Source organism: Lampetra fluviatilis, chromosome 75 (assembly GCF_964198595.1).
Source record: "Lampetra fluviatilis chromosome 75, kcLamFluv1.1, whole genome shotgun sequence".
Taxonomy (NCBI): Eukaryota; Metazoa; Chordata; class Hyperoartia; order Petromyzontiformes; family Petromyzontidae; genus Lampetra; species Lampetra fluviatilis.
This window is the reverse complement of record NC_136349.1, coordinates 964,196-1,036,284: the sequence shown is the minus strand read 5'-3', so window position 1 is coordinate 1,036,284 and position 72,089 is coordinate 964,196. Positions and strand designations below refer to the sequence as shown.

The 72,089-nt window shown below is 49.2% G+C and overlaps 1 long non-coding RNA gene across 1 annotated transcript; it reads left to right on the top strand.

The window, feature by feature from the left end:
* The first annotated feature begins 15,635 nt into the window (after positions 1-15,635).
* Positions 15,636-66,006, top strand: LOC144953380 (uncharacterized). The gene is made up of 3 exons (XR_013640802.1): positions 15,636-15,786; positions 19,955-19,990; positions 65,974-66,006. It is a non-coding gene; the product is annotated as an uncharacterized LOC144953380 (long non-coding RNA).
* The last annotated feature ends 6,083 nt before the right edge of the window (positions 66,007-72,089 follow it).

Here is a 72,089-nt window from a genome sequence, read left to right as displayed (position 1 = left end):
TCAGGGAGGATTGGTCCCCCAGGTAGCCTCTAGCAGGGCTGCAGGGTCAAGTGCTGTTACTAGCGAGTAGAGGAAACACAGAGACAAAGATCCCCCAGGTAGCCTCTAGCAGGGCTGTAGGGGCAAGTGCTGTTACTAGCGAGTAGAGGAAACACAGAGACAAAGATCCCCCAGGTAGCCTCTAGTAGGGATTTAGGGGCAAGTGCTGTTACTAGCGAGTAGAGGAAACAGAGACAAAGATCCCCCAGGTAGCCTCTAGCAGGGCTGTAGGGGCAAGTACTGTTACTAGCGAGTAGAGGAAACACAGAGACAAAGATCCCCCAGGTAGCCTCTAGTAGGGCTGTAGGGGCAAGTGCTGTTACTAGCGTGTAGGGGAAACACAGAGACAAAGATCCCCCAGGTAGCCTCTAGTAGGGCTTTAGGGGCAAGTGCTGTTACTAGCGAGTAGGCGAAACACAGAGACAAAGATCTCCCAGGTAGCCTCTAGCAGAGCTGTAGGGGCAAGTGCTGTTACTAGCGAGTAAGGGAAACACAGAGACAAAGATCCCCCAGGTAACCTCTAGTACGGCTGTAGGGGCAAGTGCTGTCACTAGCGAGTAGAGGAAACACAGAGACAAAGATCCCCCAGGTAGCCTCTAGTGGGGCTGTAGGGGCAAGTGCTGTTACTAGCGAGTAGAGGAAACACAGAGACAAAGATCCCCCAGGTAACCTCTAGCAGGGCTCTAGGGGCAAGTGCTGTTAGTAGCGAGTAGCAGCAGCATCAGCTAGCAGCAGCATCAGCTAGCAACATCAGCTAGCAGCAGCAGCATCAGCTAGCAGCATCAGCTAGCAGCTGCAGCACAGCAGCATCAGCTAGCAGCTGCAGCAGCATCAGCTAGCAGCTGCAGCAGCATCAGCTAGCAGCTGCAGCAGCATCAGCTAGCAGCTGCAGCAGCATCAGCTAGCAGCTGCAGCAGCATCAGCTAGCAGCTGCAGCAGCATCAGCTAGCTGATGCTGCTGCATCAGCTGATGTCTGCAGGTCGATTTCCATAAAACGCCGTCACGGACACGGGAGGGGTGGGATAGGGGCGGGGGAGGGGAGGGGAGGGGGAGGGGAGGGGTGGGGGAAGGGGAGGGGTGGGGGAAGGGGAGGGGGAGGTGGTGGGGGAGGGGAGGGGGAGCGGGGGAATGCGTGACGTGGCGTTAGTTATCAGAGACAAAGACCCCCCCCCTGTAATATCGTTGTGCCAGGCTAGGTGCACTTTACGGCCACGTGAAATGGCAAACGCCCGCTGACAGGAGGATATGGGACAAACCAAGGTGCCACGGGTCGACTGACCGAGATGACGCACGCACAGGTATGCGCACACACACACCAACAACAACAACAACCGCCATTCGCCACTAAGTGGCGGTGACGTCACCACGACGCTTGTGCCAGGCCATGTGCACCTTGAGGCCACGTGAAGTGTCGAACGCCCGCTGGCAGGAGGTCACGGGGCAGACCCAGCAGGTGCCACGGGTCGACTGAGATGACCGAGATGACTGACTGATGCACCACTTGTGCCCCCTACTGTACCAACTTGCTGTGCTTTAGCCACCCGGCGCTCCGCTCGTTGTTATGAGCGTCGCTCCTCCGCCCCCCGTTGTTGTTGGAGGGCGACTGCCTCCAACTGCCCAGTAGCGTCCTTCACGAGCCTCCTCCACTGAGGCCAATCTTGACACCGCTGGTACCAGTCATCGGCAAGTCCACTCAGCTCCACATCCTCCTGTACCACATCACTCCATCTCTTCTCTAGCCCGTGCCGCGCCCGTTTAGCCCCCTCGATCCGGCCGAACAAAACCTGTTTAGGCATGCGTTGGCTGGGCATGCGGGCTACATGACCCAGCCCAGACACACACACAGATACACACATACAAGTATACGCACGCAGACATACACATGTGTACACACAGACACGTGTAAACACACACATGGACACGCGTGTACACACACGGAGACGCGTGTACACACACGGAGACGCGTGTACACACACGGAGACGCGTGTACACACACGGACACGCGTGTACACACACGGACACGAGTGCACACACAAACACACACGTGAACACACGTGTTGGAGAGTAAACCTACTAAGACATTGACAATTCTAGTGTAGTGTATAGTGGAGTGTATGGTGTAGTGTATAGTGTATAGTATACTGTAGTGTATAGTGTAGTGTATAGTGTAGTGTATGGTGTAGTGTATAGTGTAGTGTATGGTGGAGTGTATAGTGTAGCGTATAGTGTAGCGTATAGTGCAGTGTATAGTGCAGTGTATAGTAGTGTAGTGTATAGTGTAGTGTATAGTAGTGTAGTGTATAGTGTAGTGTATAGTATAGTGTAGTGTATAATGTAGTGTATAGTGGAGTGTATAGTGTAGTGCAGGGGTATCCAAACTTTTTGCAAAGAGGGCCAAATTTGATAAAGTGAAGATACCCGGGGGCCAATAGTTCCTTCTGACATTTTTTTAAACCACAAAAGTTACATGAAAATACACAGACTGTTATAAAAAAATTCATTGTCACAATTACCTTTATTTTTCAAATGACAATGTAACCAAATATAAGCCACTCAGGCAGACATGAACAACTCTAAAAACACAATTCTGCCTTTCATTCAGTCAGATAACATTGAACAAACTGTATAGAATACCTTAAATTTCCATGAGTTAAATATCTTTGCCTCATCAACATTTTAAACAGGAGTTATAAGTAATGCAAAGTGGTCTGTTATCATTAAACTTTAAAACAAGTGAATTTTGCCCTTGTCTTTTACAAGATCTTTCAGAAAGCAATAGTTTGTCACATTTACAGGTACATAACATCAACAGTTATAACCAAATCGTATTCAAGAGTTTAATAAAAACAAGTGCCATAAGTCCAAGTGCATTAGTGTGCTTTAGGCTTTTCACTGTTAATAGTGACAGATGTTACCGTTCAAAACACTCAATTTCAGATTGATCAAGGAACAGATAACTTGCTGACACTAATGAGAAGGGTGATACTGAGATCTAGATTTCAGTAAAGAGACCAGGTCTGGCTTGAGGGCAGTGCTTGAGATGCGTAAAATGTCACAAAAGTGGGAGTCACTCATCCTTGACCTCAATCGGTTCTTGTTTAAGTTCATGACTGAGAATGTTTGCTCACACAAATACAGTATGTGGAGCCGAATAAGCTCAGCATTTTCTTAGCAAATGACCGCATTTCTGGAAACCTGCTTTTGTCCAGTTGCTGGTAAAAATCAACAAGAGAACACTGCTGGTGTTTTCCGCGGCACTCATCGTCACACTGCAGCTCAATGAGCTACAGATGCAGCTGTGGAGGAGCATCATCAGGGTCCACGGAGAAGGGAGAAGAGAAAAGCAATATGTCATTTTCAATAACTGCAAAGTCCCGAAAGCGTTTGTTAAATTCCACAGAAAGAGATGCGATAGCTGTTGCGTAACTCTTCATTTGCGCACCGATATTGTCCTGTGGGAAACTGTCAATGACCTCACTATGAGATCTCTTTTACCAGTGGCAAAATATAATAGTAGGTTTTTACCCTTTTAACTGGTACAAAACTGACAATATTATTGTCAATGACCTCTTTCAAAGCTGGGAAGTGCGCGGTGCAGGGCTCTGTTTGGGACAAGTGTCTTTGGAAAAGTTGCAGTTTGGTTCCAAAGGCCTTGATGTGAGCGTATAGCTGGCTCGCCACTGCATATTTTCCTTGAAGATTAACATTCAGCGTATTCAGATGCTTCGTTATGTAAACCAAAAAAGCCAGATTTGCCAGTCATACAGGATCGGACAGTTCTTACATTGGTTGTCCCTTCTCACCCAAAACATATCCAATTTCCTCTTTGAGAGAGAAAAATCGCTGCAATGCGGATCCCCGACTTAGCCACCTCACATCGTTGTGATATATTACGTCACCGTATTCAGCCTGGATGTCACGCAAGAACTGCTGAAACTGTCGGTGGTATAGAGCTTTAGAGCGAATAGAATTGATTGCCTTTGCCACTGGTTTCATAACATCGTCAAATTTGAGAAGTTTGGCGCAGAGAGCCTGCTGGTGAATGATACAGTGAAGTTTAATAGCGTTACCTGCTTCTTCACTGACTTTATTGCAGATCAGTGTGGACAATCCACTTTGCTCACCAGCCATGGCAGGCACACCATCGGTAATGATCCCAGAAACTTTACTCTATGATAGTTTCATATCATCAACAGCTTCACAAACAGAAACGAATAAATTTGTTCCTCTGGTTTGCCCTTTAAGGCTTTTGAGGTCAAGCAGCTCCTCTGTCACGTTCACGTTGTCATCAACTCCTCTTAAAAAAAGAAGTAGTTGTGCAGTGTCAGATGCAACGGTGCTTTCATCGCAGGCTAATGATAAATAATCAAAAGCCACTCCCCTGTCCCCCAGTTGTCTCTGAATATCTGACGATATGTCCTCAACTCTCCGTGCCACAGTGTTGCGTGCCAGGCAAACATTCATACATTCTTGCTTCTTCTCGGGGCAAATGTTCTTCACCATTTTCATGACACAGTCTTTGATAAACGCACCTTCAGTAAAAGGTTTGCCATGTTTAGCTATTAACATGGCCACTTCGTAGCTGGCTTTGGTGAAGAATCACTGTTGCGATGCCAGAGCAGCTTGGAGTTGCTTCACTTTTTCAGCGCGGTCACTCCCTGTTAGCTTGTCGTATGTTGTAGCATGTTTAATCTCGTAGTGTCTCTTTATGTTGAAATCCTCAAACAAGGCAACCATCTCTTTACAAATTAGACAAACACAATTGCCTCGATTTTCAGTTAAGAAGTATTGTAATTCCCACCGCTCCTGAAAGCGGCGACCCTCACTGTCAACTTTTCTCTTTTTCTTGGCAGTCGCCATGGCAGAAATGATTCGAGAAGGGTTCGCGGCACGGATGCAGAGCCAGATAGCGCTAGAATGGTGCTGCCACCGTGTGGTGAAAGGAGGAATTACATCTTTAAAGTTTTATGATGTATTTATTCTAACAGAGCTAGCGAGCCATCAATAACACATTATAAGACCGAAGCTGCGGGCCGTATGAAATCTGACCGTGGGCTGTGATTGGCCCGCGGGCCGGACTTTGGACATGCCTGGTGTAGTGTATAGTAGTGTATAGTGTAGTGTATAGTGGAGTGTATAGTGGAGTGTATAGTGGAGTGTATGGTGTAGTGTATAGTGTAGTGTATAGTGGAGTGTATGGTGTAGTGTATAGTGTAGTGTATAGTGGAGTGTATGGTGTAGTGTATAATGTAGTGTATAGTGGAGTGTATGGTGTAGTGTATAGTGGAGTGTATGGTGGAGTGTATGGTGTAGTGTAAAGACCAACAAAAACAAAGGTGGCGGGGAGTGGTGTTGGCCACCCACCTTCTCTGTGCCATAGGCACTGCTACTACTTGCTACTAACATAACTTGCCCCTACAGTCTGTTACAGGCTATACGGGGGGGATCTTTGTCTTTGTGTGTGTGGTGAGGTGAGTGGTGAATGAGAAGGTTGTGGTGAGTGTGTGTTTGTGCCTTTATGTGTAGGTGTGTGTGTCTGTGTCTTTGTGTGTAGGTGTGTGTGTGTCTCTGCCTGAATGTGTGCCTGTGTGGGAAGTGGTAGTGTAGTGGTTAGCGCGCTGCTCTATGAATCCAGCGGCCCGAGTTCGATTCCCGTTCATGGCCAACACCAGTGGCGATTTTCTGAACCAACTCGGCCTCCAATGAGTACCTGGTGTGGAGTGTAAACATCGCCACTCACCCTCTCGTGAGTGGTGTGGTGCTGACCACCCACCCCCTCGTGTGTTGTTCCGGCCTTTCATCGGTGATCGTGAACAGCACTTGCTCCTATACGGGGGGCCTTTGTCTTTGTGAGTGTGTGAGTGCACATGGCCTGGCACAAGCGTCGTGGTGACGTCACCGCCACTTAGTGGCAAATGGCGGTTGTTGTTGTTGTAGTGAGTGTGAGTGGGTGTAGGTGAGTGGTGAGTGTGTGTCTGTGTGTGCGAGTGGTGAATGAGTCGGTGAGCACTTGCCCCTACAGTTTGTTAAGAGGCTGTACGTGGGAATATTTGTCTTTGTGTGGTACTATGCAGGTTGCAGCTGCTGTCATTCTCATTGGCTCCCCACAACTACTGCGTGAACTATGACGTCACAATGGATGGCCACTCTCGTCATGGCCGCCATCTTAGGCATCTCACTAGGACCCGTGGTGGCTAAAAGTGAGTACAGCACGTGTGTGTGTTTACACGTGTGTGTGTTTACACGTGTGTGCATGTGTGTACACGTGTGTGTGCAAACGTTTGTATGTGTCGTGAGCGGTGGCGCAGCGTCTAACGCACTGTGCTACGAACCCGTCTTACTCGAATTGCAAATGTTGTTGTCGTGTTGGTTTAACTCTCTAACACGCACACGACCGGTTAGTGCTAAAGTGTTTGCTAATTTCCTATGTTTTGTTACATCCAGGAGTTGTAAAGGTGTTCAAACTTGTACATGTATAGTAGTGTGGTGTTTAGTATAGCATATACCATTGTAGTGTATTGCAGTGTATAGTTTAGTGTATGTTGAACATCTTTCACACCACCGTACGTAGCCAGCCACACTAATCGGAGGTGCGGGGGGAAGGCAAACAAATTAAACACAACAAGCAGTTCTAAAGACATGCGTTCTCAGTGTAGTATAGTGGTGTAGTGTAGTATAATGTAGTGTACTGTATACTAATGTAGTGTCTAGTATAGTGTACTGTATAGTTGTGTGTATTAGTGTAGTGTATAGTAGTGTGTATTAGTGTAGTGTTTCGTAGTGTAGTGTATAGTAGTGTGTAGTAATGTATATAAGTGTATAGTAGTCTGTAGTATTGTGTAGTAGTGTGTATTGTAGTGTATAGTGTGATGGGGTGGGTGAGCGCTGTCGTGCCAGGGTTTGCCGAAGTGATTGAGGTTACGTGAGGTAAGGGGGTTAGGGGCGAGAATTTACCAACATCTCCCCACCACCTTCTGGAAGCAACAACTGCGCCACTCACTCTGGGCTTGCCTTGGGGTGGGATGTAAATTGGCCAGTCAGGACAGGCCACGTGGCGTGGGTTGAGGGTGGCAGTCGATGGGGCTATGCCGTGATTGTTTGCAGGTGTTGCCAACAAAAATTCAGGTTTAATACAGTATAGTATAGGAGTGTACAGTAGTGTAGTGTACAGTGAAGTGTATAGTAGTGTGCCCCCCAAAAATCAACTCCTCATCCACGTCGTGGGAGGTGGTAACAGACGAGGTGAAGTATGGTTGAGTGGTTCGATCACCCTGGCCGCTTCGGTAATCATGAAGGCCTCTCTGGGCTCACCTGGAAACGCGTTGACCAACGTTGCTCCAGTAAGCCACTTAGGCTAAGGGGAGTAAACCTGGACAAAATCTCGGGGTGCATACCAAATGGCCATCGGCTCACCCCGGTGGGGCAGATGAGCTGCGGTCCAGATGGCCAATGGCACATGGTGGAGGAGCCACTGGATGTCTCTTTCTTTAGGACAAACCTTCCAATCGCCTTTGTTTCCTGCCTTGCCATTGGACCCAGGCTTGGCTCCTGGCTCAGCTCCGTGCGGTAGCCCGGTGAGCAACAGACACTGCACGTAAATTCCTTCACGCACTGGCACCCTCCAAGAACAGTGCCATCTAACCCCCACACTACATACACAAAGTCCTTGGGTGATTGGCAAGCGGCAAGTGGAGCACACCTTTGCAGCTAGAAGCTCCAAGTCACGAGCCAGCACCAAGCCACAAGGCGTCAGCTATTAGAAAGTCGTCATGCACTCGGATTAGGCAGGATTGCATCCCGGCAGCTGTAGCTGTGACTGAGCAGCCCACAAGGAAACATTCTGATCACCCCAAACTGGGGATAGGGCTAGCAAAGGTGCCCTAAACGTAGTCTGCCTAGCAACATCCTGTCTGGCTGACCGCGACCAGAGGGAGCATCAATACTTAGTCGAAACAAGAAGAAGTATAACCTAAACATTGGATCCTGGAATGTCAGGACCCTCACCGACAACCCAAATTCGCACTATCCAGAGCGCAGAACGGCAAATGTGGCATGCGAGCGGAGACGGTTTAACATCCATATTGCCGCCCTCAGCAAAACCCGTCTGGCTGATGAAAGGCAAAAGTGGAGGTTACACCTTATTTTGGAAGGGTAAACCTGCAGATGAACCACACCTGCATGCTATCGGTTTTGCAATCGACAACAAGCTCGTCAACAACCTCAGTGACTCTCAATTGGTATCAATGAGCGTTTTATGACCCTACGCCTGACCAACACTTAACCATCATCGGCACCTACGCACCAGGACTGGACTCTGATGGAGACACCAAGGAGATCTACCACAGCCAACTCAACCAAATCCTTCAGACTACACTGAAAATTTACAAGCTGATTCTCCTCGGCATTTTGGGAGAGACTACCAAATGTGGAATGGCGTAATCGGGAAAAAGAGGACTTGGAAAGTCCAACTGTAATGGTTATCTTCTAGTAACAACCTGCTCTCAACACGACTTGAAAATCACCAACACCCTCTTCAGGCAGATGAATAGGTTTAAGACCCCATGGTGCCACCCTCGATCACACCAATGGCATTTACTGGACTACGTGATTTTCAGGAAGCTTAATAGAAAAAATGTCCCCATTACTCATGCCATGATCAAGGCAGACATTTGCTGGTCTGATTACAGAGTAATTCAATCAGTGATAACTGTCGAACTAGCCCACAAATACATCAACCGAACAAAGCTACGGAGGAAAATATTCATTATAATCAGACTTTAAGACCCAGCAGTACAGGCTTACTGAAATAATTGTCTCAAAGACTCAGAGCCAACGAGGCTTCAGGAAATGTTGACGAGTATTCGACACAACTGAAGACAACAGTCCTAGCCAGCTGTGGTTTGATGACGACCATGAAATCACAGGCCTCTTGACAAGTGGAAAGTATTCATCGCCTGGCAACAACACAAACACTCTAGACAGAATAAAGCAAGCATACAAGGAGGCCAAATCTGAAGCAAAGACCGAAATCTGGGAACTGAAGGACAACTGGTTTAGAAACAAAGCTATAAAAATACGAAATCTTGCAGATGCCAAGAACTTATATTAATTTTTTAAGGCAAACAAAGTCTTCTATGGACCATCAAAATAGAGCCTCGCACCACTCCAGTCTAAGCATTGGACAAAAATCTTCAAAGGCAAATATGTAATTAACTTCCTCTGGCAAGAACACTTCAGCAGTCTATTCAACCGCAACGCTGTTTGAAGTGGCCAAAGCTGCCAAGCAGATGAACGAGAAGAAAGCCAGTGCACCAGACCAGATACCTGCTGAGATTTACAAACATGGAAGACAATGCCTACTAAAACACGTGCACTCTCTCATAGCCAGGATCTGGAATGATGAAGACCTTTCCAACAAACTGAAAGATGCCATCATTGTCACCATCTTCAAGAAAGGTGACAAGTCAGACTGGTAGGCACAGAGGAATGTCTCTTCTTGTCACCGCTGGCAAAATACTTGCAAGAATTCTACTAAACAAACTTCTACCCTTTGCTGAAAAACTCCGTTCTGAATCCCAGCGGCTTCCAACCCAGCAGGGGAACTTCAGGCATGATCTTCTCAGCCCGTCAAATCCAAAAGAAGTGCCAGGCACAGACCTTCTTCAATCTGACTAAAGCTTTCGACACTGTTAATCGTGAAGCACTATGGAGAATCCTTCTAATATATGGCTGCCCAACAAAATGTGTCTTCTGCTTGACAGTATGAAGGCTGTCTTCCTCTCGGATGGTGAAACCACAGAGCCAATCGAGGTAAAGACCGGTGGGAGGCAAAGCTGTGTTATTGTGTTGGGGCCGCTGGTCCCCGAATTCCCTCCCTGCTCCGTACCTATGGCAGGGGCTCTGCCGTTCGTCGACCCCTCGCTACTCTGCGAGCAGCTGCTGCCATCGCTGGGCTCATCGCCCGACGGCTCCCCTCCCTGGTCCGTCCCTCCGCGAGCTCGTGTGAGAGGCATAGCTCGCCGCACGCTCTCGTTCACCTGCAAACGCTGCGTTGTCTCTCCACGAATCACGCGCTATTAAACGGGGGTCAGGGGTCGGAGGGCGAATGGCGCTGCCCTCACACTGCGCGAGTCCCTGCGGCGATAGACGGAGCGGGGACCTGCGGATGCACCAACCCCTTCCCCCACACTACGAGCGCACACACCTGCACACACGCGACACCCACTCGTGCGCCGCTCTACGCAACGCTTTCACGTGGCGAACCGCTGTGTACACAGCACCACACGCGTTCCCACCTCTCAGCGAGATCACACGGAGACACGGTCAGCTATTAAGGATTTATTGTTTGCTACCTTGGACTGGTTGTGGAGTCAGTATGAATCGAAGAGGCTGGCCTATTCTCCTACCCCTGGACCTATTCCCTATTTATCGGCTTCACCTTGCTACTCACGGTTCGAAGTATTCGGCATCCTGTGGCTTTTCCTCTATGCTCGTCTGGACATGTCACGCGGACGTCCGGAGGGCAGAGCTGGGAGCCGACTTGAACGCGGGCCTCTTGAAGAGAAGTGAGATCTCTCTACCTCGCTACGCTCCCTTTTATCCTAATTCCCGGACTCAGGCCAACCCCCCCTTTTCCCACGTACTCTCCGCTCTCCCTCCTACCATGTGTGTGGGGCAGGTGCCGTTCAATCGCTTTCTTATGCATGTGTCGGTGTCCATCACAAAGGCTCGCCGTCAGATGCGCTGCGTGTGCGGCGTGTGTGTGTGGTGCTTATTCTAATTATGCTCCTCCATCACAATGCTTATGCGTGGCGCTCACTCCAACGGCCTGCTGTGGAAGTTAAGTACGGAGCCTCCGCATGTCCCCACCACCTGCCCCATCAATTGCGCACTATGCGCCCGAGTCGTCTCTCTGATTGTTTGCAATTCCAGCTCTATCCTTTAACTTCCCTAACAATGGCACCTACGCACTCGAGCCCGCTTTGGCACGCTAAACTATGCCGCCTCGTCCCTCCTCTGCCTGCCTCGTCGATCCGTGGGGGTGTGTGTGGGGGGATGCGTTTCAACCGCGGTGGCTGAATGCCCTTCGCCGCGACCATACCATCTTAAGGCCGGTCGCAGCGCCGTGGTGCGAAGTAGCGTCGGGGGAGGTCGTCCAATTCCCTGGTCGTCGGAAACCGTGAAAGTTAATCCCGATAAGGGTTTCTCGGATTAAAACCGGTCGGCCAGGTGACCTCCCCTCGGAGCTCTATGGGGGGGAAATGCGTGCGGGTGTGTTCATGTGAGGTGAGGTGAGGGGGACGAGGGGTTGGCTCCGTCGCTTGGTGGTGGCGAGGTCGGGGATGGGGCGCCTGCCGAACGGCTTCGTGGCGGCAGCATCACAATTGCACCGACTCTTTTCTCCATCTTCCTTGCCGGAATGCTTCACCTGACAGGGAGCCGACTCACCAGAGGCATACATATCACGTATAGGACAGACAGGAACATATTCAACATCAAACGTTTCAAAGCCAAGTCGAAAATCTCAATCACAACGGTTGTTGAATTCTAATATGCAGATGGTGCCCAAGTCAGCGCCTGCTCAGAAGCTGACCTTCAGGCCATCGTCAACATATGTACAGAAGCTTACAGCAGGATGGGTCTAACACTCAATACCAGCAAAACAAAGATCGTTTTTAAATCCTTTATATTAAGTTCGCTTGCTTGCTTAGGACCGTGTAAAGCTTTCGGTCGTTTTTTAGCCCACTTCCCGTGATCCAATCGAGCTGAGATTTTGCACACAGACTCGTTGTGCGTGACAATGAGTTTTCGTGAAAAAAAATCAAAAATTTTACACTGTTTAGGCAAAAAAAAGAGATTTTACATTTATTCAAATATAACTCATTCATGGCTTTGGCTGAACGTCACAGTGTAGGAGCCCAGAGCGTGACACCTCCCCAGGCCCTGGCGGAGTAGCGCAGTTGGTAGCGCCCTCACTTCCCATGCCAAAGGTTGCGGGATCGATCCCCGCGTCCTTCACAGGCGAATATATTTTTTTACATGTATTCAAATAGAACTGATTCATGGCTTTGGCTGAACGTCACAGTGTAGGATCCCAGAGCGTGACACCTCCACAGGCCCTGGCGGAGTAGCGCAGTTGGTAGCGCCCTCGCTTCCCATGCCAAAGGTCGCGGGATCGATCCCCGCATCCTTCACAGGCGAATATATTTTTCAATCCTTTATTAAATCCTTTATATTAAGTTCACTTGCTTGCTTGCTTGCGCGCTTACGACCGTGAAAATCTTTCGGTCGTTTTTTAACCCACTTCCCGTGATCCAATCGAGCTGACATTTTGCACACAGACTCGTTGTGCGTGACAATTAATGTTCGTGAAATTTTTTTTCCAAAATTTTACACTTTTTAGGACAAAAATATTATATTTAATTACCAATTGCTTAATGGTGGCATGCAATCATCTGACCCATAGGTGGCAGCCATCTCAAGCCAGAGGACGAGAGGACTCTAGCCGCCACGCATATAAAGGATTTATAGTGAAAAACTTTGTTTTTACGGGTTATACTTGTTTAACAAGCTCTGGGAGCACACCTACCACCCCTTAAAATTATTACCAACAAGGCAATACTATAAAACGTTCCCAGTTTCCCATACTTAGGCAGCCATCTCTCCAGCAATGTCTTAATTTATTATGAAATACACCATCGGATTGCTCGAGCAAGTGCTGCCTTCGGCAAGCTTAAGAACAGGATCTTTGAAGACCACGACATTACCACCAAGACCAACGTGGTTGTTTATAATTCTGTGATCATTCCTATCCTGCTATATACGGTGCAGAAACTAGGGCCGCCTATCACAAACACATCATACCCCTCGAAAAAAGTAATTAACGCTGCCTCAGGTAAATAATACATATCAGCTGGGAAGAGAGACAAACTAACATCATTGTCCTGGAGTGATCCAACTCATCTAATATAGAAGCCACCATCATGAAGCACCAACTCAGATGGACAGGCCGCCTCGTGCGTATGCATGACTCGAGGCTTCCTGAGAAGCTCAGGGATGGATCCCGTGCCCCTGGAGGCCAAAAGAAGCATTTCCATGACAACCTTAAATACACCTCAAGCGAAGCTGCATAGAACCAAACAACTGGGAAATCGATGCCCTTGATAGACCATCATCGAGGACCAAAATCAACAATGGAACTCAACACTTTGAGTTCGAAGAGAGTTGATAGCCGGGAAAAGAGCACGCCGCACAGTACACACACCGGAGGCAAAGTCAACAAGTCCGATCTCCAGGATGAACCATCCCTGCTCCCCACTTCGTCAAGATCTGCAGCCCACGAATCGGCCTGTTCAGCCACCTCCAGATCCGAGGCCAGCCAGGCCCACCTCACAACCCGGACAAGCGACACCTGTGTATTGACATAGAATCAGTCACGTAGCAGCATAGTGCTGGTTGCTGGCAGGGAAGGGGATCTGCAGCTTACAGCAGAGAGGGATCTAAGGGAAAGGTCACGGAAGGGGCACATCGAAAACCCGCTAGTAGGTTTCAGAAGGGGGTGTGGCTGGAGGTGGAGCCAGGCCACGCTGGCAGTATAAGAGGGGTATATTCTTAGCTTTTTTCGGTAATGTCACGTAGGTGCTGTGACTGTTCCACCTGAATACGGAAGCTTGTGTTGCCTCCGAAACGTCCTGATTTTTATTTTATTTTAATTTTACTTTTATTAATTTGTATTTTTTACCTACGTGACTTTACCGAAAAAACCTAAGAATATGAATACTTGCAGTCACAAAAGCTTCAAATCTAGAAAGTATAAGAGGGGCCCTGGGAGGGGAGCTCGGGGCTGTCGTGTGGAGTGGGATTCCCCGTCGCGCTGCTGGAGACTTCGCCGCCATCTCCGTCTTCACCATCTTGGCGTAGCCAGTCAGGCAGTCTACCAGCTGTCCAGGAGTCGGTAGTACTCTGTGATCTGTGTGATTTGTCCACGCGCGGGGGCGCTGTGTCGATGCGTGGAGTTATTATCCGCCATTGCTTGATTTGCGCGCTTGGGCAAAGTGTCCCTAGGCATAGTTAATACATTCTAAATTTCGTTAAGGCTCGCTCCATATTTCGGATTGGGCTATTGTCCATATTTATGCCATCGTTAAAGCATTGATTGAAAGTCTGCATTGGTGACCCCCTACTATTAAGGGAATCGCATGGGAGGGAAAATAGGTCCGAACTCCTTTCTCTTTCCCATATTAATAAAAAAGAACAACCCTCACATGTAGTAGTGTAGTGTCTAGTGTACAGCAGTGCAGTGTATCATGGAGTACATGTAGTGTGTAGTAATATTGAACTTCTTTTGCACCGAACGTAGCCAACCACGCTAATCGGAGATGCGGGGGAAAAACAACAAACTAAACACGACATCAACAACAACAAGCATGTCTAAAAAAGAGAGCTAGGGTGTAGTATACACTGAGAACTAGTAGCAGGTGTGTGAGGGAGCCCTTCCCTCACTCTGGGTTGTGCAACCCCTACAGTGTAGTGTATAGTGTATTGTGTAGTCGTGTAGTAGTATATAGTAGTGTATTGTGTAGTGGTATTTGATCTTAATTATGGAGCTTTCGTGACTGCAGGAATTATTCTTTGGTTCTTTCGGTAAAGTCACGTATAAAGATAAAATAATAAATTAAATAATAGCATACGACGTTTCGATTGCAACACAAGCAATCATCATCAGGTATAATGAAATAGCGACATAAAATCTACCCAGAAAACTATAGACAGACATATAAGCAGACAGATATCACCAAGATACATAGAGCGAGCAACACATGTACAGAGAGGGGTGATCGTCTATGTGGGGTGGCCTTAAATAGACAGAGGGGGGCGGAGGCAGCGAGAGGGAGGGGTTAGAGACAAAATTTACATGTCAATGAGTACGAGGAGACGCGGAGAGACGTACGCAGGCTTAGAGGGAGAAAGAAACACACAAAAATTAAGTAACCTAGCAAAGTATCGAAATGTTATGTAAAACGACACAGAGAGTCGGTCAACACACAATTAACGCATAGCCTGGTCGATTACGTATTTCAAAGATTGCTAAGTTAGAATTTAAGTGTGAAAATTCCAAAGAAAGACAAAAGATAAAAACAAGAGGAACGGAGACACACAGACAGAGCAGAACCTAAGAACGACAAAAAACGAGTGTAGACAGAAAAAATTACACTAAATATACAGGCAGAGAGAGAGAACAAAAAACCCAGAGAGAGAGAGAAAAAAGGTAAACTTGGAACTTCCCCGTAGAAGTGGTTCAATCTTAATTATGGAGCTTTCGTGACTGCTTTCGTGACTGCAACGGAGAGACGGGAGTCTTGGTTGGAGTTGGAGTGATTGGTGCCCGGGAGAGAGGAGCAGCAGTGAGTAGGGATAGATACGATAAGGGTAACAGTGGATAGAGAGAACACAGAGTACGGTAGCAGTGGATAGAGAGAACACAGAGTACGGTAGCAGTGGTAGCAGTGCATTGGAGGAGTACAGAGTAGGGTAGCAGTGGAGTAACGGACCTTGGGAGAGAAGGAGAGAGAGCGAGCGGAATCGCGGAGCGGAGCGAGCGAACGGAGAGACATAGAGTGTCGTTGATGGCGGATGGTGCAACACAGCGAACGGGGAGACACGGAGCGATGATGAGGAGGAGGTGTGAACTCTGAAGCGTGAATAAACGGAACGAGAAAGACAACGGGAGAACGAGTCCTACATATGTAAGTCGGTAGAACTTCTGTGGCACCATGCGTAGCCGACCGCGCTACCCGCAGGTGTGTGAGGGAGCTCTCCCCTCTGTGCAACCCCTACATTGTAGTGTATAGTGTATTGTGAAGTCGTGCAGTGTGTAGTGTGTAGTAGTATTTAGTAGTTTCGTGTGTAGTAGTAGTATATAGTAGTGTATTGTGTAGTAGTATTTAGTAGTGTAGTAGTATATAGTAGTGTAGCATATAGTAGTATATAGTATCTTCTTGGTTCTTTCGGTAAAGTCACGTAGAATGGAAATAATAAAAAAGATATAAATAAAGCATAATAAATTACTTTAGTATGTTTTATTTTTATTATTAATAAATTACTTTATTCTGTTTTATTTTTATTATTTTATTATTTCCATTCTACGTGACTTTACCGAAAGAACCAAGAAGATGAATCCCTGCAGTCACGAAAGCTTTAACTCGAAATTTAGTATATAGTAGTTTAGTAGTATGTAGTAGTAGAATATATAGTCGTGTATAGTGTATATATATGTGAGTATATAGAACTAACCGCTCTGTGCAACTACCTCACACAGAGGAGAAGTCGACCAACTGGTGGAATTTCTGCGCAGGTAAACGATGACCTCACCACGCCTCCACGTGATCGCTTGTGTGGTGACGCTGCGATGATGCTGTTTGATGGTGACGCTCTCTAATGGTGATGGTGTGTGATGGTGATGCAGTAGTGTGTAGTCGTGTATAGTGTAGTATATAGTAGTGTAGTGTGGAATAATGTAGTGCATAGTGCAGTATATTGTGGTGCAGTGTGTTGTAGTGTATAGTAGTGTAGTATATAGTGTAGTAGTGTATAGTAGTGTATTGTACAGTGTAGTATCTAGTAGTGGATAGTAGTGTAGTGTACAGTATAGTAGTGTAAGATATATTAGTGTAGTTTGTAGATGTACAGTGAGGGAAAAATATTTGATCCCCTGCTGATTTTGTACGTTTGCCCACTGACAAATAAATGATCAGTCTATAATTTTAATGGTAGGTTTTATTTGAACAGTGAGAGACAGAATAACAACAAGAAAATCCAGAAAAACGCATGTCAAAAATGTTATAAATTGATTTGCATTTTAATGAGGGAAATACGTATTTGACTCCTCTGCAAAACATGAATTAGTACTTGGTGGCAAACCCCTTGATGGCAATCACAGAGGTCAGACGATGTGAAAAAGGAATAGTGCTTGCTCACCGCGGGGCTTACGGCGTGGTGCCTGGCTATTTTTAAATCCTTTATATTAAGTTCACTTGCTTGCTTGCTTGCGTGCTTGCGTGTTTGCTTGCTTGCTTACGACCGTGCAAATCTTTCGGTCGTTTTTTAACCCACTTCCCGTGATCCAATCGAGCTGACATTTTGCACACAGACTCGTTGTGCGTGACAATTAATTTTCGTGAAAATTTTTTTCAAAAATGTTACACTGTTTAGGGAATTTTTTTAAAATATTTAATTACCAATTGCTTAATGGTGGCAGATAATCATCTGACCCATAGGTGGCAGCCATCTCAAGCCAGAGGACGAGAGGACTCTAGCCGCCACGCATATAAAGGATTTATAGTGAAAAACTTTGTTTTTACGGGTTCATTTTTTTTAAAATCATTTATATAAAGTTCACTTGCTTGCTTGCTTGCGTGCTTACGACCGTGCAAATCTTTCGGTCGTTTTTTAACCCACTTCCCGTGATCCAATCGAGCTGACATTTTGCACACAGACTCGTTGTGCGTGACAATTTATTTTCGTGATAAAAAATTTCCAAAATTTTCCACTTGTTAGGAAAAAAATGTTTTCACTAACACAATCATATATTTTTCCTAAACACAGAAAATTATTCAAGAAAAAAACTAAAATGTACAATATAAACAATCATACAAAAACTGAAAACCTTATAATCCTTATATACGACTTTCCTTATATTTAATTTAAAATACCAATGTGATAAAAATGAAACTCTTACTCAAGAAAAACAGAAATGAATAATAAAATAAAACCGATGCCACGCATATAAAGGATTTATAGTGAAAAACTTTGTTTTTACGGGTTAAAATCTTTTCGTTACATATACCCCACCGTTGGAGAGCCAAGCGCGCGACCACACACAAACCCACAAACCCCGCCACAATTTTTGACTTTTATATAGATGTGTCAACTCACCTTGATAGCAACTTCCTTTGATTTAAAGCTTTCGTGACTACAGGGATTCATATTCTTGGTTATTTCGGTAAACTCACGTAGAAGGGAAATAATAAAATAATATAAATATGAAACAATAAAAATTCTCACGACGTTTCGACTGCAACACAAGCAATCATCATCAGGTGTGAAATCCACAGCAAGAAAATTAGAAAAAAAAAATTATTTAATTTTTGAAATTTTCTTGCTGTGGATTTCACACCTGATGATGATTGCTTGTGTTGCAGTCGAAACGTCGTGAGAATTTTTATTGTTTCATATTTATATTATTTTATTATTTCCCTTCTACGTGACTTTACCGAAAGAACCAAGAATATAGCAACCTCCTTGTTCAATAATCACCTTGCAAATATTACATCAATAATGTTTGTGTGCTGACAACTAATATTTATATTCCTTGCGTCTTTCTCTAAACTCGTGTACATAGAACACTGTTATTTTCATAATCACCTTGCAAATATTCAAATAATTTTGTTTGTGTGCTCACAACTAATATTTTTTAATTAACTTGGTCATTATTAATATACTTATTATTGTGTCAACTCACGTTGATAGAAACCTATTTTTTTATACAGTAATCACCTTGCAAATATTACATTAGTAATGTTTGTGTGCAGACAACTAATATTTATCTTCCTTGATTCTTTCGCTAAACTCACGTACATAGAAACCTGTTACTTTAATAATCACCTTGGAAATATTCCAAAAAAATATGTGTGTGCTCACAACTAATATTTATGATTTAACTTGCCCATTATTAATATTTTTATTATTGTGTCACCTCACGTTGACAGAAACCATATGTTTAAATACTCACCTTGCAAATATTGCAAAAATTATTTTGCTGTGCAGCAAAATAATATTTATATTCCTTACTTCTTTCGCTAAACTCACGCACATAGAAACCTGTTATTTAAATACTCATCTTCAAAATATGCAAATATATTTGTACGTGTGCTCACAACTAATATTTTTTTTATTAACTTGCTCATTATTAATATTTTTATTGTGTCCCCTCACGTTGATAGAAACCTATTTTTTTATTATCACCTTGCAAATATTACATTCATATATTTTTTTGTGCTGACAACTAATATATCGAAATTTACTTGGTCACTATTAATATATTTTTTTTATTGTGTCTAAGTCCTTGTGTGCGTGTGGGTCCATGTGCGTGTCTGCCACCATGTGTGTGTGACTACGTCCGTGTGTGTGTATATCAGTCAATGTGTGATCGAGTCGATGTGTGTGTACATTAGTTGATATATCTGTGTGTCAGTCGATGTGTGTGTGTGTTAGTGAATGTGTGTGCGTGGTGTGTGTGTGTGTACACAACTAATATTTAACTGTTAGGTTATTACATTTTTACGTAATAATGCGTGTCTAAGTCCATGTGTGCGTGTGAATCCATTAGTGTGCGTGTGAGTTGATGTGTGTGTCATTTTATGTGTGTGTGTTAGTCAATGTGTGTGCATGGTCTGTGTGTGTAGATAACTAATTATTTCAAATTTTGTTAGTACATTTTCTAATATTTATGTGTGTGTCTAAGTCCATGTGAGTCGATGTGTGTGTCTGCATCGATGTGTGTGTGTAAGTCAATGTGTCTGTGTGTGTACGTCGATGTGTGTGTGTGAGTCGATGTGTGTGTGAGTCCATGTGTGTTTGTAAGTCCATTTGTGTGTGTGAGTCGCTGTATGTGTGTACGTCGATATGTGTGTGTAACTCCATGTGTGTGTATCTAAAGTAATGTCTGTGTGAGTGAGTCCATATGTGTGTGTGTAAGTCGATATATTTATGTGTGTGGGTCAATGTCCGTAAGTGTGTGTAAGTCGATGTGTGTGTCTGTCTTTTTCGCCCGGGCAACGCCGGGAAATTTCCCCTAGTAGTGTATATATGTGTGAGTAAGTAGAACTAAACTCTCTGTGCAACTCCCCCACACAGAGAAGAAGTCGACCAACTGGTGGAATTTCTGTGCAGGTAAACTTTGACATCAACACGCCTCCACGTGATTGCTTGTGTGGTGATGCTGCGATTACGCTGTGCGATGGTGATAAGTGTGTGATGGTGTAGTGTATAGTGTAGTGTATTGTAGTGTACAGTGTAGTATATAGTTGTGTTGTAGTGTGGTAGTGTATAGTAGTGTAGTAGTATAGTAAATAGTAGTGGAGTAGTATATAGTAGTGTAATGTGTTGTAGTACATCATAATGTAGGAATAAATAGTAGTGTAGTGTGTTATAATAGTATAGTGTCGTGTATTTGTGTAATGGGTTCGAATTAGGTGCACACACACAGCTTGGAGGCAACACTATTTATTAAACGGTAAGTAATATAACACTGTACATGAGGTGGTGACCACCTACCTCAACTCACTAACACTCTGGAACGCGACACAGAGTGGACCAGGCAGGCGACTGGCTGCCTGGTCCAGGACGACGACCCGGGACTTGAGGACCGATGATGTCGTCTTCACTTCGGAGTTTCACAGCCCCGCTCTGCGTTCACACCCCGCTTATATCTGCTCTGGCGTGGCCGGCTCTGCCCAGGCCACGCCTCCCTTCCCAGGCCACGCCTCCCTTCCCCCACCTCACGGGAGGTCTGGGTCCCTCCACCAGGTGACCCCCCAGGCACCCCCTTGGGGGCCCCCAGCCCTCGTACGGGCCGACACAGTAGTGACGTCCTATGTCACTACATTTGTAACGACTCTGACGACGATGTAATGAGAGACACTTTATTGGGACACAGCCACAATACGTGACCCTAGCGCTTCGTGCTTTTGTCTTCAGTTTGTAATTTCCTCCGAATGTCCCCACTCCTCGTGCTCTCCCCTTTTTAAATCCTTTATATTAAGTTCACTCGCTTGCTTGCTTGCGCGCTTACGACCATGCAAATCTTTCGGTCGTTTTTTAACCCACTTCCCGTGATCCAATCGAGCTGACATTTTGCACAGACTCGTTGTGCGTGATAATTTATTTTTGTGAAATTTTTTTTCCAGAACTTTACACTTTTTAGGAAATTTTTTTTATATTTAATTACCAATTGCTTAATGGTGGCAGGCAATTATCTGACCCATAGGTGGCAGTCATCTCAAGCCAGAGGACGAGAGGACTCTAGCCGCCACGCATATAAAGGATTTATAGTGAAAAACTTAGTTTTTACGGGTTAATTTTATTAAATCCTTTATATTAAGTTCACTTGCTTGCTTGCGCGCTTACGACCATGCAAATCTTTCGGTCGTTTTTTAACCCACTTCCCGTGATCCAATCGAGCTGGCATTTTGCACACAGATTCGTTGTGCGTGACAATTTATTTTCGTGAATTTTTTTTCCAAAATTGTACACTTTTTAGGTAAAAATAAATTATATTTAATTACCAATTGCTTAATGGTGGCAGGCAATCATCTGACCCATAGGTGGCAGCCATCTCAAGCCAGAGGACGAGAGCACTCTAGCCGCCACGCATATAAAGGATTTATAGTGAAAAACTTTGTTTTTACGGGTTAATTTTTATACTCCTTGAGCTCCCTTCCTGGAACCTTTTGTCCTAGTTTTTCTCTGAGTCAGTCCCTCTCCTTCCCCTCTAACTGATCCTCTCTTTTTTCCCCTGGTCGATCCTCGTTAAAAACCGTATTCCTCCTATCCCTTCCACGTGATCGCTTCTGTGGTGACTCTGTGATGACGCTGCTTGATGGTTATGCTGTTTAATGGTGATGGTGTGTGATGGTGATGCAGTAGTGTGTAGTGTCGTGTGTAGTACTGTATAGTGTAGTATATAGCAGTGTAGTTTATAGTAGTGTAGTGTGAATAATGTAGTGCAGTGTATAGTAGTGGAGGGTGTTGTAGTGTAGTAGTGTATAGTAGTGTAGTATATAGTGTAGTAGTGTATTGTATAGTGTCGTATCTAGTAGTGGATAGTAGTGTAGTATACATTATAGTAGTGGATGATATGTTAGTTTAGTTTGTATAAGTATATAGTGAATCAGTGTATAGTAGTGTAGTATATAGTAGTAGAGTGTGCAGTGGTGTGTAGTGTGTGGTAGTGTATAGTGTAGCATACAGTAGTGTAGTATATTGTAGTGTAGTGTGTAGTCAAATACAGTTGTGCAGTGTGTAGTGTGTTGTCGTGTGGAGTATAGTCTAGTAGTATAATATTGTAGTGTAGTGTGTAGTAGTATATAGTAGGGTAGTACTATATATGTAGGGGTGTTAGAGAGAGAGCCCGTTATGCATGACAGCTTATGGCAAACAAACACAGTGGGCAGGGCTACGTGAGTGCACGGGGAGGTGCTCTCTACGACGTCCGCGCCAGGCACCCTGGGGGGGCTGATTCGGAGTTATGATCCCCCGGGGCCCCACCCCTCAGCGGGGGGTTGGGTATAAAAGGGGATGTAGCGGAGGGCTCGGGGTTCTTGTGAAGTTAACCAGTGAAGACTGAAGACGTCTTAGCTAGAGCCCTGGACTCCCCTGGTTCGCCGTCCTTATCAGGGCCGAACAGGACCGAGCCAGCGGCATGGTCCCGAGATCCAGAGCCGGTGCTCTTGTCAGCGCTGGTCTGGGACTCAGGGTACCGGGCCCGACTTACCAGTGTCGGGCCAGATAGCCTCCCCTAGCCCGTTAGAGGAGGACTAGGAGGCAGGCTAGGAAGTAGCTAGCGCGTGTATCCCCAGCTAGCCGGGTGAGGGGGCCGACACCCCCTCTAGTGTTGTATGCCACAACCGTGCTGTGTGAATAAACCCGTGTGCCTCCAACTCCGGCGTCCAAGAGTCGTGAACTCTATTACATCTGGTGTCAGAAGTAAAGATCTACGAACATGGACACGCGCCGGACAGCTCGAGTCAGGGTACCGGAGGGGGAGGACACCGTTGCAGTCGGGGAGCCCGGGACGGCTGAAGAAGACACGGAGCAGTCGGGGTCGGATGCGTCCACACCGCAGCAACAGGAGAATGGAGAGCCGTCGACAGAGGGGCTGAGGCAGGCGCACGCTAAGCTGGCGGAGCTGCTGTACGCCGCTGCCACCATGCTGGACCGGATCACACAGCTGGGGGCTGCTGGACCACCACGGGGCGACGGCAGCCGGCGACCACAGCGCCTTCCCGCCATTTCGACGGAGCACCACTTTGAAAATCCCGCCATCGCCGCAGCTGCTGTTGAGGGCGTGGCCGGGTTGAGCATTGAGTCCAACGGCGGGCATACAGTACCTGCCGCGTCATCACCAACGGACGGCACGTCACCACGGGTGTGACCGGCGATGCCATCGGTTGTTCGAGCCGCGGCACAGCCGGGTGGGGGAGACGGGGGAGTGCGACCTTCCGCGGCAGCCGCTGCGTTACATCAGCGGTTACCTCCACTCAAAGAATTTGTGGGCGAGGAAGGCGACTGGGGCGGCTTCCAGCGGCGCTTCCTCGCTCACCAGGAAATGGCGCAGTGGACGGACGCCGAGGCTCTCCGCGCGCTGCCGGCACTCCTCGACAGCGACGCCCTTGCCACTCTAACATCGGCACCGAAGGAGAGGCGCTCCACGCTGCAGACGGCGATGCAGCTGCTGGCTGCGGTCTACGGTCCGCCGTCGGACTGTCGGCAACTCTTTTACGATCGCCAGCGGGGGGCAAAGGAGTCGCCCCTGGCGTACCGCACAAGCCTCCTGGCACTGGCGAAGGCGGCCTTTCCACGGATGGACATCGAAGGTGTCGACGCCATGGTCACGGAAAAGATACTTCTGCTGGCGGACGACTTGGATATCGTCATCGTCGCACAAGACGACGCGGAGATGTGCTCCCTCCAAGCGGCACGACTCCTCCACGCAAACCTGCTCGCGCAACGATGGAAGGCCAGCAAGGCGGCGAGCGGGCGTGCCGTGGCTGCAGCCACCCTCCCGGCGGAAGAGATTTGCGCCATCGACCATCAACGGCAGCAGGGAGTGGGAGTACGGGCGGAGCGGGGCGGTTCGAGCCATATCGACCATCCATCGTCTTCGCCAGCGCTCCCGCGCTGTTACAACTGCAGCATCCGGGGCCATGTCGCCTCGGGGTGCCGCTCTCCTCGGCAGCGGGGGACGACACCTCGACGGGACGCCAGCCCTCTTCCCAAGCTCCGTCATCATAACCCGGCGAGTCGCGGCACCCCTCATGTTTGGCCCACGCACACGCCCGTCACACACTCAAACACCGCAGCGAATGGGGGGTCGATATCGCGCACCATCGCACCAACACGCATCACTCTGGGTACTCATATCGAACCCAGCCAGTGGTCCGTGTTGGCCCATCGTGTTGTAGCCGCATCGTCGGGGTCGTCTGCCGTTGTGGGGCACATCGACGGGGTTGAGGTGCGCATCCTGGTCGATACGGGAGCATCGGCGACCATTATTTCGGAATTGATTTACAATATTCTCCCTGTCCAGAGCCGTCCTTTGATGCCCGTTAACGTGCCATTCTATGCTGCTAATGGGGGCTCACTTGGCATCATTGGACAAATTCGAGCCCAAATTTGTATCGGGGATATTAAATTGTCTGGGCCGATTTTTGTTTCCTCCTCGCTGGCGGTTCCATGCCTGCTGGGGACGGACTTCCTGGCCAAAATGCCGATTACGATATTAATCGACCAGGGATGCATTGAGCTCCCATCGGGCCGACGCATGGCGTTTCTACCATCCCCCGTTGCGAGTCGGACGGCGTTCGCGACGGTGCCGGCGTTCGTAGATAGAACGGTGCGCGTTCCTCCGGGGGCACAAATGTTGATTCCTTTGAAACTTCGGCGGCCTTTCGCTAAGGGCATTGGGGCCCAGGGGGTTCTGCTGGGACCGTCTAGGGCCGGGGTTAGTGGACCTCATTTACTTCCGGCCCAGACCATAGTGAGAGGGGACGGAGACCCCTTCATCGCGGTCCTCAATGTGGGCTCGCAGACAGTGGTGGTCCCACAGGGGACCGTGCTTGCTCACGCAACGCCGGTGCCCTGTGAGGAACCCGTCGCGAATCACGTGAGCGCTGTCCCTGCGCCGCGACCACATTCGGACAGCAATGAAGGGTGGCTCGAGGCGCTTTGTGCGGGATCGACGGACCTGTCAAATTCAGAGCGTCAACAGCTTAAAACACTACTGCGGGAATTTTCCGACGTTTTCAGTCGGGACAAATACGATTTGGGCTGCACTCATCTGCTGCGTCACCATATTGATACGGGTGACAGCGCGCCAATACGCCAGAATCCTTTTCGGTTAAGTCCCGCCGAAAAGAACCATGTCAAATCGCCTGTTGATGACATGTTAGCCGCCGACATCATTTCTCCTTCCACCAGCCCTTGGGGAGCGCCGATCGTCCTAGTTAAGAAACAGGATGGCTCGTTGCGGTTTTGCGTTGATTTTCGGCGCCTTAACAAAATTTCGGTGGCCGACGCATACCCGCTCCCACGGATGGACGAATCGCTTGACGCCTTGGCGGGAGCGCGATTCTTCTCCACATTGGATTTACTTTCGGGATTCTGGCAGCTTCCTCTGGACGATGATTCAAAGCCTAAAACTGCTTTCCGCACACCGCACGGCCTGTTCCAATTCAACCGGTTGCCGATGGGACTCCACTCAGCGCCAGCAACTTTCCAGCGTTTGATGGAATTAGTTTTGGCTGGATTGCAATGGGACTCGTGCTTGATTTATTTGGATGACGTTATCGTCTTTAGTAAAACATTTGACGAACATCTCCAGAGGTTGTGGGCGGTTTTCCAAAAGATGCGGGCTGCTAATTTGAAATTCAAACCCCAAAAATGTCATCTATTACGCGAATCGGTGCGTTATTTGGAACACATCGTGGGACGCTCAGGTATTGCTACCGATCCCGCCAAAACGCAGTGCGTCAGCTCCTGGCCGACTCCCACCTCGGTGGGGGAGGTCAGGAGTTTCATTGGCTTCGCGTCCTATTACCGACGATTTGTCGCGGATTTTGCGACGATTGCGAAACCCCTACACGCTTTAACGTCAAAAGGGGTTCGGTTCCACTGGGGACAGGAGGAGGAGGCTGCTTTCCGCTCCCTTCGGGACGCTCTGGTGAAAGCTCCTCCCTTGGTTTACCCCGATTTTTCGAAGCCCTTTTTGCTTGACACCGATGCGAGCAACACGGGTATTGGGGGCGTGCTTTCCCAGGTGGTTGACGGCGTGGAACGGGTGGTCGCGTACGGTAGTCGGGTGTTGTCTCCTGCGGAGCAGAGATATTGTGTCACCCGTCGGGAACTGTTGGCAATTGTCTATTTTATCCAACAGTATCGCCCATATCTGTACGGTCGGCATTTCACCGTCCGCACAGATCATGCGGCACTACAGTACGCCCTGCGAGTTCAACAGTTGGAGATTCTCCAGGACTTTGATTTTGAAACCACCTACCGTAAGGGCGTTCGCCACACCAATGCGGACGCTCTGTCGCGCATGCCAACCACCTCCGAATGTGCATGCCTCCTGGGGTCTGGACGTTGCAGGCCTCCGGGGGACATATCGGTTCCGGTCTTGGCGGCCGCCGACGACGACGAAACATTGATTACTAATTCGATCGCAAAACAGGGAAAAGATTCCCTGTTGGGGTTGCCCGTCACTGAATGGGGGTGCCTCCAGATGGAGGATAACTCCCTCCTCGGGTGGCGTCGTCGCGTCGGCGGCGCTGGGCGGGGGAGGGGTGATGCCGACGCATGGGAAATGGTGCAAGGTCTGCTGATGCATTGGGACGGGAAATCCCGTCGACACCGGCTGGTGGTCCCTTCTGGGTTGCGGGGCAAGGTGGTGTGGGCCGCTCACGAGCGCCTCCTACACCTGGGGACCCAAAAGACCCTCGCCTTGCTCCAACTTGATTTTTTTTGGCCAGGCATGACGAGGGATGTCGGGGATTTATTGGGGTCATGCCCTCGGTGCGTGCAACGAAAACCGCCAGCACGGGAGTCAAACCCACCCTTGCAATCAATCAAAGTGTCCAGAAAAAACGAGCTTGTCGCGCTGGATATTTTGGGCCCATTCCCCGCCACCCCCAGGGGCAATAGATATCTGTTGACTGGTGTGGAGTATTTTTCGCGCTGGCCTATGGCCTGGCCCCTTGCCAACCAGTCAGCAGCAGCCATCGTGGAGGCCTTTGTTCAGGGATACGTCCTGGACAAAGGTGCTCCGGAGCGGCTGCTGACCGACCAGGGCAAAGATTTTTCCGGCAAACTACTCCAACAAGTCTGTGAGCTCCTGGGCACGAAGAAAATCCGTACCTCCCCGTATCACCGGTAAACTGACGGGATGGTCGAGCGTCTGCATCGCACCATCACGTCAATGTTGTCACAGCAGGTTTCGGACTCACAGACCGATTGGGACCTGCAAATTCAAGGGGTCTTGGCGGCATACCGAATGGCCCCCCATGCAGCTACGGGATTTTCCCCCTTCTACCTCATGTACGGCCGCGAACCTGACCCGCCTGTTCGTGCCCAGCTGCAGATCCCCGCGCCGCAGGGAAAAACTAAATTGGCTGACCATGTAAAATTTAATCTGGCCAAATTAACAGAGGCACGGGATGCTGCCATGCAAAACTCTGACCTCCGTCAGAAAGCGAATGAGCTGCTCAGACTGGGTCGGGCGCACGTGCTGCAGTGGAAGCCGGGGGACAAGGCATGGCTGCACTGTCCCCAGGTGCCACTTGCAACCTCCTCTAAGCTGGTGCGGCCGTGGCGGGGCCCTGTGGAGGTGGTCGAGGTTTTGCGCCCGCAGTGCGTGCGCATCAAATGGAGGAAGCGGCGGTGGTTCGTGCACCCCTCTAGATTAAAACCCTTCATTGCGGTACACATCCCCACTTCACACACGCGTGGCCAAACATGTGGGGGGTCGACCGACTCACTGGGTCCGTCTCCGTCGCTCTCATCAAATGCCTTGCCGGCTGTGCCACCTCCAGGTGCATCAGGAGTGACGGGCTCACGCCCGATCACCCCTCCTGGGGATGCCAAGGGTCACGCGGCGTCGGATGAGGACTCACTCCAAGACGGACAGTTGCCACCTGACGGTCCGCCACCCGGGGTTACCCCGTGTGAGGGGCCCGCTGCAAGGACGCGCGCTAAAATGCGCAGACTGTTGTGAGGCCGGAACATGTGTACATAGGTTGTGTTCTTTGTGTGTTGTGTGAGTGGTGTGTTCCCTGCTCATTGGATGTACACATGTTGGGTTCGCCATGTGTTGTGTGTGTGGTGTGTTCCCTGCTCATTGGATGTACATATGTTGGGTTCGCCATGTGTTGTGTGTGTGGTGGATTCCCTGCAAATTGTATATAGGCTGTTTTTATGGAATTCGTATTTATTCGGGGGGGGTGCGTCGGGTTGTTTCTCTTCTCGCTGCTGCGTTCTTGTTGTGTTCTTGTTGTTGTTCTTGTTATTGTTGAAAAATAGTGAGGCACACGCGCGGTCAGGGGGTAAATGCGCTTTTATTGTAATTTTTTTTGTATGTTGGCAGCCGGGACGGCTGCAAGCTATGCGGGGGGGGGGGGGGGGTGATGTAGGGGTGTTAGAGAGAGAGCCCGTTATGCATGACAGCTTATGGCAAACAAACACAGTGGGCGGGGCTACGTGAGTGCACGGGGAGGTGCTCTCTACGACGTCCGCGCCAGGCACCCCGGGGGGGCTGATTCGGAGTTATGATCCCCCGGGGCCCCACCCCTCAGCGGGGGGTTGGGTATAAAAGGGGATGTAGCGGAGGGCTCGGGGTTCTTGTGAAGCTAACCAGTGAAGACTGAAGACGTCTTAGCTAGAGCCCTGGACTCCCCTGGTTCGCCGTCCTTATCAGGGCCGAACAGGACCGAGCCAGCGGCGTGGTCCCGAGATCCAGAGCCGGTGCTCTTGTCAGCGCTGATCTGGGACTCAGGGTACCGGGCCCGACTTACCAGTGTTGGGCCAGATAGCCTCCCCTAGCCCTTTAGAGGAGGACTAGGAGGCAGGCTAGGAAGTAGCTAGCGCGTGTATCCCCAGCTAGCCGGGTGAGGGGGCCGACACCCCCTCTAGTGTTGTATGCCACAACCGTGCTGTGTGAATAAACCCGTGTGCCTCCAACTCCGGCGTCCAAGAGTCGTGAACTCTATTACATATATATAGTAGTGTAGTAGTGGATAGTATTTTCTAGTGTATACTGTGTACATCTGTGTGTGTGAGTATGTAGAACTAACCTCTCTGTGCAACTCCCCCACACAGAGAAGTCGACCAACTGGTGGATTTTCGGCGCAGGTAAACGATGGCGTCACCACGCCTCCACGTGACCGCTTTTGTGGTGACGCTGTGATGACGCTGCTTGATCGTGATGCTGTGTGATGGTGATGTTGTGATAGTGTATGATAATGGTACTGTAGTGTATAGAGTGGTGTGTAGTAGTGTACTTTTTAGTAGTGTAATATATAGTAGTGTAGTGTATACAGTAGTGTATAGTAGTGTACAGTGTAGTATATAGTTGTGTAGTAGTGTATAGTAGTGGAGTGGTATAGTAAATAGTAGTGGTGTAGTATATAGTAGTGTAGTTTATTGTAAGCTATGTTTGTTTGTTGAAGTACGGAGTTAGCCTGCTAACTTTATTTAAATTGTCTTATGGTTGTTATTGTTCGACTTGCATCCCACTGGGATTTTTGCACACAGCGTTGATATACGGTGCTTTTTTCTGGAAGATTTTACAGTTTTTTTTCTGGATGTTTCTGTTGTGCATCGTCGCTTTAAGATGTTCTTTGTTCATGTTTTAGTTTGTTGCGGTTGCACCCGAGTCAAGAGCCTCATGGCTCACAGGGCTATACCTAATACATGAAACTGAACTGAAATGTAGTAGTATATAGTAGTTTAGTGTGTTCTAATCGTGTATAGTGTAGTATTTATAGTGAGGGAATAAGTATTTGATCCCCTGCTGATTTTGTACGTTTGCCCACTGACAAAGAAATGATCAGTCTATAATTTTAATGGCAGGTTTATTTGAACAGTGAGAGACAGAATAACAACAAAACAATCCAGAAAAACGCATGTCAAAAATGTTATAAATTGATTTGCATTTTAATGAGGGAAATAAGTATTTGACCCCCTCTCAATCAGAAAGATCTATGGCTCCCAGGTGTCTTTTATACAGGTAACGAGCTGAGATTAGGAGCACACTCTTAAAGGGAGTGCTCCTAATCTCAGCTTGTTACCTGTATAAAAGACACCTGTTCACAGAATAAATCAATCAATCAGATTCCAAACTCTCCACCATGTCCAAGACCAAAGAGCTCTCCAAGGATGTCAGGGACAAGATTGTAGACCTACACAAGGCTGGAATGGGCTACAAGACCATCGCCAAGCAGCTTGGTGAGAAGGTGACAACAGTTGGTGCGATTATTCGCAAATGGAAGAAACACAACAGAACTGTCAATCTCCCTCTGCCTGGGGCTCCATGCAAGATCTCACCTCGTGGAGTTGCTTTGATCATGAGAACGGCGAGGAATCAGCCCATAACAACACGGGAGGATCTTGACAATGATCTTAAGGCAGCTGGGACCATAGTCACCAAGAAAACAGTTGGTAACACACTACGCCGTGAAGGACTGAACTCCTGCAGCGCCCGGAAGGTCCCCCTGCTCAAGAAATCACATATACATGCCCGTCTGAAGTTTGCCAATGAACATCTAAATGATTCAGAGGACAACTGGGTGAAAGTGTTGTGGTCAGATGAGACCAAACTGGAGCTCTTTGGCATCAACTCAACTCGCCGTGTTTGGAGGAGGAGTAATGCCGCCTATGACCCCAAGAACACCATCCCACCGTCAAACATGGAGGTGGAAACATCATGCTTTGGGGGTGTTTTTCTGCTAAGGGGACAGGGCAACTTCACTGCATCAAAGGGCCATGTACCGTCAAATCTTTGTTGAGAACCTCCTTCCCTCAGCCAGGGCATTTAAAATGTGTCGTGGATGGGTATTCCAGCATGACAATGACCCAAAACACACGGCCAAGGCAACAAAGGAGTGGCTCAAGAGGAAGCACATTAAGGTCCTGGAGTGGCCTAGCCAGTCCCCAGACCTTAATCCCATAGAAAATCTGTGGAGGGAGCTGAAGGTTCGAGTTGCCAAACGTCAGCCTCGAAACCTTAATGACTTGGAGAAGATCTGCAAAGAGGAGTGGGACAAAATCCCTCCTGAGATGTGTGCAAACCTGGTGGCCAACTACAAGAAACTTCTGACCTCTGTGATTGCAAAAAAGGGTTTTGCCACCAAGTACTAAGTCATGTTTTGCAGAGGGGTCAAATACTTATTTCCCTCATTAAAATGTAAATCAATTTATAACATTTTTGACAATCGTTTTTCTGGATTTTGTTGTTGTTATTCTGTCTCTCACTGTTCAAATACAACTACCATTAAAATTATAGACTGATCATTGCTTTGTCAGTGGGCAAACGTACAAAATCAGCAGGTGATCAAATACTTTTTCACTCACTGTATCTTTTCCTCTCCAGCCCTCTCTACTCCTCTCTTCTGGTCCTGTATTCTCCTCTATTCTCCAATCATCTCTTTTCCTCTCCCCTGCTCTGCAGTCATTTCTGCTCCTTTCCTCTGCTCTCCTCTTCTATCCTCTCATCTCTCCAGGCAATGACAAGTGTTTTGACTTTCCAATTTTCAAGCAAAGGATCAAATGGCCTTTTTGCACTTTTCGTTGACACCGATAAAAGACTGGAATATTGCTTCAAGGTCCAGTCTGTCCAGTTTATCCTGGTACACGTGACACATGGCCACATTATTCAGCTTTCTTTGACTCATCGAAGATCTAAGCCATGTCTTAAGCCTCCTCAGGGCACTAAAACTCCTCTCAGCCTCTACAGAGGAGGCAGGGAGTGGCTAGGCCACTCCAGGACCTTAATGTGCTTCTTCTTGAGCCACTCCTTTGTTGCTTTGGCCGTGTGTTTTTGGGTCATTGTCATGCTGGAATACCCATCCACGACACATTTTCAATTCCCTGGCTGAGGGAAGGAGGTTCTCACCCAAGATTTGACAGTCCATGGCCCCGTCCATCGTCCCTTTGATGCGGTGAAGTTGTCCTGTCCCCTTAGCAGAAAAACACCCCCAAAACATAATGTTTCCACCTCCATGTTTGACGGTGGGGATGGTGTTTTTGGGGTCATAGGCAGCATTCCTCTTCCTCCAAACACGGCGAGTTGAGTTGATGCCAAAGAGCTCCATTTTGGTCTCATCTTACCACAACACTTTCACCCAGTTGTCCTCTGAATCATTCAGATGTTCATTGGCAAACTTCAGACGGGCATGTATATGTGCTTTCTTGAGCAGGGGGACCTTGCGGGTGCTGCAGGATTTCAGTCCTTCACGGCGTAGTGTTTAACCAACTGTTTTCTTGGTGACTATGGTCCCAGCTGCCTTCAGATAATTGACAAGATCCTCCCGTGTAGTTCTGGGCTGATTCCTCACCGTTCTCATGATCATTGCAACTCCACGAGGTGAGATCTTGCATGGAGCCCCAGGCCGAGGGAGATTGACAGTTCTTTTGTGATTCTTCCATTTGCGAATAATCGCATCAACCGTTGTCACCTTCTCACCGAGCTGCTTGGCGCTGGTCTTGTAGCCGATTCCAGTCTTGTGTAGGTCTACAATCTTGTCCCTGACATCCTTGGAGAGCTCTTTGGTCTTGGCCATGGTGGAGAGTTTGGAATGTGATTGATTGCTTCTGTGAACAGGTGTCTTTTATATAGGTAACAAGCTGAGATTAGGAGCACTCCCTTTAAGGGTGTGCTCCTAATCTCAGCTCGTTACCTGTATAAAAGACACCTGGGAGCCAGAAATCTTTCTGATTGAGAGGGGGGTCAAACACTTATTTCCCTCATTAAAATGAAAATCAATTTATAACATTTTTGACATGCGTTTTTATGGATTTTGTTGTTGTTATTCTCTCTCACTGTTCAAATAAACCTACCATTAAAATTACAGACTGATCATTTTTTTGTCAGTGGGCAAACGTACAAAATCAGCAGAGGATCAAGTACTTTTTTCCCTCACTGTAGTATTAACTACTCATTCTATAGTAGTATCTACTGACTCTAGTAGCTACTGACCGTAGTAGTAGTAGTATCTACTGACTGTATAGTAGTATCTACTGACTGTAGCAGTATTGACTAACTGTAGTGGTATATACTGACTGTTTGAGTATCTGTAGTGGTGGTGTTGACGCGCGCCGACTGTGACAGTGATGGATCACGGGGCGGCACGGGGTGCGGGGTTGGGCACGCGTTGTGGGCGTGGTATGGACGCGCGCGCCGGGAGTGACGGATGACGGGGCGGCGCCGCGTGGGTGGTGAGGCACGCTGAGAAGTGGGAAAACAGGATCGTAGCGAGTGCCCAGTGATTGGTCAAATAGGATGGGTGCTCTCAGCGACGTCCGCAGGTGGGGTATAAAGGGGGACGCGCGAGAGCACTCGGGGTTGTTAACCAGTTGAAGATCGAAGACGGAGTTGAAGAGATAGTGCCCCGAGACCCCTAGTCCCGCTGTCCTTGTAGGGACCGGGGCCCTGTGTGGCTCGGAGGCGAGACTGTGGGACCCGTGGTTCGACGCCCACGTGGGTCGGGACTGGGGGACCCACAGTCGAGACGGACACCCCGGCAGGGTGTGTCCCGAGTAGCTCAGTGGGTGTTTGTTACCCGAGTAGCTCAGTGGGTGTTTGTCACCCGAGTAGCTCAGTGGGCGTTAGTCGCCAGAGTAGCTCAGTGGGCGTTAGTCGTCAGAGTAGCTAAGTGGGTGTTAGTCACCCGAGTAGCTAAGTGGGTGTTAGTCACCCGAGCAACCAAGTGGGTGTTAGTCACCCGAGTAGCTAAGTGGGTGTTAGTCACCCGGGTAACCAAGTGGGTGTTAGTCACCCGAGTAACCAAGTGGGTGTTAGTCACCCGAGATACTACAGTGGGTGGTAGTCGCCTGTGAATCGAAGTTGGTGAAATAAAGAGTGTGCTACCCGTGAAGTCGTCTCCCGCCGAGTTACTACATTACAACTGGCGTCAGAAGTAAACCTGTCTTCAAGAAGAATGGATACTAGGAAGACTACCCGTACCCACGAGCGAGATCGGGAAGACGACGGCGTACCGGAGACACCAACCTCGGGAGGAGAGGACGAGGAGTTGCCGCCGATGCAGCACTTCGCGGCGATGGCCGACGCTCAGCTCGCCTCCGACACCAGCCTACAGGACGCACACTCCCGCCTGGCGGAGTTGCTGCTCGCCGCCGCTGCAGTTTTGGCAGAGATCTCCGTTCCAGCGGGCGGAGGGACGGCTGCGGGGTTGGAGGAGGCGGCGCGGCTGGAGGGTTCCCGCCAAAAGGCGCTTCGCGCCAAAAGTTATGAAGTTGGCGCCGTTTTTGAGGGACCGCCATTGTTTGGCGGGAAACGGGGACACCACGTGGCCGGAGATCTCCACTCAGCGCGGCCCGCGTCATCGGCGCGCCGGAGCTCTCCAGGGTGCGACTGCTGACAGAGCCGACATTTTGTACAACCACAGAGGCGCGGGGGAAAATCGTTCCGACGACGACGACGACCGAGTCCTCCAGCAACGATTGCCCGCGCTGTCGGCGTTCAAGGCAGACGGAGGCGACTGGGGAGCCTTCCACCGAAGGTTCCTCGCACATCAAGAAATGTCGGGGTGGTCCGACACCACTGCCCTGCGCGCTCTGCCAGCGATGCTCGACGACGACGCGCTTGCAGCCTTCACATCGGCCCCAAGGTCGTCTCGCTCAACGCTCCAGGCCGCGCTACACCTGATGGCTAAGGTGTTCGTCCCGCCCTCGACCTGCCGCCACCAATTCTACGATCGGCGGAAGGTGGTTGGAGAAACAACGCTCGCCTATCGCACGGCGCTACTCGCCTTGGCGGACGCAGCTTTTCCCCGCATGGACAAGGAGGGGAAGGACGCCATGGTGACGGAGCAGCTGCTGGCGTTGGCCCACGAGTTGGGAGTCCCCATCAATGTGGCAGACGAAATGGATATCTGCTCCCTGGCGATCGCCACGAGTATTCACGCGTACGAGGTCCTCAAGCGCAAGCCGACGGCCGTCTGCAAATTGGTGGAGAACGCGGCACTGGCCGCCACGATCGCCGAGCCTCAGCCAGCTGCGGATCGGGAGCAGGCCTTCGCTGTATCGCGTCTGGGGGAGTGGAGAACGGGAGGTCGTTCACCCACACGTTCATCCCGCAAGCTGGAGCAACCGAAACCTACGACGTCCCTCGTCGTCTGCTACAACTGCGGCCTTCGGGGTCACGTCGCAGCCGGGTGCCGGGCCCCACGTCAGCGCGCCACGGGACCACGTCGGGACGACGACCAGGCCCACAAGTCATCCCAACTAAACCCGGCAAGTCGCGGCACCTCACACGCCCGGTCCACATACGCGGCACGTTCGGGTCGCCGCTTGGCGGTGGGGGGTCCGCGGCTGGGTGCCGGGGGTTCACTTCGGCGAGGGGGGTCCGTACACGGCCCGCAAGCAGTTGAATGGTCCGAATTGGCCCACAGGATAGTGGCTGCGTCGGCCGGGTCGTCCGTGGTAACGGGGTTTATTGACGGGGTTGAGGTCCGGGTGCTTGTGGACACGGGTGCGTCGGCCACTATCATTTCGGACCTTATTTATAACATTCTTCCCGTCCAAAGTCGACCCCTTCTGCCTGTGGACGTGCCATTTTATGCGGCGAATGGGGGATCCCTGGGGATCATCGGCCAGATTCGGGCGACTATTTGCATTGGTGACATCAAATTGGCGGGCCCTATTTTTGTATCATCATCGCTGGCCGTTCCTTGTTTGCTAGGTACGGACTTTTTGTCTAAAATGCCCATCAAAATTCTCATAGATCAGGCCTGCATTGAGCTTCCGTCGGGACGGCGGGTTGCGTTCTTGACAAGCCCTACCAAAATACGCACGGTTTGTGCGACGGTGCAGGCGCTGGCAACGCAGACTGTACGGGTGCCCCCGGGATCGCAAATGTTGGTACCCCTTCGGTTGAGGAAACCGCTCGGGGAGGGTGCGGGGGCACAGGGAGTACTGTTGGGGCCGTCTAACAGGGCCAAAAGTGGCCTCGACTTGGCGGTAGCTCAAACCATGGTGAGAGGGGACAGGGAGCCGTTCGTAATGGTCCTGAATACGGGGTCGCGGCCGGCCATAATTACGCAGGGAACGGTGCTGGCTCACGCCGCGCCGCTACCCGTTGAGGAACAGCTCGTTGCTCACGCCGATTTCAGTGTCGAGTCGCATCCTCCAAGTGATGAGGGGACAGAGTGGTTGGACTCGTTGTGTGCCGGGTCTGCTAACTTGTCCAAGGTGCAATTGGGAGCATTGAGGGGTTTGCTACTCGAGTTTGCTGACGTGTTCAGCAGACATAAGTACGATATCGGCTGCACAGACCTGTTGCGCCACCACATAGCTACGGGGGACGCGGCCCCTATTCGACAGAATCCCTTCCGGCTCAGCCCAGCCGAGAAGGAGCATGTGCAGTCGGCGGTTAATGATATGTTGGCGGCCGACATCATTTCGCCCTCTTCTAGTCCGTGGGGTGCTCCTATTGTCCTAGTTAAAAAACAGGACGGGTCTTTGCAGTTCTGTGTCGATTTCCGCCGCTTAAACAAAATCTCGATGGCGGATGCGTATCCGCTCCCCAGAATGGATGAGTCGCTGGATGCCTTGGCGGGAGCACAGTTTTTTTCCACACTCGATCTGCTTTCCGGATTTTGGCAATTGCCCCTCGATAACGAATCTAAACCTAAAACCGCTTTCCGGACACCTGGCGGCCTATTTGAATTCAACCGTTTGCCCATGGGCTTACATTCCGCTCCCGCCACGTTCCAGAGGTACATGGAATTGGTTTTGTCGGGCCTCCAATGGGACACCTGTTTGATTTATCTCGACGATATCATCGTTTTCAGCCGGACTTTTGAGGAGCACCTCCAGCGACTGAGAGCGGTGTTCCTCAGGATGCGTTCCGCTAAGCTTAAATTTAAACCATCTAAATGTTTTCTGCTTCGGGAATCGGTCAGGTATTTGGGCCATATCGTGAGTCGTTCGGGGATCTCGACAGACCCTGCTAAGACGCACTGCGTCAGCTCATGGCCAACGCCAACCTCGGTCACGGAGGTTCGCAGCTTTATTGGATTCGCCTCCTATTACCGTCGTTTTGTCAAGCAGTTTGCCACCATAGCCAGGCCCCTGCACGCTTTGACGGCTAAGGGTGTGCGGTTTCACTGGGGGGCGGAAGAGGAGGCTGCGTTCTGCTCCCTTCGTGACGCCTTGGTGCAGGCTCCCCCCTTGTGTTACCCCGATTTCACACAACCGTTTTTGCTTGACACGGATGCCAGCAACACGGGTATCGGGGGAGTGCTCTCACAGGTGGTCGGGGGGGTCGAACGGGTGGTCGCCTACGGTAGTAGAGTTCTTTCCCCCACCGAACAACGCTATTGCGTGACTCGCCGTGAATTGTTAGCGATTGTGTTTTTTACACAGCAATTCAGGCCGTATCTTTACGGCCGTCATTTTACGGTTCGGAAGGACCATGCGGCTCTCCAATACGCTATGCGGGTGGCGCAGCCATCGGGCCAATTGTCCCGATGGTTGGAGGTCCTTCAGGACTACCAATTCACGACGATTTACCGCAAGGGATTACGACACTCAAATGCGGACGCCTTGTCGCGGTTGCCACCGCGCACGGACTGCGCATGTTTGCTGGGATCGGCGCGGTGTAAACCCCCGGTCGCCGACACCGCGGGAGTTGCGCTCGCCGCCACTGACACCCCGGGTGTCGACGCTCCCGGGGGGAGGGACTCGCTGTTATCGTTGCCCCTCATTGAGTGGGGCCGTCTCCAAATGTCCGACAGCTCCCTGCTTACGCTACGTCGGAAAGTTGACGCTCCCGAGGGAGGGGACACGCGGGTCGGTTCCTGGGTGTGCAGACAGGGCCTCTTGAGGAAGTGGGACAACATGTCCCGGCGTCACGTGCTTGTTGTGCCTTTTGCTATGCGGGGTAAGGTCGTTCTGGCTGCTCATGAACGACTCATCCATCTGGGTTTTCACAAAACGCTCGCCCTAATCCAGCGAGACTATTATTGGCCGGGGATGGGTAACGACGTGGCGAACATTCTTAAGGGATGCGTAGGGTGCGCCCGAAGAAAACCCCCACCATTGGCGGCTAATCCACCGCTGAAATCCATTCAAGTTTCGCGCACAAACGAATTGGTTGCGTTAGACATCTTGGGGCCCTTTCCTGCTACGCCGAGGGGAAATAGGTTCCTGCTGGTTGGCGTAGAGTACTTCACCCGATGGCCCATGGCATGGCCACTCGCCAACCAGTCGGCTGCAGCGGTTGCGGACGCCTTCGTCCAGGGTTATGTTTTGGACAAGGGCGCCCCCGAACGCTTGCTGACGGATCAAGGAAGGAATTTTTCGAGCGTTTTGTTGCGCGAGGTGTGCGACCTGTTGGGTACAAAGAAAGTGCGGACTTCCCCGTACCACCCGCAGACTGACGGGATGGTTGAGCGTCTGAACAGGACGATTACGTTTATGCTGTGCCAACAGGTCTGCGACGATCAGATTGATTGGGACTTACAGGTGCCGGGGGTACTCGCGGCCTATCGAATGGCCCCTCATGCGGCGACGGGGTTTTCCCCATTTTTTCTTATGTATGGGCGGGAGGCCGATCCGGCCATGGACGTCCAACTGGGGATTTCCCAGCCACGTGCAAAATCAAAATTGGCAGACCACATCAAATTTAATATCGCCAAATTGGCTGAAGCGCGGGAGGCGGCGAGATTGAATTTGCGGTCTCGGCAAATCGCGAACGAGAGATTGCATGGACGGAGGGTGCATACGCACGATTGGAAACCAGGCGATAAGGCCTGGCTGCATTGTCCACATGCACCGTTGGCTACGTCCCCCAAATTGATGAGACCTTGGAGGGGACCGGTGGAAATTGTGCGGGTTGCACGACCCCAGAGTATACAGATTAAATGGGGAAAACGCCGTTGGTACGTGCACCCCTCCCGACTGAAGCCCTATGTGGCACCGTGTGACCCCGTTCTGTGCCGTAACGACCGGGCGGGTGATGTGACCGTCGACTCGGGGAGGGATGTGTCGCAGGCTGATCCTCACGTATCTCCACCTGACCCTCCCCCAGGTGTCTCGGGCCTGACGGCTGCTGACCGGCGGGAACCGGAACCCCACGGCACGCGCGGGTCCCCGATGCCTGGCCCGTGCCTTCCTGAACTGCCGGCACCGCCGGATGGTCAACCGCGTCTGGTGCCGTACGACGGACCGGCAAGGCGGACTCGGGCTAGGGCACAACACTTTTCATGATGACATTTTTCAACACCGAGCTCGCCCGGTGTTCCCCCTCTGCCGGGGTAATGTCCCGTTCTAGGGACGCTCGAAATAGAATGGGACGCTGCACGAGTCGGAAGAGAAGAAAAAAAAATAAAATGGAAAAAAAAAGTTTTTATTTTTCTTTTCTGCATACACATTTGGTATTGTCACTCGCCGGATTGTATATATTGTTCTGTTGTTGTGTTGTGGCATTGGTTGATGGTTGCGGATGGCAGTGTTCGCGTTGTGTTGTGTTGTTACGTTGGTCGTTCTTCTTGTTGTTGTGTTACGGGGCACACTGGGGGGAGGGGGTGTTGGATATTTTTTATAGCAGCCGGGTCGGCTGCGAGCTATGTGGTAGGGGGTGATGTAGTGGTGGTGTTGACGCGCGCCGACTGTGACAGTGATGGATCACGGGGCGGCACGGGGTGCGGGGTTGGGCACGCGTTGTGGGCGTGGTATGGACGCGCGCGCCGGGAGTGACGGATGACGGGGCGGCGCCGCGTGGGTGGTGAGGCACGCTGAGATGTGGGAAAACAGGATCGTAGCGAGTGCCCAGTGATTGGTCAAATAGGATGGGTGCTCTCAGCGACGTCCGCAGGTGGGGTATAAAGGGGGACGCGCGAGAGCACTCAGGGTTGTTAACCAGTTGAAGATCGAAGACGGAGTTGAAGAGATAGTGCCCCGAGACCCCTAGTCCCGCTGTCCTTGTAGGGACCGGGGCCCTGTGTGGCTCGGAGGCGAGACTGTGGGACCCGTGGTTCGACGCCCACGTGGGTCGGGACTGGGGGACCCACAGTCGAGACGGACACCCCGGCAGGGTGTGTCCCGAGTAGCTCAGTGGGTGTTTGTCACCTGAGTAGCTCAGTGGGTGTTTGTCACCCGAGTAGCTCAGTGGGCGTTAGTCGCCAGAGTAGCTCAGTTGGCGTTAGTCGTCAGAGTAGCTAAGTGGGTGTTAGTCACCCGAGTAGCTAAGTGGGTGTTAGTCACCCGAGCAACCAAGTGGGTGTTAGTCACCCGAGTAGCTAAGTGGGTGTTAGTCACCCGGGTAACCAAGTGGGTGTTAGTCACCCGAGTAACCAAGTGGGTGTTAGTCACCCGAGATACTACAGTGGGTGTTAGTCGCCTGTGAATCGAAGTTGGTGAAATAAAGAGTGTGCTACCCGTGAAGTCGTCTCCCGCCGAGTTACTACATTACATATCTACTAACTCTATATAGCAGTATCTACCAACTCGATAGCAGTATCTACTATCACTACAGCAGTGCATACTGACTCTGTTGGTACCTGCTATCACAACAGGAGTGCATACCGACTGTGGTGGTACCTGCTTTCACTGCAGCAGCGCATACCGACTTTTGTGGTACCTGCTTTCACTACAGCAGTGCATACTGACTGTGGTGGTACTTGCTTTAACTACAGCAGTGCACACTGACTGTGGTGGTATCCTGCAATGACTACAGCAGTGCACACTGCCTGTGGTTGGACCTGCTATCACTACAGCAGTGCCTACCGACTGTGGTGGTACCTGGTTTCACTACAGCAGGGCATACCGACTGTGGTGTTACCTGCTATCATTACAGCAGTGCATACCTCCCCTTACCACCCGCCATATCCTTAGGCCCCTCCCCTGACCCCCCCCCCAAGCCCCTCTCCTGACTCCACCCTTCCTTAGGCCCCTCCCCTGACCCTCCTCCCTTAGGCCCCTCCCCTCTCCGTACTCGGCAGTGGGTCTCCACCAATCAAAGAGCTGTTAATATTTTATATTTATTTATGCAACGACAGTCAGACAGACAAATAATCCCTGGTGGGCAGTGTGGAACATTGTTCCTACCTGTAAAATGCCTTTTATATGTAAGATACTGTGTAAATATGTGTGTGAGTATGTAGAACTAACCTCTCTGTGCAACTCCCCCACACAGAGAAGAAGTCGACCAGCTGGTGGAATTTCTGTGCAGGTAAACTTTGACGTCACCACGCCTTCACGTGATCGCTTTTGTGGTGACGTTACGATGACGCTGTGATGGTGTGTGATGGTGTAGTTCTAGATTCGAAGCTTTCGTGACTGCAAGGATTCATACTCTTAGGTTTTTTCGGTAAAGTCACGTAGGTAAAAAATAAAATTAATAGAAACAAAATAAAATAATAAATCACCATTTTATTTTGTTTCTATTAATTTAATTTTTTACCTACGTGACTTTACCGAAAAAACCTAAGAGTATGATGGTGTAGTATCTAGTGTAGTGATTAGTTTTGTACAGTGTAGTATAGTCTATACAGTAGTGCAAAGTTTTTTACAGTGTAGTATATAGTAGTGGAGTGTATACAGTAATGTATAGTAGTGTACAGTCTAGTATATGGTTGTGTTGTAGTGTAGTAGTGTATAGTAGTGTAGTAATATAGTAAATAGTAGTGGAGTAGTATATAGTAGTGTAGTGTGTTGTAGTATGTAGTAATGTAGTATATAGGTACTCCTCCACTAAGGGCAGCTGTTCCCCCCTCACTTGGAGAGCACAATCCACCATCTGTTGGGAATGAACCATGATCTCAGGTTTGGAGGTGCTCCCAGCCTTCACACTCAGCATCAATCAGTTCAAGTGCACGCTGGAGATCACAGACTGACGAGGCAAAGAGGGCAACGTCATCTTCAAAAACCAGCGACGCCACCTCCATAACCCGTACTGAATACTCTCCATAGCTCGGCTGCACCTTGATATCCTGTCCATGAAAATCACAAACAGGAGTGGAGGCAAGACGTATCATTGGCAGAGTACAACACCCACAGTGAACAAATTTGATTTAATACCAAGACTGCGGATACAGCTCTACCTCCGGATAGCACACAAAAGCGGCACCAGTACATCATACTCCCGCAGCACCTCCCACAAGAAATTCCGGGGAACACAGTCATATGCCTTCTCCAAGTTTACGAAGCAGAGGTAGACTGGAGAAGCATACTCACATGACCCCTCAAATATCTGTGAGAGAGAAAAGAGCTGTCCATTGTTCCATGACCATGATGGAATCCACATTGTTCCTCCTGAATCTGAGGCTTGGCCACTGGGTGTAGCCTCCTCTTCAGCACTCTGGAATCAGCTTTACCTGGGATGCTGAGGAGTGTGATCCCTCTGTAGTTGGAGCACACCCTCTTGTCCCCTTTCCTAAACATGGGGACCACGACCCCAGTTTTCCAATCCAAAGGTACTGTACCCGCCTTCCATGCACAATTGAAGAGGCGCGTTAACCACGACACTCCTACACTGTCCAGTGCTAGTGTAATGGGTTCCGGAGACACTTGTAGAGGTAACTTCTTTATTACAATCCAACACTACAACAGTCCTGATACTCTGTTACAGCCTAGGTACACAGCCTAGGTACACAGCCTAGATACACTACTCTGGCTATGCTCTGGAACTCGCCCTCACAAGGACGTAGAGCCGGGAGTTCCAGAGTCCCACCACTGGCCCTCACAGCATCCCAGGGTCCTGAGATGGCTTGTCTTGGGTCTTGAGCTACAACTGGCCCTGATCGGCCAGGGAGCTACCCTTTTATGCCTCGTCCCCAACGAGGGGTGGGGTTGTGTGCGCCCCCAGATATCCCACAGAGCACACACAGCCCCCTACGTTGGTGGCGCCAAAGGGCTTAACTGGCTGGGGTGCCTGGGATCCCAGCGCCTGGCGCCAAGTGGCTTAAGCGTCTGGGTTGTCTGGGATCCTAGCGCCTGGCGCCGACGGCTTATCTGCCTAGGGTCCCAGAGCCCCCAGAAGCCCCTCCCTTATTATGTCACTACACTAGAAACAACTCTGCACGATTCTCGTCCACCCCAGCAGCTTTGCCGCTACAAAGGTCCTCAACCGCCGCAGCAACTTCAGCAGCCGTGATGGATCTGACCCCCCCACCCCCAGCTGTTTCCAGGGCTGCCTCCTGAAAGGAGGGCATCTCCACCTGGTTGAGGAGCTCCTTAAAGTGTTCCTTCCACCTCTTGACTATCTCCTCAGTTGAGTTCAATGTTACGCCACCCTGACTGAGAACAGTCTGGGTCACGTCCCGTCGACCCCTCCTAAGGCGTTGGACGGTTTGCCAGAACAGAACTTTGAAGCTCCCCGCTAGTCCCTCTGCAAGGCCTCTCCAAACTCCTCCCGCACCTGGGCTTTTGCTTCAGCAACTGCTACTGCTGCTGCCCTCTTGGCGATCCGGAAACCTCTCAATTGAGTTGGGAAACTTGTATCTGAGCACAGCTCGGAAAGCATCCTTCAACTTGACAGCTTCCCTCACCACCGGTGTCCACCAGTGGGTCCAAGGGTTGCCACCATGACAGTCACCAAAGTTCAAAGTTCATTTATTAGGTATAGCCCTGTGAGCCATTCGGCTCTTGAATCGGGTGCAACCACAACAAACAAAAAACTAAAACATGAACAAGAAAACATCTTAAAGTGACTATGTGCAAACAGAAAATCCAAGAAAAGATAGCAAAATATTGCCTTTAGGCTACAGCTGTCTGTAGCTGCATCCACAATCGAGGTCCTGAACATCATCCACTCGGACTCAATGTCCATGCCCTCCCCTGGAGTGTAGGATACATTTCCTGGAGGGGGAAGTTGAAATCTTTCTGCACTGTGTCTTCCGGCAGACATTCCCAGGAAACCTATACTTTGTTTTGGCCTTCCACGTTTATCTGACCAGGACCCCAAGCATCGGATCCAATTTACCACCAGGTGGTGATCAGTTGACAGCTCTGCCCTTCTCTTCACCCGAGTGTCGAGAACATATGGCCTAAGGTCCGATGATACAACTAGAAAGTCAATAATTGACCTTCGGCCCAAGGTGCTCTGGTACCAAAGTACACTTATGAGCATCCTTGTGTTCAAACACGGTGTTTGTTATTTCCATTCCATGACTAGCGCAGAATTTTAATAACATCTCACCATTCGGGTTCAGGTCAGGGAGGCCATTCCTCCTAATCACGCCTCTCCAGGTATCTCCATCATTTCGCACGTGAGCATTGAAGTCACCCAGTAAGACTGTGGAGTCGGTAGGCAGCACTCTGTTGAGCACTGCACCCACCGTCTCCAAGAAGGCCAAATACTCTGAACTGCTATTTGGTGCATAAGCACAGACAACAGTCAGAGCTTTCCTTTCTGAAACCCAAAGTCTCATTGAGGCAACCCTCTCATCCCCTGGGACAAACTCCAACTGAACAGCATCCACCCGGGGGCTTGTAAGTATCCCCACATCCGCACGGGGCCTCTCACCAGGGGTTACTCCAGAATAGGAGAGAGACCACTCCCATCGAGAAGATTGGTTCCAGTGCCAATGCCGTATGCGGAGGTGAGAACGACTACGTCTAGTTGGTACCTTTCTTCCTCCTCCAATCCCTCCTCCTGCCACACACCGGCATCGCATCCGCACCTCACCCTGCATCCCGCAGATGGTGGGGCTCAAAAGACGGCGCCACGTAGCCATGTCAGGCTGAGCCTGACCGGGTTTTGTGCGTCACCCGGCTACCCAGCGCTTGCCGGTGTACCTTGTCTGGGCGACGTTCTCTGATTTTTATTTCCCAACCAATCATAACGGGCTATATAGTGTCGTGGTATATAGTAGTGTAGTAGTGTAGTGCGTTATAGTGTATGTTCGTTTCGTGTGGAGTAGTGTATAATAGTGTGTAGTAGTGTGTCATGTGTAGTACTGTAGTGTATAGTAGGGTGTAGCAGTGCAACAAGTCTCGGACACTTCTTGTCTTTCTTCTTTATTTATTAGGGCGCAGAATACATTCCTGAGGAGGGAGCTGGTAAGAACGTTGGGTTGCTCGGTCAATGGCCAGGGTCGACGGCGGCGTGGTGTATTCCGTAAATATGCCCGACTGTGAGGGCGGGCACAAGCCGGCGTGAGTAGGTTAAACGTTGAGTTTTATAAGGGCACCACGTGGTGACCAGCCCCTCCCAACCCAGCCCCACCCCTCCCACCCCCCACCAAGCCCCACCCTCCCCACCCAGCCCCTTCCCACCCAGCCCATCCCCAACCTCCCCTCCCCACCCAGCCTCTCCCTCCCCACCCAGCCCCACCCTGCACGACGGATGGACGGACACAAAAATCCCCTGTGGGCTGGTGGAACCAGTGGGTTCCTACCAGTATAACATACTCTCATATCCTACAGTACTTAGCTTTGACTAGCATACAGTACTGTGTTAGAATAACTACAGACACTTGGGCTAGGACATCACCCAAGCAATGACTGCATGGAGACAGTGACGACACAGAGACACCATTGGAACCTCATTTGCCAGTAAAAATAAAATTGTTTTTTTTACCCTTCTATCTGGCAACAAAACTGACACCTTTTTTACAAGGAGTCATGTTTGCATAGACCACAATACCTGCAGTCATAATGAAAACAAAAAACATAACTCTGATAATGTATGCACTGTCCTTGAAGTTGATTGGTCCACACCCGAGACAGCTTTCCTTAGAGCCTAGTCTCACATGGGTTGGACCAGATGACGCCAAAAAAGGTGTCAGTTTTGTTGCCAGATAGAAGGGTAAAAAAATAACCGATTATGACACAGAGGCAGCGACGGCCCATCGACAAGAGCGGCATGGAACCAGTCTATCCCAAATCCCAGGGCTGCCCCTGAGCTCTCTCAGCCTCCGCCTTATATCCCGCCCCAGGCATGGCCTTGCCCCACCCTCGGCCACGCTTCTCTTTCCCGAACTGGCTCAGCCAAACCCGAACATCCCCCTATGGTTCCCTCCTGTAATGATCCCTCATGACCACCTGGCCATGCACTGTCCCTATCCCCTTATTATCTCCACCCACGCACCGTCTCTCTGTTTCTGCACTGTCCCTACAGTAGCGTAGTGTGTAATAGTGTGTAGTAGTCTACATTGTAGTATATAATAGTTGTAGATTGTAGTAATATATAGTAGTACATAGTAATTTAGTAGTGTAAAATATCGTAGTATAGTGTGTAGTATATAGTAGTGCAGTAGTAGTACATATGTAGTGGTCATTGTAATGTAACACGCCATCACCACTACTGCCCTGGTGTCGCGCCAGCCATGGGCCAACAGAGGGCAACAGCGAGTCCGACCTGTGCCAGGCAATGCCGTTAAGCTCGGGAACCCAGAGGGCGGTTAGGAACCGGAAGAACACACCACAGGCCCCCAATGGGGGCTGGGGGATTACGCAATAGTCCAGGTCCCTCAAGAAGGTTCTAGAGAGTAGGCGTGGCCAGGGTCGTTTTTGCCATTTATTGTGAAAATTCCGTCACAGTTCCTATGATTGCTTTTTCATTGCTTTCATGGCTTTATTTTGGTGATTTCGAAGGGTGTGTTGGTTTGGCCATGTTTGTTTGTTGTAGTACAGAGTTAGACTGATGGCCTTAATCTAAGTTGTCTTGTGGTTGTTGTTGTTTGACTTGCATCCCACTGGGATATTTGCACACAGCGTTGGTGTACGGTGCTTTTTCTGCAATATTTTGCTGTCTTTTCTTGAATTTTCTGTTTGCACTTAGTCACATATTCACTTTAAGATATTTTTTTGTTCATGTTTTTGTTTTTTGTTTGTTGTGGTTGCTCCCGATTCAAGAGCCGAATGGCTCACAGGGCTATACATAATAAATGAACTTGAACTTGACTCTGGCCACCGTATATAAGCCGGACCTCTGAACGGGTTGGGCTGTCGTCGTCAAGCTGAAGACCCGAAGAGCCAGCTTAGAATAGGCACCCTGGGAACCCCCGGACCCGCCGTCCATCTAAGGGCCGGGTTTGAGTGGTTCAGTGGCCGGGACCTGAGGACCTTGGCTAGGTCGGGTGAGGCTAGCCTCCCCCAGTGCCAGAGGTCACAAACGGGTTTTAATTCTTTACCCGTACCCGGCCGCACCAGGGTCGCAAATGGGAACCCGTTCCCGGCCGGGTATGGGTACCCGTTCCCTAACTGTACCCGTACCCTACCCGAAATGAGTGACAAACGGTTACTCACCAGTGACTCACGGCCTACCCGTACCCGGCCGCACCAGGGTCGCGAACGGGTACCCGTACCCGGCTGGGTGCGGGTAGCCGGGTATCGGGTAGGGTACGGGTATCGGGTACCCGATTGCGACCTCTTCCCAGTGGTCCTAACCGGAGGACTGAGATATAGAGTGGTCCTATTGATAGAGAGCACGGTAGACTGGAGGCTGGACTTCCCCAGGTATCGGGTAGAAGGGGCCGTTATCCCTTTGTGTTAGGGACCCTGTACTGTCATTATTATAAAAATACGTGTTGCCTTCAGTGAAGACTGGGTCTCCATCATTACCACTTAAAATATAGTAGTGTAGTGTGTATCAGTTTTTCGTAGTTTAGTAGCGTATCATAGTTTAGTAGTGTGTAGTGTAGAAGTATATTTAGTAGTATATTGTGTAGTATATCGTCGTGTAGTAGTACATTTAGTAGTATAGTATATAGTAGCATAGTATATAGTAGTGTAGTGTCTAGTAATATATAGCAGTATAGTATATGGTAGTATATAGTGTAGTGTATATATATGTATGTAGAACTAATTGCTCTGTGGATCCCCCCCCCCCCACACAGAGGAGAAATCGACCAACTGGTGGATTTTCAGCGTCGGAGGTAAACGATGACGTCACCACACCTCCACGTGATTGCTGCTGTGACGCTGCGTGATGATGTGTGATGATGATGCTGTGTGATGGTGATGCCATAGTGTATAGTGTAGAGTAATGTAGTGTGTAGTATAGAGTATAGTGTATACTGTAGTGTATAGTTGTGTGCAGTGTAGTGTATACAGTAGAGTATAATAGTGTACGGTGTAATGTAGTTGTGTAAAGTGTAGTGTACACAGTAGTTTATAGTGGTGTGGTGCATAGTGTAGTGTGTTGTAGTGTATAGTAGTGTAGTAGTATATATTAGTTTAGTAGTGTATAGTTTAGTTGTAGTATTTATTGTAGCATAGCATAAAGAAATTTATATTAGTGTGTAGTGCAGTAGTATAATTAGTAGTATTCTTTTTTGTATGGATGCGAAGCAGCAGCTTACACATGTAATTTAGATTTGTTATCGACTCACTTGTCTGATCGGATGCAGAGTTGATCTTGTCCTGCTCCTCCTTTAAAGGAGTGAAGACATCACCTGTCTACAATGTGATCAATCAATATGTTCGTTTCGTGTGGAGTAGTGTATAATAGTGTGTAGTAGTGTGTCATGTGTAGTACTGTAGTGTATAGTAGCGTGTAGTAGTGTAACGAGTCTCGGACACTTCTTGTCTTTCTTCTTTATTTATTAGGGTGCAGAACACATTCCTGCGGAGGGAGCTGTTAGGAACGTTGGTTTGCTCGGTCAATGGCCAGGGTCAACAGCAGCGTGGTGTATTCCGCAAATATGGCCGACTGTGAGGGCGGGCACAAGACGGCGTGAGTAGGTTAAACGTTGAGTTTTATAAGGGCACCACGGGGTGACCAGCCTCTCCCCACCCAGCCCCTCCCCTCCCACCCCCCACCAAGCCCCACCCTCCCCACCCAGCCCCTCCCCACCCAGCCCCTCCCCACCCATGCCCCTCTCCAAACTCCCCTCCCCACCCAGCCTCTACCTCCCCACCCAGCCCCTCCCTGCACGACGGATGGACGGACACAATAATCCCCTGTGGGCTGGTGGAACCAGTAGGTTCCCACCAGTATAACATACTCTCATATCCTACAGTACTTAGCTTTGACTAACATATAGTATTGGGCTAGAATAACTACAGACACTTGGGCTAGGACAGCACCCAAGCAATGACCGCATGGAGACAGCGACGACACAGAGACACGATTGGAACCTCATTTGCCAGTAAAAATATGATAATTGTTTTTTTTACCCTTCTATCTGGCAACAAAACTGACACCTTTTTTTTACAAGGAGTCATGTTTGCATAGACCACAATACCTGCAGTCATAATGCAAACAAAAAACATAACTCTGATAATGTATGCACTGTCCTTGAAGTTGATTGGTACACACCCGAGACAGCTTTTCTTAGAGCCTAGTCTCACATGGGTTGGACCAGATGACGCCAAAAAAGGTGTCAGTTTTGTTGCCAGATATAAGGGTAAAAAAAGAAAACCAATTATGACACAGAGACAGCGACGGCCCATCGACAATGGCGGCATAGAACCAGTCTATCCCAAATCCCAGGGCTGTCCCTGAACTCTCTCAGCCTCCGACTTATATTCCCCCCCCCCCCCCCGCGTGGCCTTGCCCCGCCCCTGGCCACGCTCTCTTTCCCGAACTGGCTCAGCCAAACCCGATCATCCCCCTATGATTCCCTCCTGTAATTATCCCTCATGGCCACCTGGCCATGCACTGTCCCTATCCCCTTATTATCTCCACCCACGCACCGTCTCTCTCTTTCTGCACTGTCCCTACAGTAGCGTAGTGTGTAATAGTGTGTAATAGCGTATATTGTAGTATATAGTAGTGTAGTATATAATATCTTAATTTAGGAGCTTTCCTGACTGCAGGAATTATTCTTTGGTTTTTTTTCTGTTAAGTCACGTCTAAAAATAAAATAATAAATTAAAATAACATATTACGACGTTTCGATTGCAACACAAGCAATCATCATCAGGTATAAAAGAAATAGCAACAAAAATCTAACTAGAAAACTATAGACAGACATACAAGCAGACAGACATCACAACGGCACACAGAGAGAGGACACAAATCGGCACAAAGAGAGGGGTCGTTTCTGTGACGGTCCCTTAAATATAGAGAGGGGGGGCGGGGACGGAGAGAGGGAGGGGGCAGAGAGAATTAGCATATCAATGAGTGTACGGCAACGTACTGCTGTTGCAAGTAAGATGACAATGTGGAACGGGCACGCAAAATTGAAAACGGGCACGCAAAATTGAAAATTAGGAGACAGGCACACGAAAATTAAATAACCTAGCAAAATATCGAAATGTGATGTAATACAACACAGAGAGTCGGTTAACACACAATTAACGCATAGCCTGGTTGATTACGTGTTTCAAAATTTGCTAAGTTAGAATTTTAAGTGTGAAAATTCCAAAGAAAGGACACAGGCAGAGAGAACAAATAGTCAGAAAGAAAAAGGATAAGCTTAAAACTTCCCCGTAGAAGTGGTTCAATCTTAATTTAGGAGCTTTCGTGACTGCAGGAATTATTCTTTGGTTTTTTTTCGGTTAAGTCACGTCTAAAAATAAAATAATAAATTAAAATAACATATTACGACGTTTCGATTGCAACACAAGCAATCATCATCAGGTATAAAAGAAATAGCAACAAAAATCTAACAAGAAAACTATAGACAGACATACAAGCAGACAGACATCACAACGGCACACAGAGAGAGGACACAAATCGGCACAAAGAGAGGGGTCGTTTCTGTGACGGTCCCTTAAATATAGAGAGGGGGGGCGGGGACGGAGAGAGGGAGGGGGCAGAGAGAATTAGCATATCAATGAGTGTACGGCAACGTACTGCTGTTGCAAGTAAGATGACAATGTGGAACGGGCACGCAAAATTGAAAACGGGCACGCAAAATTGAAAATTAGGAGACAGGCACACGAAAATTAAATAACCTAGCAAAATATCGAAATGTGATGTAATACAACACAGAGAGTCGGTTAACACACAATTAACGCATAGCCTGGTTGATTACGTGTTTCAAAATTTGCTAAGTTAGAATTTTAAGTGTGAAAATTCCAAAGAAAGGACACAGGCAGAGAGAACAAATAGTCAGAAAGAAAAAGGATAAGCTTAAAACTTCCCCGTAGAAGTGGTTCAATCTTAATTTAGGAGCTTTCGTGACTGCAGGAATTATTCTTTGGTTTTTTTTCGGTTAAGTCACGTCTAAAAATAAAATAATAAATTAAAATAACATATTACGACGTTTCGATTGCAACACAAGCAATCATCATCAGGTATAAAAGAAATAGCAACAAAAATCTAACTAGAAAACTATAGACAGACATACAAGCAGACAGACATCACAACGGCACACAGAGAGAGGACACAAATCGGCACAAAGAGAGGGGTCGTTTCTGTGACGGTCCCTTAAATATAGAGAGGGGGGGGCGGGGACGGAGAGAGGGAGGGGGCAGAGAGAATTAGCATATCAATGAGTGTACGGCAACGTACCGCTGTTGCAAGTAAGATGACAATGTGGAACGGGCACGCAAAATTGAAAACGGGCACGCAAAATTGAAAATTAGGAGACAGGCACACGAAAATTAAATAACCTAGCAAAATATCGAAATGTGATGTAATACAACACAGAGAGTCGGTTAACACACAATTAACGCATAGCCTGGTTGATTACGTGTTTAAAAATTTGCTAAGTTAGAATTTTAAGTGTGAAAATTCCAAACAATTCCTAAGAAAGGACACAGGCAGAGAGAACAAATAGTCAGAAAGAAAAAGGATAAGCCTATAGTTTTGTAGTTAGATTTTTGTTGCTATTTCTTTTATACCTGATGATGATTGCTTGTGTTGCAATCGAAACGTCGTAATATGTTATTTTAATTTATTATTTTATTTTTAGACGTGACTTAACCGAAAAAAAACCAAAGAATAATTCCTGCAGTCACGAAAGCTCCTAAATTAAGATTGAACCACTTCTACGGGGAAGTTTTAAGCTTATCCTTTTTCTTTCTGACTATTTGTTCTCTCTGCCTGTGTCCTTTCTTTGGAATTTTCACACTTAAAATTCTAACTTAGCAAATTTTGAAACACGTAATCAACCAGGCTATGCGTTAATTGTGTGTTAACCGACTCTCTGTGTTGTATTACATCACATTTCGATATTTTGCTAGGTTATTTAATTTTCGTGTGCCTGTCTCCTAATTTTCAATTTTGCGTGCCCGTTTTCAATTTTGCGTGCCCGTTCCACATTGTCATCTTACTTGCAACAGCAGTACGTTGCCGTACACTCATTGATATGCTAATTCTCTCTGCCCCCTCCCTCTCTCCGTCCCCGCCCCCCCTCTCTATATTTAAGGGACCGTCACAGAAACGACCCCTCCCTCTCTTTGTGCCGATTTGTGTCCTCTCTCTCTGTGTGCCGTTGTGATGTCTGTCTGCTTGTATGTCTGTCTATAGTTTTCTAGTTAGATTTTTGTTGCTATTTCTTTTATACCTGATGATGATTGCTTGTGTTGCAATCGAAACGTCGTAATATGTTATTTTAATTTATTATTTTATTTTTAGACGTGACTTAACCGAAAAAAAAAAAACCAAAGAATAATTCCTGCAGTCACGAAAGCTCCTAAATTAAGATTGAACCACTTCTACGGGGAAGTTTTAAGCTTATCCTTTTTCTTTCTGACTATTTGTTCTCTCTGCCTGTGTCCTTTCTTTGGAATTTTCACACTTAAAATTCTAACTTAGCAAATTTTGAAACACGTAATCAACCAGGCTATGCGTTAATTGTGTGTTAACCGACTCTCTGTGTTGTATTACATCACATTTCGATATTTTGCTAGGTTATTTAATTTTCGTGTGCCTGTCTCCTAATTTTCAATTTTGCGTGCCCGTTTTCAATTTTGCGTGCCCGTTCCACATTGTCATCTTACTTGCAACAGCAGTACGTTGCCGTACACTCATTGATATGCTAATTCTCTCTGCCCCCTCCCTCTCTCCGTCCCCGCCCCCCCTCTCTATATTTAAGGGACCGTCACAGAAACGACCCCTCTCTTTGTGCCGATTTGTGTCCTCTCTCTGTGTGCCGTTGTGATGTCTGTCTGCTTGTATGTCTGTCTATAGTTTTCTAGTTAGATTTTTGTTGCTATTTCTTTTATACCTGATGATGATTGCTTGTGTTGCAATCGAAACGTCGTAATATGTTATTTTAATTTATTATTTTATTTTTAGACGTGACTTAACCAAAAAAAACCAAAGAATAGTATATAATAGTTGTAGATTGTAGTAATTTATAGTAGTACATAGTAATTTAGTAGTGTATAATGTCGTAGTATAGTGTGTAGTATATAGTAGTGTAGTAGTACATATGTAGTGGTCATTGTAATGTAACACGCCATCACCACTACTGCGCCAGCCATGGGCCAACAGAGGGCAACAGCGAGTCCGACCTGTGCCTGGCAATGCCGTTAAGCTCGGGAACCCAGAGGGCGGTTTGGAACCGGAAGAACACACCACAGGCCCCCAATGGGGGCTGGGGGATTTCGCAATAGTCCAGGTCCCTCAAGAAGGTTCTAGAGAGTAGGCGTGGCCAGGGTCGTTTATGCCATTTATTGTTAAAATACCGTCACAGTTCCTATGATTGCTTTTTCATTGCTTTCATGGCTTTATTTTGGTGATTTCGAAGGGTGTGTTGGTTTGGCCATGTTTGTTTGTTGTAGTACAGAGTTAGACTGATGGCCTTAATCTAAGTTATCTTGTGGTTGTTGTTGTTTGACTTGCATCCCACTGGGATTTTTGCACACAGTGTTGGTGTACGGTGTTTTTTCTGCAATATTTTGCTGTCTTTTCTTGGATGTTCTGTTTGCACTTCGTCACATATTCATTTTAAGATGTTTTTTTGTTCATGTTTTTGTTTTTTGTTTGTTGCGGTTGCACCCGATTCAAGAGCCGAATGGCTCACAGGGCTACACCTAATAAATGAACTTGAACTTGACTCTGGCCACCGTATATAAGCCGGACCTCTGAACGGGTTGGGCTATCGTCGTCAAGCTGAAGACCCGAAGAGCCAGCTTAGAATAGGCACCCTGGGAACCCCCGGACCCGCCGTCCATCTAAGGGCCGGGTCTGAGTGGTTCAGTGGCCGGGACCTGAGGACCTTGGCTAGGTCGGGTCAGGCTAGCCTCCCCCAGTGCCAGAGGTCGCAAACGGGTTTTTATTCTTTACCCGTACCTGTACCCGGCTGCACCAGGGTCGCAAATGGGTACCCGTTCCCTACCCGTACCCGTACCCTACCCGAAATGAGTGACAAACGGTTACTCACCAGTGACTCACGGCCTACCCGTACCCGGCCGCACCAGGGTCGCGAACGGGTACCCGTACCCGGCTGGGTGCGGGTAGCCGGGTATCGGGTAGGATACGGGTATCGGGTACCCGATTGCGACCTCTGCCCAGTGCTGCTAACCGGAGGACTGAGATATAGAGTGGTCCTAGTGATAGAGAGCACGATAGACTGGAGGCTGGACTTCCCCAGGTATCGGGTAGAAGGGGCCGTTAGCCCTTTGTGTTAGGGACCCTGTACTGTCATTATTATAAAAATACGTGTTGCCTTCAGTGAAGACTGGGTCTCCATCATTACCACTTCAAATATAGTAGTGTAGTGTGTATTCGTTTTTCGTAGTTTAGTAGCGTATCATAGTTTTGTAGTGTGTAGTGTATAAGTATATTTAGTAGCATATTGTGTAGAATATCGTCGTGTAGTAGTACATTTAGTAGTATAGTATATAGTAGCATAGTATATAGTAGTGTAGTGTGTAGTAATATATAGCAGTATAGTATATGGTAGTATATAGTGTAGTGTATATATGTATGTAGAACTAATTGCTCTGTGGATCCCCCCCCCCACATACAGAGGAGAAATCGACCAACTGGTGGATTTTCAGCGTCGGAGGTAAACGATGACATCACCACACCTCCACGTGATCGCTGCTGTGACGCTGCGTGATGATGTGTGATGATGATGCTGTGTCATGGTGATGCCATAGTGTATAGTGTAGAGTAGAGTAATGTAATGTGTAGTATAGTGTATACTGTAGTGTATAGTTGTGTGCAGTGTAGTGTATACAGTAGAGTATAATAGTGTACGGTGTAATGTACAGTGTTATGTACAGTTGTGTAAAGTGTAGTGTACACAGCAGAGGTGTGGACTCGAGTCATGTGACTTGGACTCGAGTCAGACTCGAGTCATGAATTTGATGACTTGCGACTCGACTTGGACTTGCATAACAATGACTTTGTCCCACCTATGAGATGTGGACTCGAGTCATGTGACTTGGACTCGAGTCAGACTCGAGTCATGAATTTGATGACTTGCGACTCGACTTGGACTTGCATAACAATGACTTTGTCCCACCTCTGGTACACAGTAGTTTATAGTGGTGTAGTGCATAGTGTAGTGTGTTGTAGTGTATAGTAGTGTAGTAGTATATATTAGTTTAGTAGTGTATAGTTTAGTTGTAGTATTTATTGTAGCATAGCATAAAGAAATATATATTAGTGTGTAGTGCAGTAGTATAATTAGTAGTATTCTTTTTTGTATGGATGCGAAGCAGCAGCTTAAACATGTAATTTAGATTTGTTATCGACTCACTTGCCTGATCAGATGCAGAATTGATCTTGTCCGCTCCTCCTTTAAAGGAGTGAAGACATCACCTGCCTACAATGTGATCAATCGTTTGGCGTTGGTGGCTGCACTCGCAGGCAACCAAATATTTGATGGCACCATTTGTCCATCAGGTGGCCGCATCAGTTCATGGTCGACCATTGGCGGAATAAAAGGGTGAAACAAAAGGGAAGGTTTGAAGGCAGGGTCCTGTACGAGAGGTTTATTTTTGACGTCGACCACAGTCCAGACTTGCTTCCATCTTTCGCCTTCATTTATATTTGTGGCGTGGAGTGAGGCTGCTCAGATCCAGAATGGGTGACGTGATTCTTGGTGAAGAGGCAGCACTGGGTGTATGTCCCGATGTATCGGAAGGTGCAGCGGGTTAACGAGAATGTTTTAGTACTCGTTGATGGCCGCTGCTTCGCGACAGATTTGCGGCGGAGTGATGTGGGGTGAGCACCAGTGTAATAGGCCGTAGTATACTCCCAGGCCGTAATATACCCGGGGTTAAAACGGCCTAGGCTAGATTATACACGGGTATATTATGGCCTAGGCCAAATTATACCCGGGTATATTATGGCCTAGGCCAAATTATACCCGTCTAGGCCAAATCATACCCCCATGATAGGCATAGTGTTGAGCGATATACACATGAATTACTACATTTTTCCAACATTTTATATAAAACTGTAAACACATAGACTTTGATTGCTTCAACCAGAAAAACTTTAATAATAATAACCCTAACCCTATCCCTAACCCTAACCTTATCCTTATCCCTATCCCTAACCCTGACCCTAAAAATGCTTCAATTGATCAAATTGAGATTCTTACTTCCATTTATACGCTTTTTAGATGTCGATTGAAGTTCGTTTGAACTTTCACATGGGGCATATTTTGGCATGGAGGGGTATGGTCTGGCCCAGTCTAGTTTAAACCCCCGGGGGGTATAGTTTAGCCTAGGACACTTTATCTCCCCGGGTATACTCTGGCCTGGGCCAAACTACACCCGGGTTTAATCGGGGCAGGGGTTATTTTAGCCTGTTACACCGGGATCCACTGGGTCAGCGTCGACTTCAACGTACCTGAGATGGCCACGCATCGCAATGTTCAGTTGTGCGTCGATAACTCGAGTGCGAGCGTTGCTTCCCCACACTGGTGAGCAATAGTCTCCCGTCGAATGCACGAGGTCGAGTGTGGCAGTCCATGGTGTTTGCGCATCACAGCCATAACTAGTTCCTGCCGGTTTATGGATAATGTTCATGCGGGTTTTTATTTTGTTGCTGAACTGCTCAATGTGATCCAGCACCACTCCACGTATTTCGGGAGTGGGTCATGGGTGACGGTTTTACCACAAAACTCGATCTTCAGCGTACTTTTTGCCTCTGCGTTGTTGAGATGGAATCCTGAGGACACTGTCTTGGTCATATTTGGCTTACGTCACCAGGAGTAGAAATCATCTTCCAAATTCTCTAGGTCAGTGTTCAAGATGTCTTGAGTGGCGCTGAGTGTCGTCGCCCGGCTGGCCAGTGCTAGGTCATCTGCATAAATTAACTTGCAGCTTAATGTGGCCGGCATGTCGCTGGTGTAAATATGAAATGGGGCTGGTGCTAATACCGACCCTTGCAGTTGGCAATTTTTTAGAGTTCGTGGGTCGCTTATCTGGTTTCCAAGATGGATGCGAAATTGTCAGTCGCTGAGCATAGTGGTGATCAAGCAAGCCGTTTTTCACACTTGATGGTGTTGGCGAGTTTAAAGAGATACACTGAACGCATTTCTAAACCATCTCACCTCGCAAAACCCATCCATCCAGTTCACAATGGAAGTGGAAGCTGACAGAACTCTACCATTTTTGGATATTCTGCTCATACGGGGTCGTAATGGTAAAATAACACACGGTGTTTACCGAGATAAAACGCATACTGACGCCTATCTGAATGCAGAGTCACACCATCACCCCGCCCAGAAATCTGCTCTCATCAAGACCCTCGTTCATCGGGCTAAGAAAGTGTCAGATGGTGATAGTCTGAGAAGTGAAATTAAACATGTTAAAGAAGCACTACAATTGAAAGGTTACAATTGTAATGCGGGCGTAAGCGACCTTCCGGATGTGACGTCACGGGGGGTGGAGTCATGTGACGTGGGGGGAAGGTTCGGGGCCTTAAGCGGGTAAACCGGAAGGGGAAGGCAGTCGGGGTGTGAGCGGAAAAGAGTGAGGCCACGCGGGCGAGTGTGGAGAGGGGGGGCGCCGACGGCCATCGGGAGCCAACCCTGAAGATAAGAGGAAGCTGCGGAGTGGTGTGCAGCTGTAGAGGAGACAGCCAGGAGGGCTGCGTGTTAGAGGCAGCGGTGTGGCTGCCAGGAGGAGCTGCGGAGAGAGAGAGAGAGAGGGCTGCTTGTTAGAGGCAGCGGTGTGGCTGCCAGGAGGAGCTGCGGAGAGAGAGAGAGAGAGCAAGAAGCTGTCAGAGCTGCGGAGGGAGAAGAGCAGCAGCGAGTACAGCCAAGGGGGGCTGTGTGAGAGAAACAGCAGCGGAGCTGCTGTTGTGGATCGGGCCGACATTGGAGTCAGCACCGTGGAGAAGCTACAGAGTAAAGACAGCCGTGTGGGTGTACAGCACGAACCGAATAATAAAGGACACTGAGCCAGACATCGTGGTCCAGTCGTTTATTACACTGGTGTCGGAAGTGCAACGGCATGTCGAAACAAGTGAGGAAGAAAGTTAATCCGGCGCCTGCATCGGCTTCTTCGTCCGACGACGACGAACTCCCTCCAACCACGGATCCTGTTGGGGTGGTGGAGGAGAGCCCGGCTGAGGCGACCACGGGAACGGGAGTGGAGGATGTTGGCGGGGTGGCGGGTCCGTCGACATCATCAGACGCGGATCAACGATGGCAAGCGATGGCGGTACAACTGGAGGCACTTAAGGACGTCCTGGCGCATCTATGCCATCTCGTCGCGCCAGGGACGATGGATGATGCAAGTGGTGCTCCGCGGGCCGCCACGTTGCCTGTCCTGCCGCCGCCATTGCCCACGCGGCAAGAGGCCGCCATTTTGCGCGCTCCGTGGCGCCAAACCGCCATCTTGCCCACGCCGCGGGCCGACGCCATTTTGAATTTGCCATCACAACCACCACCATTGGAAGACGGCGGGAAGAGGAGTCGGAGTCGCCACCTTACAACGGTTAAAGAATTTTCCGTCGGTGGGGACTGGAGCGCGTTCGCCTGCCGCTTCTTGGCGGCGGTACGCACAGCAAGATGGACCGATGCGGAGGCTTTGGAGGTGTTGCCGACTCTCCTGGACGACGAATCTGTCCGATTCTTCCGTTCCATAACGACCGATAAGAAGGCAACTTTATGTGGTGTTTTTCAAGAAATGGCCGATGCTTATGAGCCACCAGATGATGCGCATCGGCGATTCGCTCAACGACAACGAGCACCAGAGGAGTCGCCCGTGGCGTTCAGGGGTGCGGTGCTGGAGCTGGCCATGGCAGCTTATCCTGAGACGCCACAGGACCTGCTCGAGCCTCTCATATTGGGGAAAATGTTGGAGCTGTCTCGGGATCTAGGGATCCCCATGCCTGTGTGTGGGCATGAGAAGCTAACTTCCCGGACGGCTGCTAAGTGTCTCGATGCGCAATTCAACCTCCGTCGCTGGAAACAAGTGACGGCGTGGACGGGGGGGCCCGTCAAAGAAGGGGATGCGCTGGGGTGGAACCCTGCGCAGGCCGTCTATGTTCCGGATGACCGGGGCCCTCAACAACTGACGGCCGCCTCCGCTCCATGGACGGGACGCGGCGGGCCGAGACCGCGCGCGGTGCTACCAGAACGGGGCCGTCAGGAGGCGAGGCCTGCGCTTCGGCGCAACGAGGCCGAATGTTTCCGCTGCGGGCGTAGGGGCCACTACGCCAGAGACTGCTGGGCCCGCTTCCCGGCTCCGCCGCAGCAGGAGGCCTCGGCACCGGTCAAGTCGGCTAAAGATCCTCCGAAACAGGCATGTCGGCACGCACCAGACACTCGGCAAGGCTTTCCACCTCACCCACCACCTGTGTTGCGCGATCCTATTGTTGTTGTTAAAGAAAGGCCATCGACGGGGCCTTGTCATTCAGTTACGCAGTGGCGCAAATTGGCACGGAGAGTTGTCGCGGCCGCTACGGGTTCGTCCACTGTACCGGGGTCCATACAAGGTGTGGACGTGCGCATTTTGGTCGACTCGGGGGCGTCTGCGACTATTATATCGGATGTCATTTTCCATCTGTTGGGCATTCCGTCGGGGGCTGTGCGTCCGGTTTATGGGTCGTGCGTCGCTGCGAACGGGGGTAGCATGGGTATCGTGGGTCAGGTGGATGCTAAGATATCTATTGGGGATGTGTCGGCCTCGGGTGTTGTGTTGATATCGAGATCTTTGGCGGTTCCTTGTTTGTTAGGCACCGATTTTTTGGCTAAGATGCCCATTTTGATCAAAATCAATGAGAATTGTATTGAACTGCCGGGGGGCCGTCAAATATCGTTTCTGCCGTCGCCCTGGGGGCGACCTGCTTCGGCCGTACAAGTGCAGGCGCTGTCCGTCGCATCTGTGGACATCCCACCTGGTACACAGATGCTTATACCCTTGCGGTATCGGAAGCCCCTGCCTGATCGGCTAGGAGCAGTAGGGGTCTTGTTGTCACCGTCCGCCACGATAACAACCGGGTTGGCGTTAGTGGGGGCACAGACCATCGTCCGGCCGGATCAATTACCGTTTTTACAGGTGCTTAATGCGGGGGGAGAAAACGTCCGTGTCCCGGCCGGTACGGTTGTGGCACATGCCACTACGGCGTTTGCGACCCATGATTGTCCACATAGCCGGGGAGTTGTTGCTGGGGTTTCCGAGCCAAGGAGTTCGGATGATCGTTGGGTTGCTCATTTATGTGACGAAAATTCTTCCCTGTCCATGGAGCAACGTGGTGCGCTGCGTAAATTGTTGTTGACATATTCCGATGTGTTCAGCTCCGATGATTTGGATTTGGGCCGCACTTCCTTGCTTTACCATCACATTGAGACGGGCGATGCTGCCCCTATTCGATTAAATTCGCATCGGATGAGTCCTGCGGAGCGAGAACACGTACGGGGGGCAGTGGAAGACATGTTGGCTGCGGACATTATATCGCCATCTAACAGCCCATGGGGCGCTCCAGTCGTCTTGGTTAAGAAGAAGGATGGCAAATTGCGATTTTGTGTTGATTTCCGCAAATTGAATAAGATATCAGTGGCAGATGCGTACCCCCTGCCGCGTATGGATGACTCCCTCGACGCATTGTCGGGGGCTAAGTTCTTTTCCACACTGGACCTCTCTTCGGGATTTTGGCAGCTTCCCCTTGACGAGTCCTCACGGGAGAAAACCGCATTCCGTACGCCGCAGGGGTTATTTCAATTCAACTGTCTCCCGATGGGATTGAATGCGGCCCCTGCTACATTTCAAAGATTGATGGAGCTCGTTTTGACGGGGTTGCAGTGGGAGACATGTCTTATATATTTGGACGATATCATTGTCTTCAGCCGCACATTCGATGAACATTTGACGCGGCTGGAGACAGTGTTCACGAGGATGCGTTCTGCCAAATTGAAATTCAAACCAAAGAAATGTCACCTACTGCAACGGTCCGTCCGCTATTTGGGGCACATTGTGAGCGCTGAGGGAGTGTCCACGGATCCGGAAAAGACGGCGTGCGTCCGGGATTGGCCGACTCCGGCCACCGTGGGGGATGTTCGGCGGTTTTTGGGATTTGCCTCGTATTACCGAAGATTCGTGCCGGGTTTTGCGACGATTGCGAGGCCCTTGCATCTCCTTACGGGTAAAGGACGGAAGTTTGTTTGGGGACAGCCGGAGGAGGCGGCCTTTCGGAGTCTGCGTGATCTATTGGCCACGGCCCCAACATTGGATTATCCCGATTTCGATCACCCATTCATTCTTGATACGGACGCGAGTGACACAGGTATTGGGGCGGTGTTATCACAGTCTAAAGGGGGTGTAGAGCGTGTCGTGGCGTATGGTAGCCGAGTCTTGTCTCCTGCGGAAACCCGCTACTGTGTCACTCGCAGAGAACTATTGGCGGTTGTTTTTTTCCTACGGCAATTTCGACCATACCTCTACGGTCGTTCTTTTATTGTGCGTACGGATCATGCGGCCTTGCAATATGCCCTTAAAATTGACCAGCCATCCGGACAGTTGGCACGTTGGTTGGACACGCTACAGGAATTTTCCTTCCAAATTCAACATCGGAAGGGAGTGCGCCATGCGAACGCTGACGCACTTTCCAGATTACCGCGGCGCGCCCTTTGTAAATGTGAGTCGGGGACGCATGGGTGTTCGCCGATTCCAAACCCCCCTCAGCCGCTCACGTTGGCCGTCGAGAAGTCGGACACTCCGATGGAACCGGGACCGGCTGACGGGGTTTTGAATCTGCCGCGGTCTGTCTGGATCCGGGAACAAATGATGGATGAGTCATTGGTGTCCTTGCGGAAGCGGTCTGCTAAGGACAATGGGAGTCCGAGTACGGCTGTGGGGCCGCAAACCGCTCTCCGAGATGGTCTGCTTATGTGGCGGGAGGGGTTCCAGGAACGTTGGCGCCTGGTGGTACCAACGTCCTTGCGGTTCGAGTTGATTAGAACCCTCCATTGTGACACTCTCTTACATTTAGGGGTGCAGAAGACCTTGTTGACGTTGCAACGTCATTATTTTTGGCACGGCATGGCGACAGATGTCGTAGGGCACGTGCACGCGTGCCCTGCGTGTGCACAACGTAAGCCGCCGAAACATCCTTACGTGCCGCCTCTCCAGTCGATTCAGGTGTCTCGAGTCAATGAATTGGTGGCACTGGACATATTGGGACCTTTTCCACCATCGGCGAGGGGTAATAAATATTTGCTGGTAGGGGTTGAGTACCTCTCCCGTTGGCCGATGGCCTGGCCGTTGCCCGATCAGTCGGCCGCGGCCATTACCGACGCCTTTTTGTTTGGGTATATTATGGATAAGGGGGCGCCTGAGAGACTCCTCACGGACCAGGGCAGGAATTTCTCTTCGAAATTATTGGCGGAAGTGTGCGCGGGCCTTGGGACTAAGAAAGTACGGACATCCCCATACCATCCGCAGACGGATGGTATGGTTGAACGGCTGAACAGGACATTGTCTGCCATGCTTTGCCATACCGTGAGTGAACAACAATCAGATTGGGATCTGCACATCCCCGGGGTGCTTTCGGCGTACAGGATGACGCCTCATGCGGCTACAGGATATTCGCCGTTTTACCTTATGTATGGTCGGGAAAACGTGCCGCCGGTGGATGTGCAATTGGGAACTGGGGTGAAGGGACCTCGGAAACCACTTCCTGAATACATTCAGGACACGGTTCGCCGAGTCACGGAGGCACGGGAGAATGCCCGCGTGGCTACGGCCAAAGCCCAGGCCCGGAACGAGCGATATGCGCGACGGTCTGAGGGGGAGTGCCCTTGGAAGGTTGGGGACCTAGCCTGGCTTCATTGTCCACAGGTACGTCCGGGGACCTCGCCGAAATTGCACAAACCCTGGCATGGTCCCGTACGCCTCATTGCGGTTCCCAACCCACAGTCAGCACGCGTCCAGATTGGGTCTCGTCGCTGGGTTGTGCATACGTCGCGCTTGAAACCATATGTTGCTCCCTTACATGATGCGTCATCCCCCAATGTTGCCTTGCCGGGGTCTGTTGCTGCTGACTCTCCCCTGCCTGCGTCCATTGATTTTGCTAGAGCGCCTGTCGTACCTGTTCCAGACAGGCCGGCCGTGACATTGCGGGGGACGAGGGGCCCTGCTCGGAGGACGCCTGCCAGGTCTGCGGGACCTTCGAGCCCTGCAGCCCTTCCGACCCAGCTGCGAGCACGGTCACAGGACAAGCCCAAGACTAACTCTTTAGAGACACGGGACGGCGGTGGACTTCCAGCTGCGACAGGGGGATTACCCCCTGTCGTTCCTCGACTTTCATCGCGTTCCCGTTCTGCGAGTGGGCCGCCGACCGTCCGGGACAGGCCGGCGACCCGCACACGTTCCAAATCGCTTACGTTTCGTTGATTGTTGTTGTCTTGTTATTTTCTTCTTACAGTTGTATTTATTGCATGCTTTTTGTACGTTCGTTGATGTTAATTGCGTTGTTGTTGTTGTTCTTGCTGTTACATTGTATGCTTAGTGTCCTTTAGGGGGGGAAGCTCGGTTCGCCGCATTACGATTTGCTATTGGTCAGCCGAGGTCGGCTGGGATTTTTCTACGGGGGAGGGTGGTGTAATGCGGGCGTAAGCGACCTTCCGGATGTGACGTCACGGGGGGTGGAGTCATGTGACGTGGGGGGAAGGTTCGGGGCCTTAAGCGGGTAAACCGGAAGGGGAAGGCAGTCGGGGTGTGAGCGGAAAAGAGTGAGGCCACGCGGGCGAGTGTGGAGAGGGGGGGCGCCGACGGCCATCGGGAGCCAACCCCGAAGATAAGAGGAAGCTGCGGAGTGGTGTGCAGCTGTAGAGGAGACAGCCAGGAGGGCTGCGTGTTAGAGGCAGCGGTGTGGCTGCCAGGAGGAGCTGCGGAGAGAGAGAGAGAGAGGGCTGCTTGTTAGAGGCAGCGGTGTGGCTGCCAGGAGGAGCTGCGGAGAGAGAGAGAGAGAGCAAGAAGCTGTCAGAGCTGCGGAGGGAGAAGAGCAGCAGCGAGTACAGCCAAGGGGGGCTGTGTGAGAGAAACAGCAGCGGAGCTGCTGTTGTGGATCGGGCCGACATTGGAGTCAGCACCGTGGAGAAGCTACAGAGTAAAGACAGCCGTGTGGGTGTACAGCACGAACCGAATAATAAAGGACACTGAGCCAGACATCGTGGTCCAGTCGTTTATTACACAATGATGCACAAATAAACAGGGCATGGAATGCCAAGACCAAATCAAATAACAAGAGCATTGAAACTGCCCAAGTAATACAAATGATCAAAATACCGTACATTGCGAGAGTAACTGGTAAACTAACCAGATGTTTGGAAAAAACAAAACATCCGTGTCGGGTTTGGCATGGTACATAAAATACAGAAATTCATATCTGGTACAAAATATGCATTATCGAAGTTATCAACAGAAGATACGTACCGGACTAATTGTACTTGTGGCAAATGCTATGTCGGGCAAACAGGACGAATGATCAGCACGAGACAAAAAGAACACCAAATGAATATTAAATACTCCCAAATACAACTGTCAGCAGTAGCAGAACACGCGTGCCCACAAGGACACTCAATTGATTTTGATGTTGAAGTTACGTGCAAAACTAGTTACTACTGGTCAAGACTAATTGTAGAATCTATAGAAATTGAAAGAAATACAAAAAATTGTAACCGTTCGGATAGCTACCGACTTATTGTTGCGTGGAAGCGAATAATCAAATCAGACATTGTTTAAATGCATGCCTATACATGCTACCATACTTCAATAGGGATTACCCTTGGTATGGCTATTTTAATACACACAATGGAGAGGAAATACTAGTGTAGTAACTAGTGTAGTTAGCCTGGTGGTCACCACCATAGGTTGTTATTCTGTTAAGGGGGAAAGTTACCCCGTGTGTTGGAACTGAATAAATGTGTTGCCTCCAAGTCTACTTTTGCGACTCAGTTGAACCCATTACATATAGGTTAGTAGTGTATAGTAGTGTAGTGTGTAGTAGTATATAGTAGTGCAGTGTGGAGTAGTATATAGCAGTGTAATAGTATATAGTAGTGTATAGTATTACTTGTGGTGGACATGCAGAGAAAAACATGCTCTGGTAATATGTGGCATTGTCGATTTAAAGCTTTCGTGACTGCAGGGATTCATCTTCTTGGTTCTTTCGGTAAAGTCACGTAGAAGGGAAATAATGAAATAATAAAAATAAAACATTATAAAATACAATTCTCACGACGTTTTGGCTGCTTGTGTTGTGGCCGAAACGTCGTGAGAATTCTATTTTATTATGTTTTATTTTTATTATTTTATTATTTCCCTTCTACGTGACTTTACCGAAAGAACCAAGAAGATGTGGCATTGTCTTTGAAAATGGTTGGTCCACAAACAGAGACAGCTTTCTTTAGAGCCTAGTCTCAACCAGTGTTAGATCAGACGAGGCCAAAAGGCGAACAGCACTGGTATACCACTGGTTGAGACAAGTACTATGTGTGGTTAATGCAGACTTGATTCATTGCAAAATGCCTGTTTGTTGTTGTAACATCTTAACACCTCCTGTTGTATTGTCAGAATGGGTACAACCTATTTTTATGTAGTGTGTAATGTAGTATATATATATGTGTGTGAGTATTTAGAACTAACCGCTCTGTGTAACCCCCACACAGAGGAGGAGTTGACCATCTTGTGTTATGTTGGCGTCTTGGCACTCGGAGGAGGTAAGCGATGACGTCACCACGCCTCCACGTGATCGCTGGTGTTGTGACGACGGTGTGTGATGGTGATCGTCTGTGATGCTGTGGGTGATGGCGATGCTGTATGATGCTGTATGATGCTGTGTGTGATGGTGATGCTGTTCGTGATGCTGTATGATGATGATGTGTGTGATGCTGTGTGATGGTGATCGTTTGTGATGCTGTGTGTGATGGTGATGTTGTTCGTGATGCTGTGTGATGGTGATGCTGTGTGTAATGTGTGATGATGATGCTGTTCGTGATGCTGTGTGATGATGATGATGCTGTGTGTGATGCTGTGTGATGATGATGCAGTGTGTGGCTGTGTGATGCTGTATGATGCTGTGTATGATGGTGATGCGGTGTGATTCTGTGTGTAATGCAGTGTGTGATGGTGATGCTGTGTGTCATGCTGTGTGTCATGCTGTGTGTTATGCTGTGTGTCATGCTGTGTGTCATGCTGTGTGTCATGCTGTGTGTCATGCTGTGTGTCATGCTGTGTGTCATGCTGTGTGTCATGCTGTGTCTTTGTGTGTAGTGTGTGGTTGTGTGTAATGCTGTGTGAGGCTGTTTGAAGCTGTATGTGATTCTGTGTGAGGCTTTGTATGATGCTGTGTTAGGCTGTGTGATGCTGTGTGTGGCTGTGTGATGCTGTGTGACGCTATGTGTGGCTGTATGTGATGCTGTGGGTGATGTGAGTGAGGCTGTGCGTGATGCTGTGTGTGATGCTGCGTTAGGCTGTGTGTGATGCTGTGATGGTGATGCTGCTGCGACGCCATACATCCACGTGTTCATTTGTGTGATGGTGTTTTTGTTATCATCGTTGTTGTTGTTGTCGGCGAGCCTCCTCCCTCCTCACTGTTGTTATCTTTGTTGTTGTTCCCATTCTTGATGTTGTTGTGAGCCAGTGGTCGTAGTTGCTCTGACCCCATTGGCAATAAGAGCCATGGGCTTCACCGCCGAAGGGATCGTCGCCGGCTCCATGGCCGCCTGGCTCATGGCGCGGGAAGCGGCAGCCAATGGAGGAGGGGTGGTGGCCGGAAGGTTCGTGGCCACGCTGCAGTCCATCGGTACGGAGGTGCAGGGCCTTGGAGTGAAGGGCTTCTGGCCAGGGCTGTTAGGGGGCAAGTGCTGTGAGTAGTAGCGAGTAGAGGAGACGCAGAGACAAAGTCACTCCCAGTTAGCCTCTAGCAGGGATGTAGCGGCAAGTGCTGTTGTAGTAGCGAGTAGAGGAAAGACAGAGACAAAGGTACTCCCAGGTAGCCTCGATCACGATGTAGCCTTGCCTGCTGGAGGAGCTCACTGATAGGACTTCGTCGAGATATTTCAAGGTTTTGTGAGCTCCTGACACAATCCATCCTGGTTAAACCCGGGAAGGATCGTAGGCAGGACAGCCTGAACTTTTCTAACCGGTGAAGATGTTCTATTAGGCAAGTCCACGTTTCGCAAGTGTAGAGAAGGGAGGGCATGACCGTGGCCGAGAAGACCTGAAGCTTTGGGTGGAGCGACAGACCAGGTAGCTTCCACGCAGTGTTACATAGCTGATGAAAAGATATTGCCGCTTGACTAATTCGGAGTGAGACCTCTGCTGTCAAACCAAAGCTGGTCATAAGCACACTGCCCAGGTATGTAAAACTCTCCACACTCTTCACAACTGCCCATCACTAATGTGGAGTTTAGGTGGTAGAGTTTTTGATGGTACAAAATACCCAGGCAGGTGCTTAGTTTTTGTGAGGCTGATGACAAGACCACACCCCTTAGTGGCATGCTCCAGGTCTAGCAGCAGCACCTCTAACTACTCCTCTGACTGAACAGCAATTACCAAAACATCATTGGCATACGTAACATGGTGGACCAATAGGGACCCATCTCTAGACTGCACCTGGGCATTGATCAGCCTCCCATTGCATTTGTACCAGATGGAGATTCCTCCAGAACAGCCCTAGAAGGCTTCTCGAATTACGTTTTCGAAAAGACGTTGTGCACCCCAAGGTGAACAAGGAATGGCTCCAATTCCCAGGCACATAGCTTTAACCGGGCCTTCCCACCATCATGAAGGTCCTTAATGATTGTGAGCAGAGAATTAGGGACTCCAAAAGCACGAAGAACAACCCACAGCCCAGGTCTATTGATGGCATCATAGGCCTTGACCAGGTCAATAAAGCAGATATGTAGGTCTTGTTGGAATTCCCTAAACCTCTAATGTAGAAAACGAACAGAAAACATGGCATCTGTACAGGACCACCCTGGCCCACAACCACATTGGAGCTCTGCAGGCCTCTCAGCGTGCCTGGCAAGGCGATGTTGAATAATCTTTGCCAGGACCTTGTGCGGTCCCCCTTATTAACGAGTGGGACCACCAGGGCATCATTAAAATCCTGTGGAACCCGTCAAGTGGTCCAAGCTGTTACTATGATGTCACGCAGGGTGGTTTGCACACAAACCCCACATTCCCTCAGCATTTTGCTTGGGATATCATCTCTTCCCAGCGCTCTTTCTGGGTTCAGACTAAAGATCGCCTTCCGTACTTCCTCAAAAGATTGCACCTCAGCTAGACACTCACAGGAGGTGACTACTTTTCCAATATTTGAGGCACAGCAGGCTCAGCAGGGTCATCTCCACTTTGTCCCATGATGTTTTCTGGACTGAAGGATTTCCTTTCCCCCAGGATCTCACAGAAATGTTAAGCAAACCTGCAATCTTGTACCTGGTGGCCGGAGATCAGATCGCTGTTCAGTTCTTTAAGGATAGTGATAGGTGTGGTACTGCAAGTTACTTTTTGATGGAGTTAAGGAGTGATTTATGATCACGGGCTACTGAGGCAGACTTCATCTTCTCAGAAACCCATGATCACCACTCATCCTTGCGGCGTCGCACGGCTCTCCAAACCTCTGAGCGAAAGCTGTGGTAAGCCTCCTCATTCTCCAACGTGGGATGCTTTAGACAGTAGGTGTGGGCCTGTTGCTTTTTCTCAGCCAGCCGCAACACCTCCTCCATCAGCCAGGGTCTCTATGGAGGTCTGGACCGTGTACCCTAAGTAGCCATTGCAGCTGCATGAACTACAGTCCTAAACCTTGCCCATTACCCATTGGCTTCAGGAGGAGGAGGCATGATGCAAACCCCAGCTGCAAGCGATGATGACATTTTCGCTTCTAGCTTTCATCAGCTAGCTAAGACCAGATCACTGTGGGTTTAAATGGGGTCCTAGATGGACACCCACCACCAGAGTGGAAGAATTGCAGGTGCATCTTACAGTTGACAAGCCGATGGTCAGTGGGCATATCAGCTCCACGGTAGGACCTAGTGTCAAGGACATGGGTCCGCATCCACTGTTCTGTCACTATATAGTCCAGCAGATGTTCTTGCTTGGACCTGGTGTGCATCCATGATGTTGTGTGGATGTGTTGATGCCAGATCAGCCCCCTACTGTTGTTATTGAGCTGATTTGGCACGTGCCTTCCAATCACTCCAGCCCAGGTGCCACTCGAACATTAACATAACCCAACAGGATGACTGTATCCCGAGGGGCCATTTTAGCTAGCACCTGGGACAAGAGATCATAGATGGCATCTGACTCATCAGTCATGCCTGCATCCTTCCTCTGATGTTCATCTCGGCTGGGGGCGTAAGCAACGACTACCACCATTCCTCATCTCTTGTTGATCGGGAGGTAAGTCCACAGTAGCCTGGAGTTTACAGCTTCCCACACATCACTGCCATGGTCCCACACCCCACTCATTATTTTCTTCAGAAGAAGAGCCACTCCCAGTTGTTTGGCAGTCTCCTGTCTTGAGTAGAAGACTGCCACTCCTCATGGTGACTGGACTTTCTGAATGCTGTATAGATCCAGGCAGTACTTGTCCAGCTCCTGACAGAGGAGTGGCAACCTCTCTTTCGCAGTGAGTGTTCGAACATTCTACATGGCCACCGTCAGTGGTTTTTTGTCGTTTCTGGAGGAACCCCGAGGGTGCCGGGATCAGTCTCCTGGCTCCGTCAAATGGGGTTTGGCCAGGAGACATCTTAGACAACAATCCCCCCAGGGGCCTCCAGCACAAGCTTAGCTAGATTTTTATCCCGTGTGTTTATGGTACTTGAATTGAAGGTGGAGGTGGTACCAGCATCTTGCATCTGTCCGGAGCCCCCATTAGCCGCTGTGTTGGCTATAATTGCCATGAGGGGTATTGCCGATTTTGGGATTGGCCATTCCCCCATGCTCACCACAGCATTGCCGTCCGGCACAGAGGAGGTAGGGGGTTGTTTTTGCCGGAATACCCACACACTCAGAGATGCATACAGTAGTAGAGTGTAGTGGATTAGACACAAAGGCAAAGGTACCCCAGGTAGCCTCTAGTAGGGCTATAGGGACAAGTGCTGTTAGCAATAGCGAGTAGATTAGACACACAGACAATGGTACTCCCAAGTAGCCTCTAGCAGGGCTGCAGGGGCAAGTCCTGGCTATTGTACACCATTACAAAGGTAACCCCAGGTAGTCTCTCGTAGGGCTGTAGGGGCAAGTTCTTGCTAATGTACACACTCAGAGACACAAAGTCCCCCACGTAGCCTCTGGATTTCCGTGGTGGCGAGATGTTAACTCTCCCTCCCCTCCTCCTCCTCTCCCTCCCCTCCTCCTCCTCTCCCTCCCCTCCTTTCCGTCCTCCCCCCTTTCTCCCCTCTATCCATTCCTCTCTCCTCCCTTCACCCCCTCCCCCTCCACCCCCCCTGTCCCTCTGCTACCCTGCCCCCTCTCTCTCCCCCCTGCCCCTCCCCTCCTCCTGCCCCCTGTAGGAGTTGCTGGGCTGAGTATTCCAGCTAAGATCATCGTGTGGACAGCCGGAGTAGCTATCACCAAGGTGGTGGTGGACATCTGTTGTTGCGTCTTGAAACATTTATAAAAATATAAAAATTTAAATGAAGATTGGGAAAATGCGTAATTATCGGAAATTATGCTAATTAGTGGAATTATGCGTATACATTATGCTAATTAGGAATGTGATCATATTTGGTTATGTGAAATTATTCCATTATGTTAATGTATACAGTTACGATAGTTAGGCTGAGCTTCGTTGTCTAGGGTCGTATTATCAATCGGGATAATACAATTATTCTCACTAGTGTGTTTATGTCAGGTCTCCAAATTCAACTCTCACCGCAGGATACAGTTCTTATAATTAAGATTATTATGCATGATCTCAGGAAGACACCACTCAGATACTTCTGTGTTAAGCAATTAAAATTTCTAAACAAAAACATAACACTCGAATATGCGAACTCTTATGCTTGGAATTGTCAACACAGTACCACTGGGGATGTTCTCATTGATCCGTACATTTAACCCTCAATGATCACGTTGTTAAACTGGGTAACCGAACAATTGATTAATTCCTCAGAGTAAGGCGAGCATATACAGTGAGGGAAAAAAGTATTTGATCCCCTGCTGATTTTGTATGTTTGCCCACTGACAAAGAAATGATCAGTCTATAATTTTAATGGTAGGTTTATATGAACAGCGAGAGACAGAATAACAACAACAGAATCCAGAAAAACGCATGTCAAAAATGTTATAAATGTATTTGCATTTTAATGAGGGAAATAAGTATTTGACCCCTCTGCAAAACATGACTTAGTACTTGGTGGCAAAACCCTTGTTGGCAATCACAGAGGTCAGACGTTTTTTGTAGTTGGCCACCAGGTTTTCACACATCTCAGGAGGGATTTTGTCCCACTCCTCTTTGCAGATCTTCTCCAAGTCATTAAGGTTTTGAGGCTGACATTTGGCAACTCGAACCTTCAGCTCCCTCCACAGATTGTCTATGGGATTAAGGTCTGGAGACTGGCTAGGCCACTCCAGGACCTTAATGTGCTTCTTCTTGAGCCACTCCTTAGTTGCCTTGGCCGTGTGTTTTGGGTCATTGTCATGCTGGAATACCCATCCACGACCCATTTTAATGCCCTGGCTGAGGGAAGGAAGTTCTCACCCAAGATTTGATGGTACATGGCCCCGTCCATCGTCCCTTTGATGCAGTGAAGTTGTCCTGTCCCCTTAGCAGAAA